The 72089-nt window shown below is 45.1% G+C and overlaps 2 protein-coding genes and 1 non-coding gene across 4 annotated transcripts; 2 read left to right on the top strand and 1 right to left on the bottom strand.

Annotated features, from left to right (window-relative positions):
- Nucleotides 1-37859: 37859 nt before the first annotated feature.
- On the top strand, nt 37860-37962 carry LOC125526080. Its single transcript, XR_007291546.1, has one exon. It is a non-coding gene; the product is annotated as a U6 spliceosomal RNA (small nuclear RNA).
- Nucleotides 37963-40048: 2086 nt separating this feature from the next.
- LOC125518793 (phosphate transporter PHO1-3-like) lies at nt 40049-45029 on the top strand. The gene is made up of 14 exons (XM_048683662.1): nt 40049-40605; nt 40706-41039; nt 41528-41966; nt 42048-42096; nt 42189-42260; nt 42362-42491; nt 42581-42701; nt 42806-43055; nt 43140-43244; nt 43343-43387; nt 43776-43928; nt 44029-44307; nt 44394-44530; nt 44635-45029. The coding sequence occupies exons 1-14, from the start codon at nt 40240-40242 to the stop codon at nt 44720-44722; spliced, it is 2568 nt and encodes an 855-aa protein (XP_048539619.1). The 5' UTR covers nt 40049-40239; the 3' UTR covers nt 44723-45029.
- LOC125518794 (pentatricopeptide repeat-containing protein At1g74600, chloroplastic-like) lies at nt 44930-48128 on the bottom strand. Of its 2 annotated transcripts, XM_048683663.1 has the most exons (4): nt 45789-48128; nt 45604-45708; nt 45192-45514; nt 44930-45071 (listed from the first exon to the last, which is right to left on the bottom strand). In XM_048683663.1, exon 1 carries the CDS (start codon nt 48024-48026, stop codon nt 46011-46013), a length of 2016 nt encoding a protein of 671 aa, XP_048539620.1. In that variant the 5' UTR covers nt 48027-48128; the 3' UTR covers nt 44930-45071; nt 45192-45514; nt 45604-45708; nt 45789-46010. The 2 variants fall into 2 exon arrangements, with proteins under 2 accessions (XP_048539620.1, XP_048539621.1); XM_048683664.1 differs by lacking the exon at nt 45192-45514 and having other exon boundaries at nt 44941-45071.
- Nucleotides 48129-72089: the final 23961 nt, after the last annotated feature.

The raw sequence follows: 72089 nt of genomic DNA, 5'->3' as shown, positions 1-72089 counted from the left end.
CTCTGATACCAATTGTAGGATCGAGAAGAGGTGTCTAGAGGGGGGGAATAGACTCTTAGCAAGAAAAGTTGCAGTTTTTAATTTCTTTAAGTTGAAGTGGAGTTTTTTCACAAGTTTGAACATTCACAATACAGCTCAAGCAAGCATGACAAGAGTATATGAGCAGCGGAAAGTAAGTAATGCAAGTTGCAAGAATGTAAAGGGATGGGATTGGAGTGTGCAAACGCAATTGGAGACATGGAGATTTTGGCGTGGTTCCGATAGGTGGTGCTATCGTACATCCACGTTGATGGAGACTTCAACCCACAAAGGGTAACGGTTGCGCGAGTCCACGGAGGGCTCCACCCATGAAGGGTCCACGAAGAAGCAACCTTGTCTATACCACCATGGTCATCGCCCACGAAGGACTTGTTGGGTAACGTTGCAGAAAACAAAAATTTTCCTACTCGTTTCACCAAGATCCATCTAGGAGTTCATCTAGCAACGAGTCATCGGATGCATCTACATACCTTTGTAGATCACGCGCGGAAGCGTTCAAAGAACGGGGATGAGGAAGGCGTACTCGACGTGATCCAAATCATCGATGACCAAGCGCCGAACGGACGGCACCTCCGCGTTCAACACACGTACGGGACGGGAGACGTCTCCTCCTTCTTGATCCAGCAAGGGGGGAGGAGAGGTTGATGAAGATCCAGCAGCACGACGGCGTGGTGGTGGATGCAGGGCGTCACAGTAGCAGGGCTTCGCCTATACTACGAAAGAGAGACGTAACGGGGAGAGAGGGAGGCGCCAGGGGCTGGTGTATCAAGTCCCTCCTCTCCCCCACTATATATAGGAGGGCCAAGGGGGGGTGGTGCGCAGCCTAGGAGATCTGATCTCCTAGGTGCGGCGGCCAGAGGGAAGGATTCCCTCCCCCCCAAGGCACCCAGAGGTGCCTTCCACCACTTGGACTCCTCCCCCATGGAAACCCTAGGCGCATGGGCCTAGTGGGGCTGGTGCCCTTGGCCCATGTAGGCCAAGGCGCACCCCCTACAGCCCATGTGGCCCCCCGGGACAGGTGGCCCCACCCGGTGGGCCCCCGGGACCCCTTCGGTGGTCCCGGTACAATAGCGATAACCCCGAAACTTGTCCCAATGGCCGAAACAGCATTTCCTATATATAATTCTTTACCTCCGAACCATTCCGGAACTCCTCGTGACGTCCGGGATCTCATCCGGGACTCCGAACAACATTCGGGTTTCTGCATATACATATCTTCACAACCCTAGCGTCACCGAACCTTAAGTGTGTAGACCCTACGGGTTCGGGAGACAAGCAGACATGACCGAGACGACTCTCCGGTCAATAACCAACAGCGGGATCTGGATACCCATGTTGGCTCCCACATGCTCCACGATGATTTCATCGGATGAACCACGATGTCGAGGATTCAATCAACCCCGTATGCAATTCCCTTTGTCAATCGATATGTTACTTGCCCGAGATTCGATCGTCGGTATCCCAATACCTCGTTCAATCTCGTTACCGGCAAGTCACTTTACTCGTACCGTAATGCATGATCCCGTGACCAGACATTTGGTCACTCTGAGCTCATTATGATGATGCATTACCGAGTGGGCCCAGTGATACCTCTCCGTCATACGGAGTGACAAATCCCAGTCTTGATCCGTGTCAACCCAACAGACACTTTCGGAGATACCCGTAGTATACCTTTATAGTCACCCAGTTACGTTGTGACGTTTCGTATACCCAAAGCACTCCTACGATATCCGGGAGTTACACGATCTCATGGTCTAAGGAAAAGATACTTTGACATTGGAAAACTCTAGCAAACGAACTATACGATCTTGTGCTATGTTTAGGATTGGGTCTTGTCCATCACATCATTCTCCTAATGATGTGATCTCGTTATCAATGACATCCAATGTCCATAGTCAGGAAACCATTACTATCTGTTGATCAACGAGCTAGTCAACTAGAGGCTTACTAGGGACATGTTGGTGTCTGTTATTCACACATGTATTACGATTTCCGGATAACACAATTATAGCATGAATAAAGACAATTATCATGAACAAGGAAATATAATAATAATGCTTTTATTATTGCCTCTAGGGCATATTTCCAACAGTCTCCCACTTGCACTAGAGTCAATAATCTAGTTACATTGTGATGAATCGAACACCCATGGAATTCTGGTGTTGATCATGTTTTGCTCTAGGGAGAGGTTTAGTCAACGGATCTGCTACATTCAGGTCCGTATGTACTTTACAAATATCTATGTCTCCATCTTGAACATTTTCACGAATGGAGTTGAAGCGACGCTTGATGTTCCTTGTCTTCTTGTGAAACCTGGGCTCCTTGGCAAGTGCAATAGCTCCAGTGTTGTCACAGAAGAGTTTGATCTGGCCCCGACGCATTGGGTATGACTCCTAGGTCGGTGATGAACTCCTTCACCCAAATTGCTTCATGTGCTGCCTCCGAGGCTGCCATGTACTCCGCTTCACATGTAGATCCCGCCACGACGCTCTGCTTGCAACTGCACCAGCTTACTGCCCCACCATTCAAAATATACACGTATCCGGTTTGTGACTTAGAGTCATCCAGATCTGTGTCGAAGCTAGCGTCGAACGTAACCCTTTACGACGAGCTCTTCGTCACCTCCATAAACGAGAAACATTTCCTTAGTCCTTTTCAGGTACTTCAGGATATTCTTGACCGCTGTCCAGTGTTCCTTGCCGGGATTACTTTGGTACCTTCCTACCAAACTTACGGCAAGGTTTACATCAGGTCTGGTACACAGCATGGCATACATAATAGAACCTATGGCTGAGGCATAGGGGATGACGCTCATCTCTTCTATATCTTCTGCCGTGGTCGGACATTGAGCTGAGCTCAATTTCATACCTTGTAACACAGGCAAGAACCCCTTCTTAGACTGATCCATATTGAACTTCTTCAATATCTTATCAAGGTATGTGCTTTGTGAAAGACCTATGAGGCGTCTTGATCTATCTCTGTAGATCTTGATGCCTAATATATAAGCAGCTTCTCCAAGGTCCTTCATTGAAAAACTCTTATTCAAGTAGGCCTTAGTGCTGTCCAAGAGTTCTATAATCATTTCCCATCAAAAGTATGTCATCTACATATAATATGAGAAATGCTACAGAGCTCCCACTCACTTTCTTGTAAACGCAGGCTTCTCCATAAGTCTGCGTAAACCCAAACGCTTTGATCATCTCATCAAAGCGAATGTTCCAACTCCGAGATGCTTGCACCAGCCCATAAATCGAGCGTTGGAGCTTGCACACCTTGTCAGCATTCTTAGGATCGACAAAACCTTCCGGCTGCATCATATACAATTCTTCCTTAAGGAAACCATTAAGGAATGCCGTTTTGACGTACATTTGCCAAATTTCATAATCATAAAATGCGGCAATTGCTAACATGATTCGGACGGACTTTAGCTTCGCTACCGGTGAGAAAGTCTCATCGTAGTCAACTCCTTGAACTTGTCGATAACCCTTAGCAACAAGTCGAGCTTTATAGATGGTCACATTACCATCCGCGTCTGTCTTCTTCTTAAAGATCCATTTATTTTCTATGGCTCGCCGTTCAACGGGCAAGTCAGTCAAAGTCCATACTTCGTTTTCATACATGGATCCTATCTCGGATTTCATGGCTTCTAGCCATTTGTCGGAATCCGGGCCCGCCATCGCTTCTTCATAGTTCGAAGGTTCACCGTTGTCTAACAACATGATTTCCAAGACAGGGTTGCCGTACCACTCTGGTGCGGAACGTGTCCTTGTGGACTTTCGAATTTCAGTAGGAACTTGATCAGAAGTATCTTGATCATTATTATTAACTTCCTCTCTAGTCGGTGCAGGCACCTCAGGAACATTTTCTTGAGTTGCGCCATTTTCTGGTTCAAGAGGTAATACTTCATCAAGCTCTACTTTCCTCCCACTTACTTCTTTCGAGAGAAACTCTTTCTCTAGAAAGGACCCATTCTTGGCAACAAAGATCTTTCCTTCGGATCTGAGGTAGAAGGTGTACCCAATAGTTTCTTTTGGGTATCCTATGAAGACGCATTTTTCCGACTTGGGTTCGAGCTTCTCAGGTTGAAGTTTCTTGACATAAGCATCGCATCCCCAAACTTTTAGAAACGACAGCTTAGGTTTCTTCCCAAACCATAATTCATACGGTGTCGTCTCAACGGATTTCGACGGTGCCCTATTTAAAGTGAATGCGGCAGTCTCCAAAGCATAGCCCCAAAAAGATAGCGGTAAATCGGTAAGAGACATCATAGACCACACCATATCCAATAGAGTGCGATTACGACGTTCGGACACACCGTTACGCTGAGGTGTTCCAGGCGGCGTGAGTTGTGAAACTATTCCACATTTTCTTAAGTGTGCACCAAATTCGTGACTCAAGTATTCTCCTCCACGATCTGATCGTAGAAACTTGATTTTCCTGTCACGTTGATTTTCAACCTCACTCTGAATTTCCTTGAACTTTTCAAAGGTTTCAGACTTGTGTTTCATCAAGTAGACATACCCATATCTACTCAAGTCATCAGTGAGGGTGAGAACATAACGATAGCCACCGCGAGCCTCAACACTCATTGGACCGCACACATCAGTATGTATGATTTCCAATAAGTCGGTTGCTCGCTCCATTGTTCCTGAGAACGGAGTCTTGGTCATTTTACCCATAAGGCATGGTTCGCACGTGTCAAATGGTTCATAATGAAGAGACTCCAAAAGTCCATCTGTATGGAGCTTCTTCATGCGTTTGACACCTATGTGACCAAGGCGGCAGTGCCACAAGTATGTGGCACTATCATTATCAACTTTACATCTTTTGGTACTCACACTATGAATATGTGTAGCAATATGCTCGAGATTCATTAAGAATAAACCATTCACCATAGGAGCATGACCATAAAACATATCTCTCATATAAATGGAACAACCATTATTCTCAGATTTAAATGAGTAGCCATCTCGAATTAAACGAGATCCCGATACAATGTTCATGCTCAAAGCTGGCACTAAATAACAGTTATTGAGGTTTAAAACTAATCCCGTAGGTAAATGTAGAGGCAGCGTGCCGACGGCGATCACATCAACCTTGGAACCATTCCTGACGCGCATCGTCACCTCGTCCTTCGCCAGTCTCCGTTTATTCCGCAGCTCCTGCTGTGAGTTACAAATATGAGCAACGGCACCGGTATCAAATACCCAGGAGTCACTACGAGTACTGGTAAGGTACACATCAATTACATGTATATCAAATATACCTTTGGTGTTGCCGGCCTTCTTGTCCGCTAAGTACTTGGGGCAGTTCCGTTTCCAGTGACCCTTCCCTTTGCAATAAAAGCACTCTGTCTCAGGCTTGGGTCCATTCTTTGGCTTCTTCCCGGCAGCTTGCTTGCTGGGCGCGGCAACTTCCTTGCCGTCCTTCTTGGAGTTCTTTTTACCCTTGCCTTTCTTGAACTTAGTGGTTTTATTGACCATCAACACTTGATGTTCCTTCTTGACTTCTACCTCCGCTGATTTCAGCATTGAGAACAACTCAGGAATGGTCTTTTGCATCCCCTGCATGTTGAAGTTCATCACAAAGCTCTTGTAGCTAGGTGGAAGCGACTGGAGGATTCTGTCAATGACCGCATCATCCGGGAGATTAACTCCCAGCTGAGACAAGCGGTTATGTAACCCAGACATAGTGAGTATGTGCTCACTGACAGAACTATTTTCCTCCATCTTACAGCTGAAGAACTTATCGGAGACTTCATATCTCTCGATCCGGGCATGAGCTTGAAAAACCATTTTCAGCTCTTCGAACATCTCATATGCTCCATGTCTCTCAAAACGCTTTTGGAGCCCCGGCTCTAAGCTGTAAAGCATGCCGCACTGAACGAGGGAGTAGTCGTCAACACGTGTCTGCCAAGCGTTCATAACATCTTGGTTCTGTGGGACGGGTGGATAACCTAGCGGTGCTTGTAGGACATAATCTTTCTTGGCAGCTATGAGGATGATCCTCAGGTTCCGGACCCAGTCTGTATAGTTGCTGCCATCGTCTTTCAACTTGGTTTTCTCTAGGAACGCGTTGAAGTTGAGGACTACGTTGGCCATTTGATCTACAAGACATAGTGTAAAATATATTTAGACTAAGTTCATGATAATTAAGTTCATCTAATCAAAGTATTAATGAACTCCCACTTAGATTAGACATCCCTCTAGTCATCTAAGTATTACATGATCCGGGTTAACTAGACCGTGTCCGATCATCACGTGAGACGGACTAGTCAACGTCGGTGAACATCTTCATGTTGATCGTATCTTCTATACGACTCATGCTCGACCTTTCGGTCTTCTGTGTTCCGAGGCCATGTCTGTACATGCTAGGCTCGTCAAGTTAACCCTAAGTGTTTTGCATGTGTTCCGAGGCCATGTCTGTACATGCTAGGCTCGTCAACACCCGTTGTATGTGAACGTAAGAATCCATCACACCCGATCATCACGGCGTGCTTAGAAACGACGAACTTTAGCAACGGTGCACAGTTAGGGGAGAACACTTCTTGAAATTGTTATGAGAGATCATCTTATTTACTACCGTCGTTCTAAGTAAACAAGATGCAAAAACATGATAAACATCACATGCAAACAAATAATAGACGTGACATGATATGGCCAATATCACATAGCTCCTTTGATCTCCATCTTGGGGCTCCATGATCATCTTGTCACCGGCTTGACACCATGATCTCCATCATCATGATCTCCATCATCGTGTCTCCATGAAGTTGCTCGCCAACTATTACTTCGACTACTATGGCTAACGCGTTTAGCAATAAAGTAAAGTAATTTACATGGCGTTTCTCAATGACACGCAGGTCATATAAAAGAATAAAGACAACTCCTATGGCTCCTGCCGGTTGTCATACTCATCGACATGCAAGTCGTGAATCCTATTACAATAGCATGAACATCTCATACATCACATATAGATCATTCATCATTCATCACAACTTTGGCCATATCATATCACAAACCACTTGCTGCAAAAACAAGTTAGACGTCCTCTAATTGTTGTTGCAAGTTTTATGTGGCTGAATTAGGGTTCTAGCAAGAACGTCTTCTTACCTACGTTAAAGCCACAACGTGATTTGTCAACTTCTATTTACCCTTCATAAGGACCCTGTTCATCGAATCTGCTCCAACTAAAGTGGGAGAGACAGACACCCGCCAGCCACCTTATGCAACTAGTGCATGTTAGTCGGTGGAACCGGTCTCACGTAAGCGTACGTGTAAGGTTGGTCCGGGCCGCTTCATCCCACAATACCGCTGAAGCAAGAAAAGACTAGCAACGGCAAGAAAGTTGACAAATCTACGCCCACAACAAATTGTGTTCTACTCGCGCAAGAAGAACTACGCATAGACCTAGCTCATGATGCCACTGTTGGGTAACGTTGCAGAAAACAAAAAATTTCCTACTCGTTTCACCAAGATCCATCTAGGAGTTCATCTAGCAACGAGTCATCGGATGCATCTACATACCTTTGTAGATCACGCGCGGAAGCGTTCAAAGAACGGGGATGAGGAAGGCGTACTCGACGTGATCCAAATCACCGATGACCAAGCGCCGAACGGACGGCACCTCCGCGTTCAACACACGTACGGGACGGGAGACGTCTCCTCCTTCTTGATCCAGCAAGGGGGGAGGAGAGGTTGATGAAGATCCAGCAGCACGACGGCGTGGTGGTGGATGCAGGGCGTCACAGTAGCAGGGCTTCGCCTATACTACGAAAGAGAGACGTGGGAGAGAGGGAGGCGCCAGGGGCTGGTGTATGAAGTCCTCCTCTCCCCCACTATATATAGGGAGGGCCAAGGGGGGGGGGTGCGCAAGCCGGAGATCTGATCTCCTAGTGCGGCGGCCAGGGAGGATTCCCTCCCCCCCAAGGCACCCAGAGGTGCCTTCCACCACTTGGACTCCTCCCATGGAAACCCTAGGCGCATGGGCCTAGTGGGGCTGGTGCCCTGCCCATGTAGGCCAAGGCGCACCCCCTACAGCCCATGTGGCCCCCCGGGACAGGTGGCCCCACCCGGTGGGCCCCCGGGACCCCTCCGGTGGTCCCGGTACAATACCGATAACCCCGAAACTTGTCCCGATGGCCGAAACAGCACTTCCTATATATAATTCTTTACCTCCGGACCATTCCGGAACTCCTCGTGACGTCCGGGATCTCATCCGGGACTCCGAACAACATTCGGGTTTCTGCATATACATATCTTCACAACCCTAGCGTCACCGAACCTTAAGTGTGTAGACCCTACGGGTTCGGGAGACAAGCAGACATGACCGAGACGACTCTCCGGTCAATAACCAACAGCGGGATCTGGATACCCATGTTGGCTCCCACATGCTCCACGATGATCTCATCGGATGAACCACGATGTCGAGGATTCAATCAACCCCGTATGCAATTCCCTTTGTCAATCGATATGTTACTTGCCCGAGATTCGATCGTCGGTATCCCAATACCTCGTTCAATCTCGTTACCGGCAAGTCACTTTACTCGTACCGTAATGCATGATCCCGTGACCAGACACTTGGTCACTTTGAGCTCATTATGATGATGCATTACCGAGTGGGCCCAGTGATACCCTATCCGTCATACGGAGTGACAAATCCCAGTCTTGATCCATGTCAACCCAACAGACACTTTCGGAGATACCCGTAGTATACCTTTATGGTCACCTAGTTACGTTGTGACGTTTGGTATACCCAAAGCACTCCTACGGTATCCGGGAGTTATACGATCTCATGGTCTAAGGAAAAGATACTTTGACATTGGAAAAACTCTAGCAAACGAACTATACGATCTTGTGCTATGTTTAGGATTGGGTCTTGTCCATCACATCATTCTCCTAATGATGTGATCTCGTTATCAATGACATCCAATGTCCATAGTCAGGAAACCATTACTATCTGTTGATCAACGAGCTAGTCAACTAGAGGCTTACTAGGGACATGTTGGTGTCTGTTATTCACACATGTATTACGATTTCCGGATAACACAATTATAGCATGAATAAAGACAATTATCATGAACAAGGAAATATAATAATAATGCTTTTATTATTGCCTCTAGGGCATATTTCCAACAGGACTTGCCTCACTAGGGTAGATCTTCATGAAGTAGGCGATCTCCTTGCCCATACAAACTCCTTGGTTCAACTCCACAATCTTGACGGAGGCTCCCAAGTGACACCTAACCAATCTAGGAGACACAACTCTCCAAGAGGTAACAAATGGTGTGTTGATGATGAACTCCTTGCTCTTGTGCTTCAAATGATAGTCTCCCCAACACTCAACTCTCTCTGATAGGATAGGATTTGGTGGAAAGATGATTTGAGTGGAAAGCAACTTGGGGAAGGCTAGAGATCAAGATTTATATGGTTGGAATGAAGTATCTTGACCTCAACACAAGTGTAGGTGGTTCTCTCTCAGAAAGTGTATGTTGGAAGTGTAGGCATGTTCTGATGGCTCTCTCCATGAATGAAGAGTGGGTGGAGGGGTATATATAGCCTCCACACAAAATCTAACCGTTACACACAAATCACCAAACTCAGTGGGACCGAATCATACCACTCGGTCAGACCGATTTAGTTCATAATGTGACCGTTAGGATTTTCGGTGGAACCGACATGTCAACTCGGTGGGATTGATAACATTAGGGTTAGGGCATAACATAATCTCGGTGAGATCGATTACACAAACTCGGTGAGACCGATTTTGGTAATAGACTAACCAGAGAGTTGGTCAGGCAATCTCGATGGGACCGATTCGCTCTCTCGGTAGGACCGAAACATTACGAAAGGGAAACAGAGAGTTTGCATTGCAATCTCGGTGGGACCGATCGCTCATCTCGGTTGGACCAAAACGTTATGAAGAGAAATAGAGAGATTACAATCCCATCTCGGTGAGACTGAGTTGATTAGGGTTTCTGGCAGTGGCTGTGTCAAGAGAACTCGGTGGCGCCAGATAGATCAAATCGGTGGGGCCGAGTTTGACTTTTGGTTGGGATATATTTGGATATGAGAAAGTGGTTGAGGGTTGTGGAGCATATCACTAAGCACTTTGAGCAAGAACCTCATTAAGCAACACCTCATCCCCTCTTAATAGTATTGGCTTTCCTATGGACTCAATGTGATCTTGGATCACTAAAATGAAAAATGTAGAGTCCTGAGCTTTGAGCTTGAACCAATCATTTGTCTTCATCATCTTGAAGGGATCCCACATCCTCTAGTCCATGCCACTCCACTGTTGGACTTATCTAAAATATGCTAGATGAAAGTATTAGTCCAACAAGAGATATGTTGACATTAATTACCAAAATCACCCGGGGAGCACTTGTGCTTTCACCTTCTTTCAGATGCCTGACAATATCTGCACGGAAGATCTTGCTCCACAGATTTCTCCAACGGCACTAGTCACGATCTTTGGTGGCTCTATCACTTCCAGTATTGTGGAGGCCGAGGTTGCCAAGATTGTGCAATATCAGCATCAGTGGACCTGGGAGGCTATTCCACATGGACATAATGTTTTCTCATGTCGTTCCCCAGTGATGAGGTGCTCCTGAGAGTAACCAGGTTTACGGTTTTCATCAAATCACACAATGTCACTTTGGAGTTCAAGGCTTGGTAGTCAGAGGAGATACCGCATCGTTTTGAGTTGATTCCTATTTGGGTGCATGTTCATGGGGTACCTCATGCGCTTCGACACTTCTTGGGTCTTTGGGCAGTTGGTTTAGTCATTGGCGCCAGAATGGATGTGGACCTACTTTGTTTGCGCCGCAGAGGTATTGTTCAAATACAAGTGGGAGTGCTTAACCTCGATACTTTTAAGAGGAGCACTATTAATTCCCTCTCGTCGGACGTGGTTGTTTAGAAGAAGGGTTATGAGTTTCGCTATAGTTTGGAAGAATCAGATTTCCGTGTTGATGCTGACTTCGTGCCTCGCGTCTGGGAGCACGATGATGATCCTGAGAGCGACAAGGGACATGACAGACAGGACACTACGAGGGCTAATGATACAAGCAAGAGACCAAAAGCATCGTCCTCGTCTAATACCACATCGGTTACGACGAACACGGGTGGACTGGTACCTATGCAGATTGCCACATCCACTTTTGCTCCTTCTGGGCCTTCGGCGACGGGGAAATTTATTGCTGTTACACCGCCGAACCCGCATCGGCGTACTTCACCCACGCCTGGGTTGCAGACTACTCAGGGATCTCCGCCATTGGGGGAACCGACTATACCTTCGGCGCACTTAGCGCCAAGGAACACTTCCACGTCGGCATATGATTCTGAGTCGGCTCTTCTGTCAGCACCTTCTACGGCTTTGCCGGCGGTTCGGCTTCCTGGTGATGATTCTCTTCCACCACAGGAGAGGAGCGCATTGCCAGAGGGCGCTGCGGGGGATGTACCGCCACTTACTTCGACTGGAAAATTGTCTCCTTATCGACTGGGAGTGATCTTCTCCCGGGTCGTGTGGGCTGATCATGATCTGGCGATGGCGGAGCTCCGGGCACCATCGTATGCACCATCTTCGCCTGGAGGGGCATCGGCTATTGGGGCGATCGAGGCGGAGGAGGGTGAGGTGCAGCCCACACGGTCTTCGACATCTTCGTTGGACCCATCTACACCGCCTTTCAGGGTCTTTGGGACACTAGCTGCTGCGGAGTCCACACCCACACCGCTCAGACGCAGTGGCCGCCACCCCGTTAGTGCTGACGGCGCATCAGCTACTAACGAGGACTCCATGTGGAAGGCCATGCGCAGAACGGCCTCTCGTAACCTCAACTTTGAAGGTACATCTACTCCCAAATTTTTTCTGTCTTTTGATAAGCCAAAGTTTCTTCAAATATTGCTTGTCTTGGTATTTCATTAGGATGAAATGAAAAGGCGGTAGACTTTTCTGTTAAGGCTCTTAAGCAAGTGGAGTTCGACCGACTTACGGTTGCTCCTAAATCGTCGATATTTATGGACTCCTTAGTGTCAGATGAGGAGGATGAGGAGTCTGGTGCCAACCATGAAGGCAAGCTCATTTCCCATCTGATTAAAGACACAACTGAAGTAGACTTGGAAGATATTGCACGTGACACTATGCTATGTGAACTCGTCGCGTCGGTACGTAAGAATAAGTCTAACTCGGGAAACAAAAAGGGACGTCCATCTAAGAAGGCAAAGGTCTCCAAACACAAAAAAGGTTCATCATGAGAGGAATGTTTTGGAATAGCAGAGGTCTTGGTGACTTGGCTAAACCTAAACATATTTTTGATTGTGTTAGGGATCATACTTTGGACTTTGTGACCATTACTGAGTGTGGTAAGTGTGACTTCCCAACACGTGATCTTGACCATTTTTCATGTGGTAATGATTATGAATGGCATATTCTTCCGCCTTCTGGGAGGTCTGGGGGTATTTTGATAGGTATACACTCCACATACTTGGAACTTCTCTCTACATCGAAGGGGGAATATCATATCAAATTCCACCTTCGAAATAAATCTGATAACTTCATTTGGAGCTTGGTTGCTGTTTATGGCGCCGCTCAAGAGGAGTTTAAGTCGGCCTTTCTCAAAGAACTCGTCAATACCTACCGAGAGAATCCCCACCCTATGTTAATCGGGGGTTTTTCAATATTCTTCGATATCAGCATGAAAAAAACAATGACCGGTTTGACACTAGATGGCCGTTTCTTTTTAATGCTGTTATTGACAGTCTCGATTTGCGGGAACTCAGTATGTCTGGTCGCCAATATACTTGGGCCAATAACAAAGCAATCCCAACCTTTGAAAAACTTGACCGGGTACTAGTTACCACCGACTGGGAATTTAAGTACCCCCTAGCTTCGGTACGGGCACTACAGAGAATCGAAGCCTTATCGGATCACGCTCCATTGCTTACCGATTTTGGTCAGGCTGCTCCAGGTGCGAACTGTCATCAGTTCAAATTTGAACTGGGCTGGCTCACTAGGGAGGGTTTTCATGAGTTGGTTAAAAAAGTGTGGCAGCGCCAACCTTGTGGTGACACACCGATTCAACGATGGCATAATCGTATCCGTGCGCTGCACTGATTCCTTCGTGGTTGGGCCAAACACACCGTTGGCATCTATAAGAAAGAGAAGTTGCGACTTTCTTCCTTAATTGATACTCTCAATAAAATCGCGGAGGCAAGGCCCCTTTTTGCCATGGAGATTGAGCAAAAAAGTCATCTCAATGAGCAGTTAGCCCGTCTCTTATGCGAGGAGGAAATTAAATGGTACCAAAGGTGTAAGACGGACTCACTTGTCCTAGGTGATGATAATACTAAATACTTTCAAATGTTGGCCAACGGCAGACGTAGAAAGAAACGTATCTTTGCTCTAGATCAGGAGGAGGGTCGGATCGAGGGGGACGCCTCACTAAAGAACTTCATTACTAAGTATTACAAAGAACTTTTTGGTACATCAGCAGATACAACGGTCGAGATGGATGAGTCTATTTGTCATGACATTCATCAAGTTTCAGCTGCAGAAAATGATTTCCTAACCTCTCCATTCTCCGAGGAGGAAATTCGGACTGCGGTGTTTCAGATGGAACATAACAAGTCTCTGGGTCCGGATGGTTTTCCGGTGGAGTTCTATCAAAGTTTTTGGGAAATGATAAAATCAGATTTGGTTCAGATGTTTAATGAGCTGCATGCTCACAAACTTGACATCTCCCGTTTAAATTTTGGGGAAATTATTCTTCTACCTAAGACGAAAGATGCTAGTCGGATTCAGCAATATAGACCGATTTGCTTACTAAACGTAAGGTTTAAAATCTTCACCAACATTGCGACTAACCGGCTGAACGGGGTGGCAAACCATGTAGTCAAACCCACCCAAACAGCTTTCATGCAAGGACGAAACATATTGGATGGTGTTGTTGTTCTACATGAAACAGTCCATGAGCTTCATCATAAAAAGTTGAATGGATTCATATTTAAAATTGACTTTGAAAAGGCTTATGATAAAGTGAAATGGCCCTTTCTGTTGCAAACTTTACGCATGAAGGGGTTTTCTGATACATGGTGTCGATGGGTAGAGAGTTTCATGTCTGGAGGTAGTGTGGCCATCAAGGTAAATGATGATGTGGGCAACTACTTTCAGACTAGGAAGGGGCTTCGTCAAGGGGACCCCGCATCCCTGATTTTGTTCAACATTGTGGCTGGTATGCTAGCTACTCTTGTTGAGAGGGCCAAGATAGCTGGTCAAGTCACCGGTGTCATTCCTCATTTGGTAGAAGAAGGCCTATCTATTTTACAATATGCGGATGATACCATTCTGTTCTTGGATCATTATTTAGAAAAAAGCCAGAAACCTTAAATTGTTGCTATGTGCTTTTGAGGAACTCTCTGGACTCAAAATTAATTTTCATAAGAGTGAACTCTTCTACTTCAGCGAGGCCGCAGAAGTAGCACAAGATTATGCTGAAATCTTTGGCTGTCAGCTCGGACAATTTCCGATTCGTTACCTGGGTATCCCCATCCATTATCGGCACTTGACTATAGCTGAATGGAAACATCTAGAAGAGAGACTGGAGAAACGCCTGTCTAGTTGGAATGCCAAACTCTTGTCCTATGGGGGTCGATTAATTTTGATCAACTCAGTCCTCACCAATATGGTTATTTACATGCTATCATTCTTCCATCTACCAAAAGGAGTGCTTCAGTGTCTAGATTACTTTAGATCAAGATTTTTTGGCAAAGTGATAATGAAACCAAGAAATATCGTCTGGCTAGGTGGAACGTATTATTGTTGGGGAACGTTGCAGAAAACAAAAAATTTCCTACGGTTTCACCAAGATACATCTATGAGTTCATCTAGCAACGAGTGATCGGATTGCATCTACATACCTTTGTAGATCACGCGCGGAAGCGTTCAAAGAACGGGGATGAGGAAGTCGTACTCGACGTGATCCAAATCACCGGAGATCCTAGCGCCGAACGGACGGCACCTCCGTGTTCAACACACGTACGGTCAGCGTGACGTCTCCTCCTTCTTGATCCAGCAAGGGGGGGAGGAGAGGTTGATGAAGATCCAGCAGCACGACGGCGTGGTGGTGGATGCAGGGGTCACCGCAGCAGGGCTTCGCCGTTCTACTACGAGAGGGAGAGGTGTAGCAGGGGAGAGGGAGGCGCCAAGACTCAAGGGTGCGGCTGCCCCTCCCTCCCCCCCTTTATATAGGCCCCCCTAGGGGGTGCGTCGGCCCTAGGAGATGGGATCTCCTAGGGGGGGCGGCGGCCATGGGGTGGAGTGCCCCCCAAGCCAGGTGGGGCGCCCCCCCACCCTAGGGTTCCCAACCCTAGGCGCATGGGGTGGGCCAAGGGGGGCGCACCAGCCCACTATGGGCTGGTTCCCCTCCCCACTTTGGCCCATGGGGCCCTCCGGGATGGGTGGCCCCACCCGGTGGACCCCCGGGACCCTTCCGGTGGTCCCGGTACAATACCGGTGACCCCCGAAACTCTCCCGATGGCCGAAACTGCACTTCCTATATATAATTTTTCACCTCCGGACTATTCCGGAACTCCTCGTGACGTCCGGGATCTCATCCGGGATTCCGAACAACTTTCGGGTTACTGCATATTATATCTCTACAACCCTAGCGTCACCGAACCTTAAGTGTGTAGACCCTACGGGTTCGGGAGACATGTAGACATGACCGAGATGGCTCTCCGGTCAATAACCAACAGCGGGATCTGGATACCCATGTTGGCTCCCACATGCTCCTCGATGATCTCATCGGATGAACCACGATGTCGAGGATTCAAGCAACCCCGTATACAATTCCCTTTGTCAATCGGTACGTTACTTGCCCGAGATTCGATCGTCGGTATCCCAATACCTCGTTCAATCTCGTTACCGGCAAGTCACTTTACTCGTACCGTAATGCATGATCCCGTGACCAGACACTTGGTCACTTTGAGCTCATTATGATGATGCATTACCGAGTGGGCCCAGAGATACCTCTCCGTCATACGGAGTGACAAATCCCAGTCTTGATCCGTGTCAACCCAACAGACACTTTCGGAGATACCCGTAGTATACCTTTATAGTCACCCAGTTACGTTGTGACGTTTGGTACACCCAAAGCACTCCTACGGTATCCGGGAGTTACACGATCTCATGGTCTAAGGAAAAGATACTTGACATTGGAAAACTCTAGCAAACGAACTATACGATCTTGTGCTATGTTTAGGATTGGGTCTTGTCCATCACATCATTCTCCTAATGATGTGATCTCGTTATCAATGACATCCAATGTCCATAGTCAGGAAACCATGACTATCTGTTGATCAACGAGCTAGTCAACTAGAGGCTTACTAGGGAATGTTGGTGTCTATTTATTCACACATGTATTATGATTTCCGGATAACACAATTATAGCATGAATAAAAGACAATTATCATGAACAAGGAAATATAATAATAATCCTTTTATTATTGCCTCTAGGGCATATTTCCAACAGTCTCCCACTTGCACTAGAGTCAATAATCTAGTTACATTGTGATGAATCGAACACCCATGGAATTCTGGTGTTGATCATGTTTTGCTCTAGGGAGAGGTTTAGTCAACGGATCTGCTACATTCAGGTCCGTATGTACTTTACAAATATCTATGTCTCCATCTTGAACATTTTCACGAATGGAGTTGAAGCGACGCTTGATGTGCCTTGTCTTCTTGTGAAACCTGGGCTCCTTGGCAAGTGCAATAGCTCTAGTGTTGTCACAAAAGAGTTTGATTGGCCCCGACGCATTGGGTATGACTCCTTGGTTGGTGATGAACTCCTTCACCCAAATTGCTTCATGCGCTGCCTCCGAGGCTGCCATGTACTCTGCTTCACATGTAGATCCCACCACAACGCTCTGCTTGCAACTGCACCAGCTTACTGCCCCACCATTCAAAATATACACGTATCCGGTTTATGACTTAGAGTCATCCAGATCTGTGTCGAAGCTAGTGTCGACGTAACCCTTTACGACGAGCTCTTCGTCACCTCCATAAACGAGAAACATTTCCTTAGTCCTTTTAAGGTACTTCAGGATATTATTGACCGCTGTCCAGTGTTCCTTGTCGGGATTACTTTGGTACCTACCTACCAAACTTACGGCAAGGTTTACATCAGGTCTGGTACACAGCATGGCATACATAATAGAACCTGTGGCTGAGGCATAGGGGATGACACTCATCTCTTCTATATCTTTTGCCGTGGTCGGACATTGAGCTGAGCTCAATTTCACACCTTGCAACACAGGCAAGAACCCCTTCTTAGACTGATCCATATTGAACTTCTTCAATATCTTATCAAGGTATGTGCTTTGTGAAAGACCTATGAGGCGTCTTGATCTATCTCTATAGATCTTGATGCCTAATATATAAGCAGCTTCTCCAAGGTCCTTCATTGAAAAACTCTTATTCAAGTAGGCCTTAATGCTGTCCAAAAGCTCTATATCATTTCCCATCAAAAGTATGTCATCTACATATAATATGAGAAATGCTACAGAGCTCTCACTCACTTTCTTGTAAACGCAGGCTTCTCCATAAGTCTGCATAAACCCAAACGCTTTGATCATCTCATCAAAGCGAATGTTCCAACTCCGAGATGCTTGCACCAGCCCATAAATCGAGCGTTGGAGCTTGCACACCTTGTCAGCATTCTTAGGATCGACAAAACCTTCCGGCTGCATCATATACAATTCTTCCTTAAGGAAACCATTAAGGAATGCCGTTTTGACGTCCATTTGCCATATCTCATAATCATAGAATGCGACAATTGCTAACATGATTCGGACGGACTTCAGCTTCGCTACCGGTGAGAAAGTCTCATCGTAGTCAACCCCTTGAACTTGTCGATAACCCTTAGCGACAAGCCGAGCTTTATAGATGGTCACATTACCATCCGCGTCTGTCTTCTTCTTAAAGATCCATTTATTTTCTATGGCTCACCGCTCAACGGGCAAGTTAGTCAAAGTCCATACTTCATTTTATACATGGATCCTATCTCGGATTTCATGGCTTCCAGCCATTTGTCAGAATCCGGGCCCGCCATCGCTTCTTCATAGTTTAAAGGTTCACCGTTGTCTAACAACATGATTTCCAAGACAGGGTTGCCGTACCATTCTGGTGCGGAACGTGTCCTTGTGGACCTTCGAATTTCAGTAGGAGCTTGATCAGAAGTATCTTGATCATCATCATTAACTTCCTCTCTAATTGGTGCAGGCACCACAGGAACATTTTCCTGAGTTGCGCCACTTTCCGTTTCAAGAGGTAATACTTCATTAAGTTCTACTTTCCTCCCACTTACTTCTTTCGAGAGAAACTCCTTCTCTAGAAAGGATCCATTCTTGGTAACAAAGATCTTGCCTTCGGATCTGAGGTAGAAGGTATACCCAATAGTTTCTTTAGGGTATCCTATGAAGACGCATTTTTCCGACTTGGGTTCGAGCTTTTCAGGTTGAAGTTTCTTGACATAAGCATCGCATCCCCAAACTTTTAGAAACGACAGCTTAGGTTTCTTCCCAACCATAATTCATACGGTGTCGTCTCAACGGATTTCGACGGAGCCCTATTTAAAGTGAATGAGGCAGTCTCTAAAGCATAGCCCCAAAATGATAGCGGTAAATCGGTAAGAGACATCATAGATCGCACCATATCTAATAGAGTGCGATTACGACGTTCGGACACACCATTACGCTGAGGTGTTCCACGCGGCGTGAGTTGTGAAACTATTCCACATTTTCTTAAGTGTGTGCCAAATTCGTGACTCAAGTATTCTCCTCCACGATCTGATCGCATGAACTTGATTTTCCTGTCACGTTGATTCTCAACCTCACTCTGAAATTCCTTTGAACCTTTCAAAGGTCTCAGACTTGTGTTTCATTAAGTAGACATACCCATATCTACTCAAGTCATCAGTGAGGGTGAGAACATAATGATAACCACCGCGAGCCTCAACACTCATTGGACCGCACACATCAGTATGTATGATTTCCAATAAGTTGGTTGCTCGCTCCATTGTTCCTGAGAATGGAGTCTTGGTCATTTTACCCATGAGGCATGGTTTGCATGTGTCAAATGATTCGTAATCAAGAGACTCTAAAAGTCCATCTGCATGGAGCTTCTTCATGCGTTTGACACCTATGTGACCAAGGCGGCAATGCCACAAGTATGTGGGACTACCATTATCAACCTTACATCTTTTGGTACTCACACTATGAATATGTGTAGCATTACGCTCGAGATTCATTAAGAATAAACCATTCACCATCGGAGCATGACCATAAAACATATCTCTCATATAAATAGAACAACCATTATTCTCGGATTTAAATGAGTAGCCATCTCGTATTAAACGAGATCCTGATACAATGTTCATGCTCAAATTTGGCACTAAATAACAATTATTGAGGTTCAAAACTATTCCCGTAGGTAAATGTAGAGGTAGCGTGCCGACGGCGATCACATCGACCTTTAAACCATTCCCGACGCGCATCGTCACCTCGTCCTTCGCCAGTCTCCGCTTATTCCGCAGCTCCTGCTTTGAGTTACAAATGTGAGCAACTGCACCGGTATCAAATACCCAGGAGCTACTACGAGTACTGGTAAGGTACACATCAATTACATGTATATCACATATACCTTTCGTTTTGCCGGCCTTCTTGTCCGCTAAGTATTTGGGGCAGTTCCGCTTCCAGTGACCACTTTCCTTGCAATAAAAGCACTCGGTCTCGGGCTTGGGTCCATTCTTTGGCTTCTTCCCGGAAGCTTGCTTGCCGGGCGCGGCAACTCCCTTGTCGTCCTTCTTGAAGTTTTTCTTACCCTTGCCTTTCTTGAACTTAGTGGTTTTATTCACCATCAACACTTGATGTTCCTTTTTGACTTCTACCTCAGCTGATTTCAGCATTGCAAATACTTCAGGAATGGTCTTTTCCATCCCCTGCATATTGAAGTTCATCACAAAGCTCTTGTAGCTCGGTGGAAGCGACTGAAGGATTCTGTCAATGACCGCGTCATCCGGGAGATTAACTCCCAGCTGAGTCAAGCGGTTATGTAACCCAGACATAGTGAGTATGTGCTCACTGACAGAACTGTTTTCCTCCATCTTACAGCTGAAGAACTTGTCGGAGACTTCATATCTCTCGACCCGGGCATGAGCTTGAAAAACCATTTTCAGCTCTTCGAACATCTCATATGCTCCGTGTCTCTCAAAATGCTTTTGGAGCCCCGGTTCTAAGCTGTAAAGCATGCCGCACTGAACGAGGGAGTAATCATCGGTACGTGTCTGCCAAGCGTTCATAACGTCTTGTTCTGCAGGGAGAACAGGTGCGTCACCTAGCGGTGCTTGTAGGACATAATCTTTCTTGGCAGCTATGAGGATGATCCTCAGGTTCCGGACCCAGTCCGTATAGTTGCTGCCATCATCTTTCAGCTTGGTTTTCTCTAGGAACGCATTGAAGTTGAGGACAACGTTGGCCATTTGATCTACAATACATGTTGTAAAGATTTTAGACTAAGTTCATGATAATTAAGTTCATCTAAATCAAATTATTCAATGAACTCCCACTTAGATAGACATCCCTCCAGTCATCTAAGTATAACATGATCCGAGCTAACTAGGCCGTGTCCGATCATCACGTGAGACGGACTAGTCAACATCGGTGAACATCTTCATGTTGATCGTATCTTCTATACGACTCATGCTCGACCTTTCGGTCTTCTGTGTTCCGAGGCCATGTCTGTACATGCTAGGCTCGTCAAGTCAACCTAAGTGTTTGCATGTGTAAATCTGTCTTACACCCGTTGTATGTGAACGTTGGAATCTATCACACCCGATCATCACGTGGTGCTTCGAAACAACGAACTTCCGCAACGGTGCACAGTTAGGGGGAACACTTTCTTGAGATTATTATGAGGGATCATCTTATTTACTACCGTCGTTCTAAGTAAACAAGATGCAAAAACATGATAAACATCACATGCAATCAAATAATAATAGTGACATGATATGGCCAATATCACATAGCTCCTTTGATCTCCATCTTGGGGCTCCATGATCATCTTGTCACCGGCATGACACCATGATCTCCATCATCATGATCTCCATCATCGTGTCTCCATGAAGTTGCTCACCAACTATTACTTCTACTACTATGGCTAACACGTTTAGCAATAAAGTAAATTAATTTACATGGCGTTTCTCAATGACACGCAGGTCATACAAAAAATAAAGACAACTCCTATGGCTCCTGCAGGTTGTCATACTCATCGACATGCAAGTCGTGATTCCTATTACAATAGCATGAACATCTCATACATCACATATATATCATTCATCATTCATCACAACTTTGGCCATATCACATCACAAAACACTTGGTGCAAAAACAAGTTAGACGTCCTCTAATTGTTGTTGCAAGTTTTACGTGGCTGCAATAGGGTTCTAGCAAGAATGTTTTCTTACCTACGTGAAAGCCACAACGTGATTTGTCAACTTCTATTTACCCTTCATAAGGACCCTTTTCATCGAATCCGCTCCAACTAAAGTGGGAGAGACAGACACCCGCCAGCCACCTTATGCAACTAGTGCATGTTAGTCGGTGGAACCGGTCTCACGTAAGCGTACGTGTAAGGTTGGTCCGGGCCACTTCATCCCACGATACTGCTGAAGCAAAATAAGACTAGTAGCGGCAAGAAAGTTGACAACATCTACGCCCACAACAAATTGTGTTCTACTCGTGTAAAGAGAACTACGCATAGACCTAGCTCATGATGCCACTGTTGGGGAACGTTGCAGAAAACAAAAATTTTCCTACGGTTTCACCAAGATCCATCTATGAGTTCATCTAGCAACGAGTGATCGGATTGCATCTACATACCTTTGTAGATCACGCGCGGAAGCGTTCAAAGAACGGGGATGAGGAAGTCGTACTCGACGTGATCCAAATCACCGGAGATCCTAGCGCCGAACGGACGGCACCTCCGTGTTCAACACACGTACGGTCAGCGTGACGTCTCCTCCTTCTTGATCCAGCAAGGGGGGGAGGAGAGGTTGATGAAGATCCAGCAGCACGACGGCGTGGTGGTGGATGCAGGGGTCACCGCAGCAGGGCTTCGCCGATCTACTACGAGAGGGAGAGGTGTAGAGGGGAGAGGAGGCGCCAAGACTCAAGGGTGCGGCTGCCCCTCCCTCCCCCCCTTTATATAGGCCCCCCTAGGGGGGCCCGCCCTAGGAGATGGGATCTCCTAGGGGGGCGGCGGCCAAGGGGTGAGTGCCCCCCAAGCCAGGTGGGGCGCCCCCCCCACCCTAGGGTTCCCAACCCTAGGTGCATGGGGTGGGCCAAGGGGGGGCGCACCAGCCCACTATGGGCTGGTTCCCCTCCCCACTTTGGCCCATGGGGCCCTCCGGGATGGGTGGCCCCACCCGGTGGACCCCCGGGACCCTTCCAATGGTCCCGGTACAATACCGGTGACCCCCGAAACTCTCCCGATGGCCGAAACTGCACTTCCTATATATAATTTTTCACCTCCGGACTATTCCGGAACTCCTCGTGACATCCGGGATCTCATCCGGGATTCCGAACAACTTTCGGGTTACTGCATATTATATCTCTACAACCCTAGCGTCACCGAACCTTAAGTGTGTAGACCCTACGGGTTCGGGAGACATGTAGACATGACCGAGATGGCTCTCCGGTCAATAACCAACAGCGGGATCTGGATACCCATGTTGGCTCCCACATGCTCCTCGATGATCTCATCGGATGAACCACGATGTCGAGGATTCAAGCAACCCCGTATACAATTCCCTTTGTCAATCGGTACGTTACTTGCCCGAGATTCGATCATCGGTATCCCAATACCTCGTTCAATCTCGTTACCGGCAAGTCACTTTACTCGTACCGTAATGCATGATCCCGTGACCAGACACTTGGTCACTTTGAGCTCATTATGATGATGCATTACCGAGTGGGCCCAGAGATACCTCTCCGTTATACGGAGTGACAAATCCCAGTCTTGATCCGTGTCAACCCAACAGACACTTTCAGAGATACCCGTAGTATACCTTTATAGTCACCCAGTTACGTTGTGACGTTTGGTACACCCAAAGCACTCCTACGGTATCCGGGAGTTACACGATCTCATGGTCTAAGGAAAAGATACTTGACATTGGAAAACTCTAGCAAACGAACTATACGATCTTGTGCTAAGTTTAGGATTGGGTCTTGTCCATCACATCATTCTCCTAATGATGTGATCTCGTTATCAATGACATCCAATGTCCATAGTCAGGAAACCATGACTATCTATTGATCAACGAGCTAGTCAACTAGAGGCTTACTAGGGACATGTGGTGTCTATGTATTCACACATGTATTACGATTTCCGGATAACACAATTATAGCATGAATAAAAGACAATTATCATGAACAAGGAAATATAATAATAATCCTTTTATTATTGCCTCTAGGGCATATTTCCAACAATTATGTCATCCTAAAAGCCAAGGGGGACTTGGAACCCAGGACCTTGAGATAAAAAACATTGCACTTCTCAGCAAATGGGTGTATAAACTACTCACTGAGAATGGTGTTTGGCTGGAAATCATTCGTAATAAATACGTGGGTTCCAAAGCAATCTCTCAAGTGTACTGGAAACCTGTAGATTCTCATTTCTAGAGTGCGGGGATAATTTGGCACGACGAAACTGGCAAGGGTGCAAAAAATGTGTTTTCTACCATCATGATGAGTCCATTAAACACTTATTTTTTGAATGCAAGTTTGCTCGGTCTGTCTGGGCCATTGTCCAGATAGCTTCGAATCTTTATCCCCCACGTAGTGCACGGAATATGTTCGGCAACTGGTTGAGGGAAATAGATAAACAATTTTCTGCAAACATTCTTGTGGGGGCGGCCACCTTATGTTGGGCTCTGTGGCTCACCAGGAATGACATTGTTTTTAACCATAAATGTGTTTCATCTCCTATGCAGGTTATTCATATATGTTCGCGATGGCTTCGTATGTGGTCTATCCTGCAGAGGCCGGAGGGCAGAGACCTTTTTATGATGGCATCTACTCGGCTCGAGCGTTCAGCCAGGGAGGTTTTCTACCCCCATGGATGGCGATGTGATCTTCGGATAGGATCGGCCACATCATAGGTTGGCTTTATTATGAGTTTGTCGTAGTGGCTGTTTGAGCCTTCTCTTTTTCCTTTTCGACTTTTTGGACTTGTTGGCTGTGTGCATCTTGTTATGCAGAGGCCGGGCGTTCTATGATGCGATTGTATCAACTTGATATTTCAATTCAATGAAAAGCCCTTTATCGAAAAAGATATTCCTCTCACCTTATCTTTTTCTAAATGCCAATTTTGCTATATTAATACACTCATAAGCTTTTACTACTGGACTGGATTAATAATCCGCTTCTTCATCTTCAATCAAAAGGTTGATGATCAACAAGTGTATAATAAGGATAATTGATCAAAAGGTGCCCCTAAGTTGTATAAATTTGTGGAACTGAGTCATGTTCATTAGCAGGCCTATATTCATAACATGTATGAAGAAAATAAAATCCATTTCCAAGATGACCCTTACAGACACCTAGAGAACTTGTCCAGAGAAGAAATTTAGTATTAACCTCTAAGCATATCATCGGAATATCTCTTCCTTATCAAAGACTGTTTACAACAGCAAACATAAGCATAAGCAGATTGTACTAATGTAACAACAAAAAGAAAGGAAGAGTGGAAAAATGTGAAGCTTGCCTAAGAGTTGTGCATTGGTATTGCATTACGCCAAAGTGATACTATTAAAAGAACCACAATTGGTATACAGACTGATCGCAATAACGAATTTTTTGTAGCACTCAATCAACTAAAAAGCATTGCTATTCATTTTTCTTGAACCGGGCAAAGCATTGCTATTCTCTTTTTTTTGAACCGGGCAAAGGATTGCTATTCTCTTTTTTTTTGAACCGGGCAAAGCATTGCTATTCATGTTAATTTGGCAGTTATGGAATAGAAATAGGGGGTCATATCTCGAATGAAATGTAAGCATATATGTTTCCAAACCTATGTATTGATGGAATTCTACTTTTGGACTAAAGTAATTCACATGAAACACACTCATAAAAATTCAAGAGTGATAATTTCAATTCCCTAGTTGAGCAAGAACTGTGCTTTGCGCATTGCCTATCTTCATAATGACGAGCAAATACATACCTCTAGTCTTAAAGGAATTATTCAAAAATGTGTGGACATAAAAATGATTAGAAATACATCAAGAACCAACACGATTATTATAATCATAGTTTTATTGTCAACTAATTGATTAATCTTCCTTGAAACATTTAATCTTGGTTAATTTGGATGTGAGGACACATCCATGCCAATGAAGACAACTAAAGTAAATAAATTAATTTGAAACCTGTGAAAATATATTACACTTACATACCATCGATAGAATCTAATATGGTGATCCCTATAAATATACAAAAAAAATATCCATTTTTACCTATTACACATGTAAAATCTGAAATTATATATACCTTGAAGATGCAGCAGGGGCACTGCCCAACTATGTCCTGCATGGCATGAATTAATTTGGCAAACACACATACAGATTCATAATTTATTCTCTTATGTTGCAACTATGAACCGCTCCTGCACTCCATTGTTCACATCCACAAGTTATAGGTGCATGCTACTACTCAACACCACCCATCAATATGAAAAATATATTGATGGTTGAAAACTGTATCTTGGCATTCATAGAAAATTGTATCTCGACGTTCATAGAAAAAAAGCCTCATGAGCAAATAAACTCACACACGATTCTTTTGTCCATTATTCAAAACTCGTTCAATCTTTGGTTTACAAATTAATATTGCTTGTATTTATGTGGTAAAAACCATGAACTACTCTTTTCAGTTTTTATATATGCATCTATTGCTCTGTCTTAATCTTTTAGTTAACCTCACAATAATTATGATCACAATCTGGATAATTGGTAAAGTTGTAGTGTCGATAGAATACAATTGAAGTACACGATACCAAGTTATCATTGATTGTGTGGGTGCAAAACTTCCTTCACTTGTTCACAAAAAGCATGCATGACGAACATAAAGTATGCTATTAATCTAAATACCGAGCCTAATCTATCACTTGTTCACACAAACCAGTCCCAATCTTTGTAGTAGCAATGTACTCCAAAATAGAATAATTGCAGCTCACATCCCAATCCAGTAGGTTGTATTTGTACCTGGTCCATTCTACGTAAAGTGGCGTGGATACACTGGGAGATTAAGAAGGTGGAGTGGGGGGGGGGGGGGGGGAGGGTGTATATCAGGACAAGAAAATGCGAGGGAAAGTTCAGAGGGGGAGAGGTACTTCTCTGGGGATTCGCTCACGAGGCAGCGACCAATCTCTTTGGCATCGACGGTGTAGGAGGAAGCAACGGGGAAGGGCGGAGGAAAGGACATTGGTGCTACCGGTGCACCGGACCCCAGTTGCACACTAAAAAATGTTCAAAAAAAATCCAAAAAAAATGTGCATTGACACAACATCATTCGATGTTGCATAAAAATACATATAAAAATTTGAAACATTGCACGAGAAATTCATAAATGATAAAAAATGATTTTTTTAAACATTTTAAATGTGCAACCGGGGTCCGGTGCACTGGTAGCACCAATTGTCTTAGTGCACCAGATACCTTCTGGTCAAGGAACACCAGAACAAAACCCTCTCTAGAGCAACACATATTTTTAAACTCTCTAGAGCAACACGTGAAGAGAAAGAAAAGTCACACTTTACCTAGCACGATCCTACAGGCACGACTAAGTACTGCAGCAGTGACGCGAGTTTTTTTCATGTGGTTTTTCTATCCGGGTTTTTTTCATCTTCGAATACCGACTGGTCGTCCCAATCCAATCTCCCTTCTGCTTATTCCAATTTTTCCTATTCCTAGCGAATCAAATGAGATTTCTGTTCTTCCATCAAGAGGAGATAGTTATCGATAAAGCAAAAACGAACCTATTGACATAGAATGCAATCGAAATAGAGATAACTAGGCGAAAAAAAGACCAAAATAAGTTCATTGTTTTTTTTCTCTTGTTCCTTTTCTTTATTTTTTATTCGGTTTACATCGTTTCTTTTTTCAGATTTCTTTGCGGTCTTTCTTTTCCTTTATTATTTTTTTAAATCAACACATGTCTATATTTTTCATACACATTATGGATTTTTCGTATACATAAAGAATATTTTTATTATACATGATTAACATTTTTCAATTGCATGATTAACATTTTTTTAAATAAATGTTTTGATGTCTATTCTTCATACATTTAAAAAAATGCATATTAAACATTTTATACATGTTTAACATTTTTTCAAATACATGTTTTTTAATATATTTTCGAATATGTGTTAAATATTTTTAAAATACAGATTGATTTTTTAATGATATACTTTAATTCTAAAACTATGTGAACATTTTTTACCATTGTATAAACATTTCTAAAAAATTGTCACACACATATTTTGAAACTCATGAACACTTTTCCAAATGTAACATCAATATTTTTTTAATGGTACAATATTTTTCTAAATTGCAACAATAATTTTTACATTGTATAAACATATTTTTTAAATGCGAAATATTTAAAAAAAATGGGAGAACATTTTTGAAATGTCACACATTTCTTTTGAATGCTATTAACGTTTTTCTAAATTTATGCTAACAAACTTTTTACACTGAGTTAACATTTTTCATATTTACAGTGAACATTTTTAAAAAATTAAGTAAATTATCAATAATATTTTTTGAAATATTATGTAGTTAGAATTTTTCAAAATATAAACAAAAATAAAAAAGAATGAAACCAGTGAACCAACGCTACTAGGCAGACTCACTTATGAAAAATGTTTGTTCATATAGTGGGACAAGAAAATGCGAGGGAAAGTCCAGAGGAGAGAGGTACTTCTAGATTTGGGGATTTGTTCGCGAGGCAACGACCCATCTCCTCGGCATCGGCAGTGTAGGAGGACTCGATGGGGAAGGGCGGGGAAAAGGACGTCGTGGGGGAGGGCGGAGCACAAGCAACTCATCGGAGGAGTAGTACCGCCCTTGCCGAGGAAGTCGGCACGAAGGAACAAAGAACAGGGAACCGTTGAGAACCACCGGAACGAAACCCTTTCCGGAGCAACATGTTTTTATAAAAGGTCTCTAGAGCAACACGTGAAGTTGAAAGTGTTGCTCTAGAGCACTTTCAATTCCCGGGAGCTTAGAGTTTGTAAGGATGACAAGACGCACATAATTAGATATGGTTTTGTCTAAAAAGAATACATAATTAGATATGGCTTGTGCCAGAATCTTGCAAGTTTGTCAAACTCCACAGACTTTGGGCCACATGGTCAGGTGCTAGTATCACAATTTGTCCACGCCGCCTCCACGGTTGAAAAATGGTAATGTCTGCAACAGCATAGCGGAAACCCGAAACAATTTGCAAGATTCTGCAAGCAATAAAAGGGGTTTAAACTCACTGGATCCATGAGAAGAGTGACATATACTGCAAATTGGTGTACATTATTCCAGAATAAGTAATCGTTTAGGTAATTTCAGAATCAGAGCAGATTCCCCTCAAACAAAAAAAAGAATCAGAGCAGATTTATGCCATGCTTGCTTGCTCTTACCTTTCCTTCCTCTTTCGTGGCAGGACCATAATTTCTTGGATGGGCATATCACAGCATTTGCAAAAAAAATGGTTCTTTAGTGTTATCAAGAAGGGGCATAGAATAAAAATGGTTTATTCTTCGGTATATTTCTAGTGACGCGGAGGAGCCTACTGCTGTTAAGAAACAAGAGAATGATGGAAAATATTCGAATATATGTACAAATAATTAAGCATGGTGATGATATATTAACATGCCACTATGTACTCTCTCTGTTCCTAAATATAAGACTTTTTAGAGATTTCAATATGAGTCTTTTTACGATACCCTGGTACTCCCCAAGGCCTATGTGGAATACCAACTAAATCCAGCCATTAATACTGGAGGGCGTTAGAGACATTTTACAGTTCATGTGGCGGTTTGATTACCCTAATCCAATTAACTTGTGTCTACGGCGCCGCCACAGCGACCAAATCAGCCGCCGCCATCTTAGTTTCTGAGATCCGTCGCCGTTGTTATAGACGAATCTGCCGGCGCTGCTGAAATCAAAACGATCTCCTTTGTTATAAACGAATCTTCCGGCGTTACTGAAATCAAATAGGCCGCCCCTGTAATTTGCTGATCATAAATTCCCCCATGTCCATATTCAATCAACAGTATTGATTGACGGCAAACTAACGTGATTCAGAAATCATTGTTGGATCGTTTATGACTGCATGATTTTGTGTTTCTCTTCGCCAAGGGAAGAAGGACCATATGCTGGTGCATGATCGAAGAACTCGCTGGCGCATGATCGAAGGTGCATAAGTTGGAGCATGATCAAAGAACTCGCTGCAACTGACCGCCGGAATAGCATCATACTAGTCATCAAACTTTGGATCTGAGTCTAGCTCTTGTACATGACGAATATACCCTCATAATTAAGGTACTCCCTGGTATTTGGCTGCAGTACTCCTCGATGCTTATAATGGAGTACCATTTAAGCACGCCCGTTGGATCTGAACAAATGGATGACTCATATTAAACTCAAGGTACTGTAAAAGAACTCTTTCAATATAGACTACATACAGAGCAAAATGAGTAAATATACACTTTAAAATACTCCCTCCGTCTCAAAATATAAGACATTTTTTGCTCTAGATTTAGACCAAAAACGTCTTACATTTTAGGACAGAGGGAGTATGTCTATATACATCCGTACGTAGTTCATATTGAAATCTCTAAAAGGGCATATATTTAGAAACGGAGGGAGTAGTATTCAAGCAATCTTCAACTCTTCAAATGATCACCCATAGCCATAGATAGAATATATTTGTCAGATGTAAGTTTTCTCTTAATCATAACACCTTCCATGTCACTGCATATGCTACTTTAGAATATGCCTCAGTCAAAATTTTAAGGTTTCACCATCAATATAGAAAAGTATGCCAGTGTCTACAGCAGCAAATTGATGATCCTGTTTGTCCATTTTAAACAAGCGAATGGCTACACGTCAGTCAACTGAAAACGAATTTGTGCCTAGTCGATTTTTCCTGTTCTATCTGAACTATTGGATCAAGATCCAGTGGATCCTGCATCGCCTTCTAGCTCAAACCAATGTGCACTATTCATCTTCTTCCTTTGATAGCCGCCGATCCAGCCCAGGCCAAACCGCATGTTCTATCTAGACCATTGGATCAAGATCCAACGGATCCTCCACCGCCCGCGACCGCATCGCCACCCCGCCCTCCACTCGACCTCCCCCCACCGCCGTGCTTGCCGTCACACCCGGCCATCCCTCTAAGCCCTGCCGACCTTCAGTTGCGGCGCCGGCAGCCCCTGCCCCCCTAAGACACCGAGGCACTGCTTCCTCAATGAACTTGCACCCCACCCTTAAGATAGAAACAAGGCGCTGCTTCCTCGGCGAACCGGCGGGCTCGTTGCTCTGCGCGCCTCCGCCGCTGTTGCTTCCTTCCTTTGGGAATGGACTTGTAATACTCTGTTTTACTTGGATAAACATACAGAAATTGAGGGCCAATGTGTAACCTTCAAGATCGTGTGTTCAAACTAACATGTATTGTGAGCGCGACAAAGAAAGGTTGTATATCAATGGAACTGTTTCTTAGTTGAAATTCGGGTGCTTATTGATAAAATTGTGTGCAGAAGCCTGCAGGTGTATCTGCACTGCATAACCAAGTTGCAGTTGGCAGCTGACCAAACAAAATAGTTTTGCAGCAGTACAGTCTAGAGACAACGTGAAATGTATCCAGAATGACTTCAATAGAAATAAAAGCTATGAAATGGGATGAGAATATAATTTAGGTTGGCCATGGATGCGGTGAGTATCAAACTGCGGAAAGTACGGAGTTATTTTTAGGTTTATTCCTGGTATATCTCCTTCAGTTGCTGCTTGTTTTTATCAGATTACAGTATTCGGTAATGAGAGCCATGCAAAAAGTGAAAAAAGGAATATATTCTGTTGCATTACAGAACTAGATATCCAAATGCTGATCATTTATGCCTTTCAGAAATGCGGTAAATATGCTGTCTTCTGCCGCGTGATGGAAATGGCTTGGAACCTATATACAATGCAAAGATAAGAGATCTCACAATTATTGATTTGACAGTAAGAACAAATTTGGGCCTATTCGCGGCATATTTCATCTGCTCTTGCAGTAAGAGTGGGCATGCATGGAATGCTAGGGACTTCAAAAGCAAATCTCCTTTATGTCATGTTGTAAGGCTCGAGTCCTCAAAATATTTCAAAGATTCATGTTAAGTATCGCAAGATCTAGCTATTGGTATTTTTTTCAAAGTAAAATTAAATTTAAAAACTTACATTCAAAAATCAAAACTAGAGAATTTAAACTCAACAGTCAACAAAGTGTCAACGTGGATATAAAGTTGGAGGAGGCAAAAAGATGGCGTATTCCTTGGCATATTATAGCCACCGTTCTACTCAAACTGTTACGTTAACTTGTTCGAACAGAGTTCATCACCAATCCTAATTCACGAGAAAAACGGCATCCCAATAGTAGTACGGCATGTCGTCATTTAAAAAAGGATCTGTTCCCATTCACCATCTTCAAAACCGAAACACATAGAGAACCAAAACAATCCGTTTATACCCGGTATATATATTACAACTGACCTTGTTATCTAGCTATTAGCATCTTCAGTAGTGAACCAAAGCGACAAGGAGAACCACCGGTATGGCTAACGTGGAGTGCTGCAAGCCTGCAACACCTACCAGTCGCAAATGTTGTTCGTGGCACGAAGCTCCGGCTCCTACAAGAATAGATGCAGTACTTGATACCACTGCTAGGTTCTTCATCTAACAGCATCTCAGAAATGCAGTTGATGTGTATCCAACTATCGGCAGTGCAGCGGTGAGGTGAGGTGGTATAATCCTGCAAAGTGTAGCCATGATTGATATCTTGCTGAGAGAGAGGCACAAAATCTTGCATGAAATTGGTGCCCACCTAAGAATGTGCCTTCCAGTATTAATTAACTCCATGTCTATGTCTATGAGTACTCATGCAAGCCTATGGGATGGGGATTAGGATGAGATAAGGAGAGGAATAAGAAAGTTACTTTCTTGGCTGCTTCAAGTGGTACTATTGCTGCTTCTTGTCAGTGCCAGCCAGTGTTAGGAATCTGAAACGATATTGGGAATCCTATACTGCTGAAGGCCGGATGACGAATTCATACTGTCCATGTATATATGTGGTGCTGGGACATAATTAAATTAGCTACAGGGTTTGGCGTGTCCATCGGCGAAGGAAGCCGAGGAACATGTTGCGGACTGAGTTTGATACCCACAAGTAGGCATGTCGATTTGCATTAGGTAAAGTGGCATTTCCTGAAGAACAGATTCAGATATGCTGCCTATTGGGACAACACTAGCCAAAGCATGGACTGATATGCTGCCTACTTTTTTCCATGTGAATTTTGTTTATTTTGCTTCGGAGCTTAGCCTTTTCGCCCTCCCAAAATAATTAGGTAAAGGGTCATTAGTCCTATGATTAGTATTTTCACAGGGTGTCCTTCAAAACAGGTCTTTAATCAGTAAGGTAGCTTTTTTTCTCTTGAGAATACTTCTTTACTACTAGTACATTCTCATTTCATTTCCTTGGCATCAGATGCCAAATTCTGTCAGCCCACTCAAACTATATGCGAGTTATGCATGCATGCATGCATGAAGATCGATCTCCCAGTTAACAGAAAAAAAAATCTGATCTGAAGTTGAGAAAGGCGACGATGCGCCGCGTCGTTTACCATCTCTTGAGCTGGACCTTGCCAATCGAATGCTTTGTGGAAAGTAAAAGAGGCTTCAAATCAACAAGTCAGTGATGTCATAGATTGCCTCCAAAATGTCTCAAGAACACGGTAGGTCTAGCGGCTACTTGTCGGAAGGTCAGTGTTTCATGGCGGTTTCGCTCACTTGAAGCACTACAAGGATGTCAAAGGCTATCACATTCAATAAACTAAACAAGAGAGATAGATTGAAACCTGTGAGAAGCCTGGAAATCAGACGGCTCTCATGTAAGTTAAAGATTTCACCATCATCACCATGAATCCATGATGCCATGTTGGAACTAAAAAAGGTACGTAGTAGTTGAGACATATACTTTCTAGCCCTCCGATCTTCATCAGAGGGACAAGAAATTGCTGCACAGAAAGTAGACTTGCACCTGCCGTAGACAAGAGTATCTTCAGGGTATAAAGAGGAGATAGCAACCATATCTATGATGTGTTCTTTTGCACTGATAGTGGGGGAGAGGAAGAAAAGAAAATGCCATAAGACTCGGACCAGCAATAGCACAAATCAGGATTGCATTGCACTAGATGGCTCAAGAGACTGATTGGATCATGTCACTCAAATCTGTCTCAGGGGATGCAGTGTCATCCCATTTTATATTATCTAGACTTCTTTACCCAAGCCTTTTGGTTGTTATGAATCCTTTGATAAAACAGCTCCAGGGTAATAATGCTCTGTTGTTGTCGTTATATACCTTCCATCACAAGCTCACAACCAGGTGACATACGGTGCATGTGATTGTGACTTTCGCTCACTAACACAACATGGTTGAAATCACTATCTGAAATCCCCGAAATTTTCTATCATTAAATTTACTGAGGTGTGGAGAAAAAGGCTTTGTCATCATTCTGCTAGAAAAGAAGTCACTTTTCACGATAAACCACATCCGAGGTGCCGAGCGCTGATAGGTTGGTACGAATAGTGGTTTACCCCCTCTCCCACCTGGCGTCGGAAGCGGGTGTCCGACTCCTTTTGAAGTGATTGCTAAAGCTCTTTGCCTAACCTTGGCCTCAAACATACAATCTTGTTACCAACAATGCTAGATGATACCCTACGCGATGCTATCGGAATTCGTTACAATATATTTCGATGAGATTTAGTTGAAAGAAACATGGATATTTAGATCACTAATATGATAACTGAAACTGAAAATATATGTGATTTATTGTATTTGATTATTGTATAGTTATATTTGTGTTGAATATAGAGTAGCATAAAAGAAAGGAAACGACTTGGGCTTTTCCCTTGCGTGTTTTCATGTTTTAACAGAATGAAAATAAGTTATTGGAGATCACCTATTTAGTTATATAGTATTTGAAACATGGATACTAGGGTTGTGAAATAAAGAAGAGATCATATCTTGGTGAGCACGGACGCACTATGTTAGTCAATATAGTTATGTATAAATGATGTTCTTTATGAGAAAGTATTTCTCTTTTTGAAAACAAATGAGAAAGTATATCTGACCCACCGCGGGTTATCCACAAGTATTCACAGCAGCAAACACCTTCTAAACATATGCATGTTATCTACATGTATACACACTGCTTACGCTCCACAAATGATAGAATACTAATTTGGGCTGTTTGGGCCATAATTGAGAGTTTGTTTTCTATGGTGGAACATATTCCACTATCTTAGAAACCTTCTTAGAAAACTTTTTCCAAGAAAATTATCCTCTTTTTTTTTGAAACAGAGGCAAAAGACTTGCCTCATTCATTAATAAAGGAGGAGAGTTTTAGAGTACAAATTAGTGGCTCCACAACATAGCCCGTCCGTCAATAAAAGGGAAAATAACAACTACTCTCGCGGCATGATAATGCTCAGATGCCTAGCTCCTGCCGTGACCCAAAGTTTGGCTTCATCTTGGATTAGTTTTAGAATGTAGAAGGGGGGCGTTGATTTCTTCCTAAAAACTCTAGCGTTCCTCTCATTCCAGATGACCCAACCGACAAGCATAGTAAGGGAAGCCATGGCCTTCCGGTTCGCCGTATTGGGCTTCGACATGTTTGTCCACCAATGTTTGATGCTGCGCTCCGCCTGCCATTGATGGATCTCGAGAGCCCCTAGGCCAAGCCACTCCTTTACCAATCTCCATACGCGCAAGGTGAATCTGCACCGAAAGAAGAGGTGCGCGGACGTCTCGTTTGCCCTTCTGCAGAGGGTGCATAGACCGCAATTCTCCCAACCTCGCTTCTCCAATCTATCCGCCGTCCATATCCTGTTTTGAATTGCTAGCCAAGAGAAGAACTTGACCTTGGGAGGTGCCCAAACCTTCCAAATAGTCTTGTTCATGGTTGTCGTCGTGGAGCCCAAGAACTGGATCCTATAAGCAAAGGCCGCCGAATACTCACCGTTGGCCTCAAATTTCCAGGATATGTCGTCATCAATGTCCGGTGAAAGCTGGAATTGCTCCAAGCGGACCCAAAGGTCCACAAACTCCACAATGTGGTTAATCGTTAGGTTGATGGAAGGATCGATTTTGTGCACCCAAGCATTGTCTCGCAGAGCATCCCTCACCACCCACTTCCTTCGCTTGGAGGCTGTGAAGATGAGGGGGGCGATATCCTTAGGTTTTTTCCCTCTCAACCATGGTGCCTCCCAGAAGGGCGTCTTCCCTCCATTTCCCACGGTAATGACGGTGGAGGCGTAGAAGAGGTCCATATCCACCTCAGAGCACGGGTTTCCTAATCCCACCCATAGTCTAGTCGGGTCCTTCCACTCCACCCACGGCCATCTCAACCTTAGAGCTCTTGCAAATTTCCCCAATTGCAGCACTCCAAGCCCGCCGAGATGCGTAGGGCGGCAAACAGTCTCCCAGTTGACCTTGCATTTTGCACCTGAAGTTTGACTCTGAGCTGACCACAGGAAAGCACGCTCAATTCTATTGACATTGTGTAGCACGCCGGCGGGAATGTTCAGGGATGTGATGTGGTAGACGACTTGTGAAGTGAGGACCGATTTGACCAAGGCCGCCCGGCCTATTGTGGTGATGTTTCTCCCTTGCCATGGAGGAAGCCTCGCAGCCACCTTGTCCTCAAGGTGTTGGAAGTCCACCCTTTTCAGCTGCCAGATGGATAATGGGAGTCCCAGGTACTTCAATGGGAAAGAAGTTCGCGAGGCGAGCAGCCTGTGGAGTATGTCGTCAAGGTTTAGGTTGCCACAGCGAATTGCGACAACAGAGCTCTTCTGAAAGTTGGTGGACAGACCAGTGACCCCTCCAAAGGCACTAAGGATGGCCGCAAGGTTGGCCACGTCTTCCCGTGAGGGGGAGATGAAGATCGCTGCATCGTCGGCATACAGGGAGGTACGAACAGTAGATCCACACCCTCGGATTTTCTGCAGCAGGTTGTGACTTGTGGCAATGTCGAGAAGCTGCTGCAAGGGGTCGATCGCGAGGACAAAGAGTAGGGGTGAAAGGGGGTCCCCTTGTCTGAGCCCTCGACCATGGCAGATGGCGGCCCCGGCAATACCATTGAGGAGGACGCGCGAAGAGGACGTGCATAAGAGGGCTGCCACCCAATCCCGAAAGCGGTCCGGAAATCCCAACCGACGGAGTAGGTCAAGGATGTACTCCCATCGTACCGAGTCAAAGGCCTTCCGGATATCCAACTTGAAGAGCAAGGATGGAGTTTTGTTCCTGATGTTCTAAGGTGGAACTGTACCGCTAGAAATGCAATTCCCTTATTATACCCAACAACCGCTTTCAAGTTAGTGTTATTTTTCCTTGAAATAAATCGAGCAGAAAAACTTGGTAAGTAGCAAACTCACACCAAGCTAGACCTCTTTAGAGATTGCAATTCGGATATATTTGTCAATGCAGGATGGCTTTCATGATGACCACCTTGCTAACCATTGAGGAAACCCTCTATTGGTTGTGAGGGCAGCCCTTCCTGGTGCATGAGAATATCCAATCACATATTCCCCCAGGTGAAAAGTCACCCTGCCGAAAAGTTGAAAGGGCTCTCCCTCTCTCCGTGTGGTCTATGGACCCTAAGATTTGCACTGTGTTCCTTTTAAATGACATCTTGATGCTGACAGGATTAAGCCATCCTAGTCCTAAGGCCTATAGGGCACTCAAAATTGCTCTCAGTTAAGATGACTAGTCCAAAAGCTTTTTTCAAACATCCTTTATTAAGCGCTTTCTCGAAACATCCTTTATCTATACATTTTACCTACCAAAAGTTACATTGCCAACCACTTACTCTTAGCATTATTGTTCCAAACTGCAATCCAAGTAAGTAAACAAGCTGAATCTGTAAAACATGAACCACGCGGATCTTATATACTCATATGTTCTTCACACGTTCATTTGCGGTGAAACATATCCTGATCGGAAAAAATTATGGTCTGCCTAATATTTGGCTGCTTACCAAATTTGTCATTTGCTTCAGTATCTAGGTAGAAAAAGGCAGCTGATCATGGACAAGATATATAAAGATATTAAAGGTATATCAGAGAAATTCCAGGAGAGATAGACACAATCTTCTGTTCGAGAAATTAGAAGCAGTTGTTTCTTAATTAACACCAAGGATTTTGCTTTTGCTGTCCACTCTCTGACGACCATCCTACTAAACGGCTTTGTCTAAATAGCAGGATATCATTTTAAAGTTGCAAAGCAGAGTTATCATCTTCTTTCTGGGATACACTTTAAAATTCCATTGTTCATAATTTATTAAAAAGGATTCCGACCCTTCATTTTCAACTAAAAGCAAAGCTCTGTGTGTTTAATTTTATAATCCGCTTAGGGTGCATCTTAGGAGAGGACATCCTGACAGCTGAGCTGTGCATTTGAGTCCCTTCTCGGAAATCTGATAAAACTGGAATGAGACAAACAAGATTAGCATGGCCCATGCCCAGGAATAACCTGCATATATCAAGAAAAAAACGTATGCATTTGACTGATGTGATAAGATCAATAGAATCTTCCATTATGGAGAAAAAATGGCAGACTTAACAGTCAACAAATACAGACGAATATCACAGACTAAATTAAGCGTATTAAGTATGAATTGTTTAGTTGGGTTACCGATTAATCAGATTTTATTTTGGATAAAACTTTGCAATGTCAGTCACTTCACAAACATTTTGTGCTCACATATGATGTGGAAAAGATTTCATTTATAAAATAATTTGGTGTGGACTTGAACAATGTTCCAAATAATTATATTGAAATAGCCGTCTTCTAACTTCTTTCCAAACAGGGCACTGTGGGGTGTTTGATGAAGTTCTAACTTATCAGGAAATGTAGAAGCCGGATACCTAATTGTACGATGGCATGTTATAAGCAATAGTCACATGAGGTGTGTACTAGTCCATTAAAATCATAATAGCACTTCTAATAGTTATAAATGTTCAACAAAGATAGATAAGATTCGCACAACATGTATAAAACGTGGCATAAATTTGACACCCAAATTTGCTGCACACACAGAAAAACAACAAAGGAAAGAAAAATTATGTTACGTATATAGTACTCCCAAATCTATTACTGTTTACAACAAATTTAGTACCTTAATACCAGGGGGAGTTTCTCACCTTCAAACTTCAATGCACCGACCACAATTTGCTTCTGTTCGAGCCAGACAAACAGAGCATCGCCACAATCAAGATTATCCTCTTCTGTTTCAAAGTCGTGCCTAGTTTAAAAATCAACTTCGCCAAAAGCGGGGTGGTGGCTATGGCCTTAGACGGCAACGAATGGCTGCTATCACCAACCTTCTCAACTGCAAACTTACTGATTTCCCAATCACGTATCTCGGTCAGTTTCACTTCTTGAAAGCAAGTTCGAATCTACTACATAGAAGCTACTGCAATGAAAGAGTTACCCAATGACAAACGGGTCCCAGACGCAGGAAAATATGGTGACACTTTTATAGCGATAATGATTTTGCGCGTGAGCTATGGAGAGCTTACATAATTTTTAGCGATAGCCTCCACAACGATTTTGATGATCCATATTCTGCCATTCTGTTAGAGTTGCCCTAAGAGAGTCCAACACGATGGAGTCCATGCAAATTCGGCTATAGGAGTGATTAAGAAGGGTAGGATCCAGCTTCCAGCAAGAGTCCAAGAACATACAAGAATATCTAACGAGTCATGGTAGAAGTAGAAGAGTGTAAATGTGTAATAGTCCCAGTTGTCACTAGCTGAAATTACTCTGCAGTGAATAATAGCCAACCTATAAGGTCTACCTCGACGGCCTAAAAGTAGAAGAGGCAACAGATTTGTGCAAGGGCCTTGGCTCTCAGGATATAGGAGATGACAGCTGGTGGGTAAATTTTTACCACATTGACGGCAAAGTCAATAGAGGGGCTTAATTCCGCAGTTGTGCATAATCTATGCCTCTTTTCAGCTTATGGCATTCTGGGTCCGTAAGTCATCCCATGAGCTGAAAATAAGGGGACCCCTGCACGTTTGAAGGTAAGAAATTTTTGCACTGTAGTTGAACTATTTCCTGTAAAAAAAAGATCACAACCACATGCAATTTGATTCAAAGGATTTTTGAAGAAATTTTGGATGGTTATAATCCTTAGAAATTTTTCCTACAATGGTTGTTTGATTCATAGGATTGAATCGTATAGGAATTTTGCAGAAGGATTCCTTTATACTATACGACATTCCATAAAAAATAGCATCCACTCAAATCTCTTGAAAATAATACTTTTTTCGAGAAAAGGAATACTTTGTTTTTCCTGTGATGCAATCAAACAAACCAAAATAATGTATCAGGATTCCTATGTTTTCAGAATTCTGCGAATCAAAAGAGGCACTGAAATGGCCAGTGAACCGAGTGGCATGTGCAAGCTCTTTTTCCCGTGGGCCCATTTCTTCATCCTCTGCGGGACACATTTCTTTGCACTAGAGCCATGCACGACCCTAAGAGCCTCCACCATCGTCGTCGCTGGTCCAATGGAGTGAGTGACCCCCCATCCATCCATCCTATAAAACAGGTCCCTCCCACCATCCCTCCCCTCTCTCAACTGGGGAGCTAACAGAGACGGCGAGAATCCATCCAACCCAACCCAACCCAAGGCACCAACACACACTACGCCCAACTGGTGATCACCAATTGACAGGAGCTAGCTAGCATAAACCCCCACATGAGCAACAGCTAATTCCCCAGTCTCCTTCAGCCCTCCCTCTCATAGATTCTAGTTCCAAATTCCCCTCCAATGGACGCTGCTAACCCACAGTCGCATGCGGCTCATATAAGTACGCCTTACCCCATGGCTTCCTTTGAGACACCCGCACACCGGTGCCACCACCACAGCTGCGGCGAGCTGCACTGCTCCGCCCTGAGGCCGCCAATGGTGAAGTTCTCCAAGCAGTTCGAGGGCCAGCTCGTGCCAGAGTGGAAGGAGGCCTTCGTCGACTACTGGCTGCTCAAGAAAGACATCAAGAAGCTGCAGGCCGCCGCAGGAGCCGAGGCGGCGCCACGGCCGGCACAGTGCCAAGCGCCCGTGGCTGCCAGCCACTGGGTGATGAGGCTCCCGTTCCTCAACCCCCATGGCCACCACAAGGAGCACGGCGCCATACAGGTATGCAGCGCACATGTGCAGCCTCGTGCAAACTATTTTCCAGGTGAGATGGTCGACTGAGATGAGGTTCGTATGTTCCGTTTGTACGTGAGCAATGCAGGTGCACAGAAAGCTGGCGAGCAGCGGCAACCACGGCGCGGTGGGCGGAGAGGTGTACGAGACGGAGGTTCTGGACGCGGCAGGGTTTGCCGGCGCCGAGGCGGAGGCGGCGAGGGCCTTCTTCCAGAGGCTGGACGAGCAGCTGAACAAGGTGAACCGGTTCTACGAGAGGAAGGAGGGGGAGTTCCTGGAGCGCGGGGAGTGCCTCAGGCGGCAGCTGCAGATCCTCGTCGAGCTCAAGGCCGCCGTCACTGAGGCGCGGCGTCGCGGGGGCTCATCGGCGGCGGGGAGCGCCGACCCGGAGGACCCGTCCGTGTCTTGTTCTATCCTGCATGGTGAGTGTACATACTACATACATACATAAATGCATGCCACTATATGTCCTAGATATGCTTGTTAATTAAGCCAGTTGAGGGTAAAAGCTGATTATTAGGCCAGCTGCTGCTGTCTAGCTGATCTTGAAACATGCATAAATAAGGCTACTAGTCCAGTAGTCTTATTCAATTGGAAGGGAGAATTGGACGAGGCAATCCTGGTTGGAGTATCCAAATTAGTCCAGTAGTTGTTGGGTTTGGCGTGCAATTGAAAGGCATATTTAGTTTCATGCTGAGATGCTTCTTCATCAGCCAGGTGCTAGTTATTCATTGTTAGTCTTCTATTAGCAATTTAGCATACGAGGAATTGAATGGTGTCATACCAACTCGTTCCACAAAAGGATGAGTGGATGACACCCATTCCCCATCACATATACACCCCATGAGTGAGTTCTTCGAGCTTTGAAGTCGCGTAGAAATTGATTTGTGGCTTGCCACCAAAATTGCAGGAGATCAATCCCTCAGGGGCATTACAGAGCAAGAACACGAAAGTCAAGAAAAGCTCGCCGACGATGCTACGGCAAAGAACACTGATGAAGGGGAGGACCATCTTTCCATCTCCGAAGGTCTGGGTGACTCGGGAAGGATTGAGAAGCCGAGAGAAGAAGCTGCCAACAAGCTGAGGACATTCTCGGGGAGGGCGGTCACTTGCCAGGGCAGGAGCGTGAGGATCAACATTCCAGTCACCACGCCATCGAGGACCGTGTTTGCCATCCGTGAACTTCTGTTCGATGACATGCTAAGCCAGTCAAGGAAGACTGGGGGGAATGGTGGTGATGGCGGTGAGAAGTTGAGCATCAACAAGAAAAAAGTGCACCAGGCAGAGAAGATGATCAGAGGAGCCCTGGTTGAGCTATACAAGGGCTTGGGGTACCTCAAGACGTATCGGTAGGTGTAGCTGATGACATGGTATGTTGTTCTGCTTTGTGCACCGAGTGGGTACTGACGGGGAAAGCACTCTTGTTGCAGGAGCTTGAACATGCTGGCTTTTGTGAAGATTTTGAAGAAATTTGACAAGGTTCCTGCCAATGCCTCTCTCCTTATTGCATTGCCTGAAAGTTATCACATATAAGCAACGCTGAAAGAACAAAACATTTTTTCGTGTTGCAGGTTACAGCAAAGGAAGTGCAGACAATTTACCTGAAAGTCGTGGAGAGCTCCTACTTTAATAGCTCTGACAAGGTATTTTTCAACAATACAGTGGCCTTGAGAAGATCTGAAGTATGTAATTCTAATAGAACTCCAAAGGTTCCGAGTTCTGACTGAAAACTTCCTCTTAATAGGCAATCAGGCTAATGGACGATGTCGAGGAGCTGTTTGTGAGACATTTCGCAAGTGGTGACAAAAGGAAAGCAATGAAGTATCTGAAGCCAAATCAGAAAGAAGAATCACATGCTACCACATTTTTCATAGGTAATAGTTGTTTATAAGCTTTGCATTCTGTTCCAATTCCATCATCAAGATCATTTCAGATTCCTTATGCACTACTGTCAAATTTTCAGGACTATTCACTGGTGCCTTTGTAGCATTATTTATCGGCTACTGTATCATGGCGCACATAGCTGGGATGTACACTCAGCAGTCAAACAAGGTCTACATGTCAACATCCTACCCTGTCCTTAGGTAAGCACCCAACATGTCAGTTCAATTGCTACTATACTCCTAAGAAACAAAAGGTGCTAAAACTCAATGATCCAGTACTGATATTAAACGATCCCGATCTGCAGCATGTTCAGCCTCTTCTTCCTGCATCTCTTCCTCTATGGATGCAACATTTTCATGTGGAGAAAGACACGCATAAACTACGCATTCATATTCGAATTTGCACCTACGAAAGAGCTCAAGTATCGTGATGTGTTCTTGATATGCACTACCTCTATGACGATTGTTGTTGGTGTCATGTTTGCACACCTGATACTCATTGTCAAAGGGTATTCTTCAAGTACAGTCCAAGCAATCCCAGGGTGCCTTCTTCTGGTATGCTATATTTAACGTTACATATGTAATGTTTATTGTCAATGTTGCTATAACCATAAGAGGCTGATGCTTCTACTTATTCAGGTGTTCTTATTAGTATTGGTCTGCCCTTTCAAAATCCTTTACCGATCAAGTCGTTATCACTTCCTAATAGCGATCAGAAACATCATTCTAACCCCCTTTTACAAGGTACTTTGCTATAGCTTAAGAGCATTTTTTTTTAAATGAGTGGACAGAATCCTATCAAACTCCATACAAGAAAAAGCTAAATTCATGTTTATATGCAGGTTGTCATGGTTGATTTCTTCATGGCTGATCAGCTTTGTAGCCAGGTAATCGAATAATAGAAGCTAAATGTTTGTCAAGTTCAGCTATGCTAGCTTAAACCAAAATGCTCAGTGGGGTCCATTTTCAACATGAACTGATCAGCATCAATAATTTCTTTTGTCAACATGAATGTTTATTTGAGTTAATATTTACTACTCCCTCCGTTCACTATTATAAGATGTTTTTGGATATTTCAATATGGACTACATACGGACTGAAATGACTGAACAAACACACTAAAATGCGTCTATATACATCCAATTCAGAAGAAAGTTAGAACATCTTATAATAGTGAATGCAGGGAGTACATATTACTACAGTGTAGCGCGTAAAGAAGCAATGATGGTGTTTAATTTGGAATGACTAATAAAGTAATGATTTGCTGGAAAATAGGTACCGCTGCTTAGGACCCTGGAATACCTGGCATGTTATTACATAACCAGCAGCTATAAGACACAAGACTATGGATACTGCACAAGAGTGAAACATTTTAGAGATTTGGCTTATGCAGTATCCTTCCTGCCCTACTACTGGAGAGCCATGCAGGTATACAAGATTGAGCATCACTTACCACATCATAATGTCTGTTCTTCAGACTTCTTATAGGTACTAATGCTCTTTCTTATCATTACGGTTGTCCTGACAGTGTGCAAGGAGGTGGTTTGACGAAGGGGACATAAACCACATTGTCAACCTTGGGAAGTACGTGTCAGCAATGCTTGCTGCAGGAACAAAAGTGGCATATGAGAATGATAACAGTGCTGGATGGCTGTCACTTGTCGTCATCGTGTCAAGTGTCGCCACTATCTACCAACTGTACTGGGACTTTGTCAAGGACTGGGGTCTTCTACAGTTTAACTCCAAAAACCCTTGGCTTCGTAACGATCTGATACTTAAACAAAAATACGTTTATTTCATATCCATGGTATGTTCTCTAAAATAATTAAGGTTTGCATCGAAAAATTGTGAGCGAAGATTGCATGTACTTACAGAGAGCCTGACATTTTACAGGGTTTGAACCTTCTTTTGAGGCTTGCTTGGCTTCAAACTGTCATCCACCCTAACATTGGAAGCCTGGATTCTAGAGTAACTCTGTTCTTTTTGGCAGCTCTTGAGGTGATTCGACGGGGCCTTTGGAACTTCTACAGGTAAAGTTTTTGCCAGTGAATCCTAAGTCTTAAATTTTTCATTGTGAGGGATATACAAGCCTGAATTTACACTAAAAGAACATTATGAAAAACTTCTATGTCAGGCTGGAGAACGAACACCTAAACAATGCAGGGAAGTTCAGAGCTGTGAAGGTTGTTCCACTTCCTTTTCATGAAGTCGAAGAGGACTAACAGCATGGGGCGTCATTGCAGCACGCTCTAGGATTGCAAAACTCCCAAACAGTTCAGATGTAACACCAACTAATGTTAGAAAGCATGCACTACACTACTATAATTCAATTCATTTTTTGGTGTGACAAATAAAGCGCATTCAAATGTACCGTTTGGAGAGGAGAAGTGATATGCAAATAATAACACTATATACATAGAGCACATAAGTTCCAACTAGTTTTCCATGTAAGAATTGGTACTGGTATAATGTAAACTGAAGTCAGATAACTTCATGAGATCCAAGTACTCGAAAAATAGTTGCTCTACAGTTCTTCTGTTGACTGTTCCACCCATCTTGTATTTTGGCTACCTGGGAAATATGATTATATCTAGTTAGTGGTAGCCCAGTCATGGATAAATTACCTCAAAAGAGATCAATCAAGGATCAATATGACTAGCAGAATTCGCAGTTGACTAATAAGTTACTTACATTACAAGCTCAACTAGGGATGCAAAGTGGCATCGTGCTAAGGCCCACTAAACTAAGCTGCCAGTATAAAATGTACTGATTACAGCAAATAGGGGCCAGCCTTATTCTTTTTTTATCAACTTAAGGAAGCGGGCTGACGTGGGACGCCACTTTGCATCCCTAAGCTCAACAAGATCGCACGCATCATCACATACTGACATATATTCAGTAGTGAAGCTCCAGTGTTTTGAATTGTGAATACTGAATAGTAAGCACATACGAGATCCTGGTATACAGATTGTTGATGTTGCAGTTAACCTGACATTAGCATTGTGTCTTCTTTGCTGCATATATGTTCAAAAATAGCATATTACAACTTAATTTACAAATCAGAGAGCATATGTAAGAAGAGCTGGGCAATGTTCATACTGACCTTCCATTAGAGGTTGAATGCAAAAAAGGGTATTGATGCCTGGCATTGCATTTGCTTCCAATAATGGGTTTACACCTCTAAATTTCCAATAACATCAAAACTCACCTGACAATATACAAGAATTGTACATAGTGGTAAGAACTCTGTTTGCAGTTTACAACATTGTTAGTAACAGAGTATCTCACCTTAAGATACCAAGTCCTAGGCATATAAAGGATAATAATCTTGTCCTTCGTACCAAGTCATCTTTCTAGTGGAGATATGACATTGGGCTCAATTCCCAGACATGACAACCGCGGCAAGCAGTCAGTCAATCTCACACGGTTGAGTCCATTATGCCTCAATACAACTATCAAGTGTAACTCCACCTGATGTGTAGAAAACGACACATCAACGCATCACCAATCTTACGTTATTCCAACTTGTAATACATCGCATGTATTATCTGAAAATTCTTCTCCAGCAACCCAACTACTTCCCACATCTTTTCTTACTCGCTGGACATCAAACACAGTACGATTCCAAGCCTTCTCTTCCCACATGTCAATTGAAGCATGAATGCTGGATAATGTAATGTATGGTGAAGGATCATCTGGTCTTATTTCAAGAATCTTCTTTGCTGCCAGCCTTCCCAACTCCACATTACCATGAGTCCTACATGAAGCTAGCAAAGCTTCCCACACGAGTTGGTCCGGATGACAAGGCATAGCATCAATAAACTCGAGTGCATCAGAAAATCTTCCAGCGCGGGCAAAAAGATCAACCATGCATGTGTAGTGCTCCATCTTAGGCTTCACACTGTACTTGGTGTTCATCAGTTTGAAATACTCACAACCCTCAGCAACTAGGCCCATTCGGCTGCAAGATGATAACAACCCGACAAAAGTGTAATCATCTGGACAAACTGCTTCTTCTTGCATCAGATCAAATAGCTGAATGGCTGCCACCTCATTTCCATGCTGTGAAAAACTTGTGATTAGTGCATTCCACGAGATAATGCCTCTACTTCTCATTGAATTGAAAATCTTCAGTGCAATATGAACACTTCCGCACTTGGCGTACATAGTCAAAAGGGCATTCTCAACTGAATTGGCATCATCAATTCCTAACTTCACCGCCCTCGAGTGAATTTGCCACCCAACAGCATAATTTGTGGTGCTAGAACAGGCCCTTAGCACACTGGTAATGCAAAAGACGGGAGATCCTAAGCCTTTCCGAAGCATTTCCCTGAAGAGCAAGAGTGTCTCCAGAGCAAGATCATTTTGTGTGTAGCAAGTTAATAATGCCGTCCATGATATAATGTCTTTGTTTTCCAAACGATCAAATATAATCTCTGCACTCATGACATCCCCACATCTTCCATAAACAGTGATGGTTGCATTGAGCAGTAATGTATCCAGCTTAAAGAAAGTCTTCAGAGCATAGCAGTGGACCTCCTTGGCCATTCTCAGCTGTCCCAATGATGAACAAACCTGCAGTAGGCTAGTTACAGCTGACTGATCAATCACCATATTTTCCATGACCATCTCACGAAAGTTCCAAACTGCCTCCATGTTGCATCCATTCCGTGCAAAAGCTACAAGAAGTGAAGTCCTGGAGAAGGCATCATGCCTTATCCGGCAAGACAACCTAGCCATCTCATTCACTCCACCACATCTACCATACATCGCTATAAGGGCGGTTCCTAAAGCAGGATCAACATCAGTTCCCATCTTCAATAAGCAGCCGTGGATTTGCTTCCCACCAGGGAGCAACTCGGGTGCATCAAATACCTTGAGGATGCAAGAAAACGTTGCGTTTGTTGGCCAAACCTTCAAGAGCAGCATCCTCTTTAGCAAGGCAATTGCTGCATCACGGTGCTCTGAACATCCCTGGTTGACAAGGCAGCTGATTATGCTCGTCCAGCTGGCGACGCACCTCTGCGGCGAGAGCGCAAACGCCCGCCACGACGAGTCCACGCGCCCGCACTTGGAGTACATATCCACCAGCGCCCCCGCAACGCTCTCGTCCTCGGCCACACCAAACTTGAGAGCGGAGGCATGCGCTTGCGAGCCCGCGACGGTGTCTTTGGCACGGGCGCACCCGGCGACCAGAGCGCCCAGCACGAACGAGTTGGGGCGGTCGCAGCTTCCGCGCTCCCCGCTACGAAGCATGTCGGAGAAGAGAAGAAAGGCCTCCCGGAGGTCGCCGAGGCGAGAGGCGCCGGAGACGAGGACTGACCAGGAGACGACGTTGCGCTGGGGCATTTCGTCGAACAGGCGGCGTGCTTCCGCGTGGAGGCTGCCGCTGATGTAGGAGAGGAGGAGGTTGTTGCAGAGGTAGATGGAGGCGAGGCAGCCGAGCTTCGCGGCGGCGCCGTGGACTGCGCGCGGGTGACGGCCGCCGCCGCCGCCGCGGAGGAGGGCGGCCAGGTGGTCGTGCATTTGTGCCTGGCATTCGGCCGCCGCCGCTCACCTCAGCCTGTGTCGCGCTCCATCTACACTCGGCGGGGTTTAGAGAAAAGAGGTGGTCTTCGGTACAACACCCCCCAAGACGTATAAAGGATAGGGGCGGTCATTTTCACACGCCGTATAATAATACCCACCCGCCGTAGGCGCGCCTGCGTCGCCGTACGGCACTGTCGCGTACGCCCGCCCGTACGCGCCCACGTCCACATGCACACCCGAGTGATAAAAAAAAACGATCGGCGAACCCTATCTTCAAGACGCCTCATCCGCCTCCGCTCGCGCCGCCGCCGCCACCATCTCCGGCAGTACCTGGCCGACGAAAAAAACGTACGCGTTGTGCGCTACACCGACAACCGCTTCAGTCGGGCAGACGCCTCCACCGCCGGCAGCTCGTATCCGACGACAACCGCCTCATGTCTGACGAAGGCAACAAGGTACGCGAGGCGCTGGCATAGTAATTTAAGAACGGATTTTAATTGAGAAAATGTTACGTGATGTTTGAATGTATATTTGATTATATATGAACATGTATAGATTGAGGCTGAAATAGGATATGACGGTAATGATGGCGGTAGCGACGACGGATCATTGTCATTGGATGAAGACAAACATGACGGCGAAAATTATATGAGTTTGGATGAGTCTTACAGTGGCAATGTAAGTGGTCTGCATGTTTTCAACCATATTAAATACAAGCATCCGCGATGATAATAACATGTTTGACTGTGCACAGATAGGAGGGCATGATGACAATGAGGATATGGATGTAGATGATTCATATGCTGAAAGCGGAAGCCATGTAGGTTTAGATTTATGTAGGTTATTTTAAAGTGAAATTAAATACGCATCAAGTCTTACATATCATATTTACAATTTGCGCAGATGGAAGTGGAAGGGTACTATTAGTGGAATTTTTTCGATGATGCCAATGATGAAAACGATATCGATGCATCTTATAATGACAGCTCGAGCAAAGTAAGTAGTGGAAAGTGAATACATATGATAGTCCTTATACAACTATTTACTGACATATACGGTTGTTTGTATTTTTTTCAGGAAGAGGATGGTGACGTGTGCGAAAACGATGATGATGCCGATGGTGATGAGTGCAATTTTGATACTGGGTACGATGAATACCAGCAAGAATCACTGAACATGCATTGGACGGTGATGTCCACGACGTTCAGGACAGACGAGGAGGCATATGATTTCTATAACGACTATGCCAAAAAGCGTGGCTTTAGCATTAGGAAGGACAACTTGAAATATAGTAAGGGTATCGACGCATGTAGGCGGTTGAGGAGGTTTCTCTGTTCAAGGTCTAGGAAACGACAGGCCAAGTTTTGTACCATGGAAGGGAAGAAGCGCAGGCTGAGAGCGGAGACTCGGTGCTATTGCGAGGCCCATCTAACTGTGAAGGTTGACAGAGAGCGCTCCATTTGGTATGTCAGCAGTTTCAGCGATGATCATAGTCACACTCTTGCTAGACCGGATGAAGTTATATATCTTCGATCTCATAATCAGATAAAGGAATACCAGAAGCTCGAGATCTTAGCAATGGCAGATGCTGGGCTCAAAAAACATTGGATTTATGACAGCTTCGTTAGTAGGTATGGATCATATGCACTGGCTGGTTTCGGGAGGAGGAAGCTTTATAACATGTGTTACAGGGAGAAAATGAAGTTGCTAGCAAAGGGTGATGCGGACACTGCGATTGGTATCATGATGACGAGAAAGACAAGGGATCCAGACTTTTTCTTTGAGCACACTGTTGACGCAGAAGGAAAGCTGAAGAACATGTTCTGGTGTGATTCTCAGTCACATCGGGATTACCTTGACTTTGGTGATGTAATCGTCTTCGACAGCACTTACAAGATGAATAGGTACGGAATGCCATTCATACCTTTTGTTGGTCTAAACAATCATCGTTGCACCACTGTGTTCGGTTATGCAGTTGTGTCAGATGAGACGGAGGATACATACGTTTGGGTGTTGCATACCTTCTTAAGAGCTCATTGTCAGAAGAAGCCGAGGTCTGTAATTACTGACGGAGACGCAGCCATGATAAGGGCCGTCAGGAAGGTCCTTACTAACGTGTGGCATCGACTTTGTTCGTGGCATATTGAGAAAAACATGCAGAAACACCTCCACCACAAGTCCCTTAAGGAGTTCAGGTCTCTTATTTATTATGCCACTACACATGATGAGTTTGAGGCGAGATGGGTAGCTTTTAGAGCTAAATGGGAGTCGGAGAAAACTGAAACATGGTTGCGTAGGATGTACCGGAAGAAAAGGCTTTGGGCTGCGTCATATCTCACCGGTGGGTTCTTCCTTGGTATGTGAAGTAACCAGAGAATCGAGAGTCTGAACTCTTGCCTTCATATGCCTCTTGACTCTGGCATGACAATTGTTGATATGGTTGTGCATTATGAGAACTGCATTGTTCGGCTCCGTGAGAACGAGTCACACGATGACTGCATGTCCACACAGACACTCCCTGTACCAGTACTCGACGAGTTCAAATGCATTGAAAAAGCCGCTGCCCGTGACTTCACTGCGGTGAACTTTTACCTCTTGCAAAAAGAAATGAAGAAGGCAGCGGATCTTGAGATCATAGATAGACTGAGTGGAGCTGTCAGTAGGAGATTCATAATGGCATGGAAAAAATAACAGGCAACTGAGATTCAAAGTGGACTATACACCTAGTAATTCAGAAGAAACAGTGAAGTGCAGTTGTGATAGTATGAAACGTAAAGGTCTTCCATGCAAGCATGTTCTTTATGTTTTAGCCAGGTTGAACGTGCAGGACTTACCTAGGTGCTTAGTGCTGCGAAGATTCAGCAAGAATGCTAGAGGTGGACTGCTCGTGAAACGCACTAGCGATCTCTTCGCATGGGGATGGGCAGGTACTGAGGAGAGAACTAAGTACAGTGCGTTGACTATTTTGTCTGCGGAAGCAAATCATGTGGCATGTCATAAACCATTTCTATTTGATAAACTGAAGGCTGCTCTGGAGGATGTGATAGCAAATAAGGATGTTGAGGAGGAAGATTATGTGAGACAGCATAGAGTTGCACATGATGATGTTTTTGTGCCGAATCAAAATCATGTTTTTGTTGGTGATCCGGAAAAAATCAATACGAAAGGAGCACCGGAAGGGCAGAATAACAAAGGCCGTGGTAAGGAACCTGACGTGACTACACACGGTAGACCCAAAGGTTTTGATGAGAAACCTCCGGTACGTCTATGCGGTTTATGCAGAGGAAAAAGTCATTTCAAAAACAATTGTCCTCAGAATCCAAAGTATGTGCACACCATTTCATTAACATTCTTTTCTTGTTTAGTTAATACTTTACAAAATTTTGACATATATTACAATTTTTCTATGCAGGAACATGGCATGATGATCATAGCAAAGAAGTGTTTGAATAAAAAGAACAACTTCTGATTACAATTGACGATTTATTTGGTTGTCTTAAAGAATAGTACTTACATATTTGTTTCGTTACATCGATATGGGAGACTTGTAATCGGTGTTTACTTATGTCATATTTGTTGGCACTATACTCGTTGTTCTTAATATGATATGCGACATATAAATTTTACGTTATAATATGATATGCGTTATACAAATTTAACATGAATGTAATATATACATTTTTCGTACAAATATATGATTTTGTGTATAAATAATGCATGTTGGGCGATCAGAGGCGGCTGCACAGCCGCCGGTTGCTTTAATTTGAAAAATAACATTAACAGGCGCGGCTGGCCCGCGAGTTGCGCCAGCGGGCGCAAAGAGGCGGTACATACGAGGAGGATTCAGGAGCCGATGCAGAGGGCGATCCCGAGGCTGACGCCGCCCTCGGCCGCAGAGGGGCGCACGTACGAGGAGGATCCAGTAGGCGCCGCGGAGGGCGATCCCGAGGCTGACGTCGCCCTCGGGCGCTGAGGGGCGCACGCGGGCCGATGTAGAATCAACCTTGGGGCCGGCAACGGCAACCCTGGGGCGACGCGCGGCGCAGGCCCGTTGGCCAGATGACGCGGCCCACGTGCGCCATATAGCGGCGAACGTGCGGCGCGGGCGGCGCTCGCCTCTGAGATCGTCATAGTATATCATCGGAGTATTTTAAAACCCCAAATTGTATATTCGCGAAAACACTCATTGAACATACATTAAAAATTAAATAATAAAATAAAAAATGATTAAAATGTATTTTTAATAAATTTGTCAGGGTACATAAACTTGACATGCTAAAAATATTTGAAACTCACATAAAAAAATAAAGCATCCACACACAATCCTCAGTCATGAACAAATAATATTTCGACAATCACGTAGAATTGTTGTATAATATTTTTATTTTTGTTTCCTCTTCGCAAGTCGAATTACTTTGTTCTTCAATTCTGTAAGCTTATTTTCGAGGGACATAATAATTCCAGTTATCATTCTTTCTCTCAAACTATCAATAGATTCCTAAAAAGTAATAAAAATAATATTATTTTCATCACTTATATATGATATAATGTACTAACTTTTCATACTTAAAATGTACCCACCTGAGAAATAGCAGTAATAAATTTTTCTCCGTCCCAGTATTGAAAACAGCGAAGAACGAACAGTCCACATGAGTTCCTGTGTTAAAAAGACATAAGTGCAATTTTGAAAGCACGTTAAGTAAGATAGCACTTAATCAATTAATGTATTTCAAAAACACATGCTACATGTAACTCACCTATCTTCTTGTTGAGGCATGTCGTAGGGGACTATAGGCCATGCGGACACATCCGGGAACGACATAATAGCACTATCATTTGCATCTTGAATATCTCTTGCAAGTTGCTCTCTCTGACAAAATAAATGAACACGTTGACTACATACGGTAAACAAATTATATGGTTAATTGTACACACATGAATACGAAACTTACAAAATTTTCAATGAATTTCCTGGTAGCTTCAGAGATATTTTCTCCCCCCTCAAAGAATCAAGAATTTGGAACTCTTTCTTTTTAGTGTGCAAAACACATGTGATCCAATGATTTTTATCCTTATTTAAAGCAAAATAAGCCTATTTCATAACTTAAATATTGTTAGTAAGCTCGGCTTTCACATAAGATAGTAATGAAAATACAATTCTGCAATACTAACGGTACCTTCGGTTTTGCAAAATATTCTGTCATGCATCTGTTGAGATGTTCATTTGCATGTGCTAAACGTTCTGGATCGCCTACCAACTTCCCTCGTCTTACTGAGTTTGACCGAGTGTTCAATAACCAGTAAGATCTATGTGTGGGTACAAGATACCTGTCTTTGACGATACTTGAATCCGATATGTACGTCGCATAAGCGTCAATTACCTGAAATAAATGACTAAATTTAACATGGTTGCAACATACTTAACGCATGACATAAGCATGACAATAAAAATACATACATCACCGGATATCCATGCATGGTTAAGTATCTGGCAAACTCTTGCCGCAGAAAGTTCATCATCTTTACTGTTGTTGAATATTTCATGGTTCTTATGTTTTGGTGAGTGCTCGTACGCTTTCACGTACTGCACAGCGGCACGCACCATATCATCCACAGAATGATCAAATTGAGGGGTTGTTTCATTAAACAGTTCTACAACACAAGTCAATAAAGTTAAAGTACAAATTTGTACTACATAATTTCCAAAAATATATTCATAGCATGTTTAACTTACTCGTTTTCGCGGAACGTTTCGCACGTTTTCTCGGAGTCTTTTTAACATAAGGAGATTTCGTGTACTTTGACGCACACCGCTTTCGCTTCTCTGGAATCACCTCCTTCTTCTCTTGTACCTCGCTATTACCATCTGACAAGGCTTGTGACACTTCTTGCTCATTTTGAGGGACTTGCCATCTTGTAGCTTCTATTTCATCAGTTTTTAGAGATGATGCTTCTTTTTTTTCTGACTGCTCCGGGACATCTATAGGATCCTCTTTCTCATATTTAAAGCCACTCAAGTGACCAGTACTGAATTTGAACGAATCCCCTTCTTCAGAATCCAAATCATAATGCCCACTGCCATTTCGGCCATTAGGTGTGTGTTTGTCATCATACTGAAATTCTTTTTTAGATACTTGTTTTCATACTTGGACTCACTATTCTGTCCATACAAATTTTCTTCCTCCTCTGCCATTGTGCCCGGTTTGTACCGTACACCTGTTTTATTCATTTTCTCTAACAATCTCTGCAAAAGTAAGCTCAGTCACATGTTATATATTTTTATTAATTTATCGAGTTTAATAAAGTGCATACCAGAGTTGTTACATTTTTACCTGTGCGCATAACTCCAGCATACGAAACAATTCCTTAGAATTTCCTTCATATCATTCATAACCCGGTCCATAAAAGGCTTTAGATTAGCAGGGACCTCGGACACATTGTCCACTTTTTTCTTTCCCGTAACGGATGACTTTCGGCCACTATGTTTCTTACTGCTTTCAGCTTGTTCATCTGCAAGTTTTTTCATTCTATACTCCTTCGTAATGCAGTCATCAATCTGCAAAGTGAGTATGCAATGACAACATGAGTACATAACATTCTCAATGCATAATCAATGTACTAGTAAATAAGCATTATAATATTACCAATCCATGGCCACGACCATTTTTCAGGTCGTACTTGTCTTGTTTCTCTGCTTTAGATTCAGTCCAATTTTTTATTAGGGGAACTTGCAACGACAACGGGTCATTTTTCGGGCCGGTGGTTGGCTGCACCTTCTCCCAATATAAGTACTACAAAACAAATGACAAAATAAGTTATGAACGCATAAATTAAAGGAATATGAAATAGCATTAATTAATAGCATACCTGGAGTAGGGCTAGGTTGCCACATGGCCATTGCCTCACACGGCCGTCCTGCTTGAGTTTACCAATCTCCGTCAAACAAGTTCGCAAAGTGAACACGTTAAAATTCAACGTGCTTATCCGCTTCATGTCATGCACCAACGCGTAGTACTCCTTTGGTATGGAGACAACCGACATGGGTGCAATAATGGTCCCCAGCAAAACAAGAACAGCCATCCAAAGAAATTCATCATCGGCGGATTTATTCCTCACAATTTTTTGAATCAAGTCATCTATCATTATGTGACCATTCTTTTTGTGAACGTACTGAATAGGAATTTTCTTTATTAACTCTTTTCCTTCCGTCACAAGAATGCCAAAAACATCCTCACCTTCATTCTTAAACCCAAATATTGAAAACACATCGTCCGGTCTAAGTGAAATAAGGCCTTTACTGCCACTATGTTCTTGTATCATGAATTTTTTTTTGTTTGGGTTATAACCTAACATCATAAAATGCAGCAAAAAATCTCTCATTTGTACTGACGGAATGATCAACATCTCTTCCAAGCCTGTTTCGTAGAACCTAAATCGCTGAGCGGTGGTAAATTTTTCAACGAGACTTATCCACTTCTCTATGGAACATGGAATCACACCATCGATGTCCATACTGCATGTTAATTTTTTCCTATTAATACATATGATTACGCAATATCACCGACAAAAATTGTTCGAGGCGGGAAACGTGACCTTAATCCGGGCGACATCCACCGAACAACGGCTGTGGCGGAGCCGAAAGCAGGCAGCCCAGCGTCGGCGATCTGCGCCTGCGGGCGTGGGGCAGTCTGTGCCAACGAGCGTCATTGACTGTGGACGGCGATGGACGGTGCTGCACATGCGGCGAGGTCGTTGCGCGCCTGAGGGCGATCGTGGTAGGGCGACTGGGGGCACGGGGCAACGTACGGGGGCGAGTGGTGTGGATAGGGTTCCGCCGTGCGTGGCGGTATACGGCGATGGAAAAGGAAAAAATAATTCGTTCGCCGACTGGGCCCAGGCCCGATACCGCCGAACCTATCACGCCCAACCTATAGCGACGGCGGCCACCGCCGAACATGCTAATGTTTAGTCCCACATTGCTTCTTGTCATGCTAATTCACCTGTTTAAATACCGTAGTCTGCTTTCAATGTCAAGTCCTCTAGTGTGGCGGTATCACTTAAGGAGGTTAACGTAAATTATGCTCTGGCACTCCATAATCATGGAGTGTCACAGCAATGATTCACATTAATCTTCGTAAGTGAGTCCGTCCGCAATATGGGACTTTTTATATTTTTGTTTATTTTTTTTATTTTTCCATGAAACGCCGCCATGTTTTTTTGACACGCAACATTATGGCACGGAAGCACGCCTGCAAAATTGGGGTGCGTTTCGACAGTCGATGCATTTTCTACGTTTTTCTCCGAGGAAATACCCAGAAAAGGTCTCCCGACGTGACGCAACTTCCGTTCGTACTCCGATTCCATCGTAATCTGACGTGCGAGACCGTGGGGGTCACTGACATGCGCATGCAAAAGTTGGGTACGTTTCGTCCATGTCGGCACATACTCACAGTACAAACCTGAGGTGTCGGTTTGTGGTGTGACATGCATTCAGTAGGTGTTCCCTTTCACAAAGCCATGAAAGGTCGGGATTCTTTTTCACACGCTACAGTATGGCACACAAGCATGCCTGCAAAATTTGGGTGCGTTCTGACACTCGATGCATTTACTACAATTTTCTCCGTGAAAATACCCAGAAAACGTCTCCTGACGTGACGCAACTTCCGTTCGTACTCCTATTCCGTCGTAATCTGACGTGCGAGACCGTGGGGGTCACTGACACGCGCATGCAAAAGTTGGATGCGTTTCGTCCATGTTGGCACATACTCACAGTACAAACCTGAGGTGTCGGTTTGGGGTGTGACATGCATTCAGTAGGTGTTCCCTTTCGCAAAGCCATGAAATGTCGGGATTTTTTTTCACACGCTACAGTATGGCACACAAGCACGCCTGCAAAATTTGGGTGCGTTTCGACACTCGATGCATTTACTACGATTTTCTCCATGAAAATACCCAGAAAACGTCTCCCGACGTGACGCAACTTCTGTTCGTACTCCGATTCCGTCGTAATCTGACGTGCGAGACCGTGGGGGTCACTGACACGCCCATGCAAAAGTTGGATGCGTTTCGTTCATGTTGGCACATACTCACAGTACAAATCTGAGATGTCGGTTTGGGGTGTGACATGCATTCAGTAGGTGTTCCCTTTCGCAAAGCCATGAAACGTCGGGATTTTTTCTTCACACGCTACAGTATGGCACACAAGCACACCTGCAAAATTTGGGTGCATTTCGACACTCGATGCATTTACTATGATTTTCTCCGTAAAAATACCCAGAAAACGTCTCTCGACATGACGCAACTTCCGTTCGTACTCCGATTCCGTCGTAATCTGATGTGCGAGACCGTGGGGGTCACTGACACGCGCATGCAAAAGTTGGGTGCGTTTCGTCCATGTTGGCACATACTCAAGTACAAACCTGAGGTGTCGGTTTGGGTGTGACATGCATTCAGCAGGTGTTCCCTTTCGCAAAGCCATGAAACGTCGGGATTTTTTTCACACGCTATAGTATGGCACACGAGCACGCCTGCAAAATTTGGGTGTGTTTCGACACTCGGTACATCTACTATGATTTTCTCCGTGAAAATACTCAGAAAACGTCTCCCGACATGAAGCAACTTCCGTTCGTACTCCGATTCCATCGTAATCTGACGTGCGAGACTGTGGGGGTCACTCACACGCGCATGCAAAAGTTGGGTGCGTTTCGTCCATGTTGGCACATACTCACAGTACAAACCTGAGTTGTCGGTTTGGGGTGTGACATGCATTCAGTAGGTGTTCCCTTTCGCAAAGCCATGAAACGTCGGGATTTTTTTTCACATGCTATAGTATGGCACACAAGCACGCCTGCAAAATTTGGGTGTGTTTCGACACTCGATGCATATACTACGATTTTCTCCGTAAAAATACCCAGAAAACGTCTCCCGACGTGACGCAACTTCTGTTCGTACTCCGATTCCATCGTAATCTGACGTGCGAGACCGTGGGGGTCACTCACACGCGCATGCAAAAGTTGGGTACGTTTCGTCCATGTTGAATACAAAATATAAATTAGTGCATGAAAAATACAAAATATGCAATGATTTTTTTAACAGCCGGCGCGCGTGGCGCAAACTGCCGGGCTAGGCAGGCGACCCACGTCGCGCATGGGCGGCCCACGACGCGCATGGGCGAAGAGGTGGCGGCCGACCGTGTGTGCGCCTCTAGTGGCGCCAACCGCCCGCAGTGTTGTGTTTTTAGTCCCACATTGCTAGTTTTCACGGCTAATAACGTGTTTAAATATGTTCATCCGTCTACAACATCAAATCTTTAATCATGGTGGCCATACCTCATTATGCTTATGTACGTTCTGCTATGTCATTTCACAATTATTGTGGACTGATATAGCATGACCTGTATAAGTGTTGTAAGGTATGAGTATCCGCGCTTAAAGATTTTTTTGTACGTCCGGACGGAGAATTTTGTTACATCCTTCAAATTGCGTATGGTTATTCTGTGTGGGTGTGCTATTCTATGTGGGAGTGGGCATACTAACTCACATGCAAAATTTCAGGCCATTCTGAAGATGTCAAAAAATTGACCTCCTTCTCCGTAGACCGTTCGGGTCGGAGAAAAGGCCCTGTCCGAAAACGAGGTCAATTTTTCGACATCCTCCAAATGAACCCAATTTTTTTCCATAGTCTTGTACCATCATGAATAGGATGCATGACAAGTTTTGTGGCTTTTTGCAATTTTATGAATTTTCTATAATTTTTTCGGTCGAAACACTTTAAATGCTGACCGGACGTGACGCAATGTGCTCTTCGTATCGAAATACCTTAAATTTTTGGATTCTGTGTGGGAGTGGGCATACTAACTCACATGCAAAATTTCAGGCCATTCTGAAGATGTCAAAAAATTGACCTCCTTCTCCGTAGACCGTTCGGGTAGGAGAAAAGGCCCTGTCCGAAAACGAGGTTAATTTTTCGACATCTTCCAAATGAACCCAATTTTTTTCCATAGTCTTGTACCATCATGAATAGGATGCATGACAAGTTTCGTGGCTTTTTGCAATTTTTTGAATTTTCTATAATTTTTTCGGTCGAAACACTTTAAATGCTGACTGGACGTGACGCAACATGCTCTTCGTATCGAAATACCTTAAATTTTTGGATTCTGTGTGGGAGTGGGCATACGAACTCACATGCAAAATTTCAGGCCATTCTGAAGATGTCACCAAATTGACCTACTTCTCCGTAGACCGTTCTGGTAGGAGAAAAGGCCCTGTCCGAAAACGAGGTATTTTTCGACATTCTTTAAATGAATATGATGCATGACAAGTTTCGTGGCTTTTTGCCATTATGAATTTGAAACAAGTAAAACGCTGAGCGGACAAAAATATTACAAAACTTTATGTATTAATAAAACAAACTTTGCGTAAAGTGCTAAACTATCAAAAATAAGATACATAATAATGATGTGATCTGAGTTTACAATGCACTAGCAGCACTACCGCAGCTGCCCGGACAGTGTAACACTGTCCGGACAGCTGCGGCAGAGCTGCCCAGGCAATGCAAAGTCAAATCACATTATTACTATCTTTCTTATCTGCTAGGGTGCATGAATCCGCCAATATAATCCGGTCTGGGCGTCCTTCGGCGGGTGAGGTGGGACTAAACGAAACCATCCATCGTACCAACCCCCACCCCTGCGCCCTCGACCGCCCGCAGGCGCGCCTTCCAGCGGCCCACTAGGCCTACTAAAATTGGCCCACCTTGCCAGTCAACGCGCAGCGCCACGAGAGGCCGCTCGCACGCGCACCATACGGCGGCCCACAGAAATCGGCCCACCTAGGCGGTCCACGCGCAGCGCCGTGACAGGCGACCTCTACCTTTAGTCTCACCTCACCTGCCGGAGCTCGCCCGCACCCGCTTAAATAGCGCGCCCCGCCCTACACCGACGTGATCCGAAGAAATAGACCGCCTAGTTTCTCTCTACGCCGCCTGGTTGGGCCGGTGGGCCTTGCGGGGCTGAAAAGCGTTCCCTTTCGCCGATTGGCTTGATCGGGAGTGACTTACTAAGCCTCGCTCGGCTCCGGGGCGGCGTTCTTTTTTTTTAAATCTTCTAACTTGTTTTTTACTTTTTACAATACAATTTTTCTTTTTAAAAAAACTCTTCTAACTTGTTTTGCGAATATTATGTCAATTTTTTATTGTTTGGTTTTATATTTACTTTTCTAGTTTTCATAGGTTTTTTTCAATTCAAGTTTAATTCTTTTCTGATTTTTTACTTTTTACAATAGAATTTTTCTTTAAAAAAATCTTCCAACTTGTTTTGCGAATATTATGTCAATTTTTTATTGTTTGGTTTTATATTTACTTTTCTAGTTTTCATAGGTTTTTTTCAATTCAAGTTTAATTCTTTTCTGATTTTTTACTTTTTACAATAGAATTTTTCTTTAAAAAAATCTTCCAACTTGTTTTGCGAATATTATGTCAATTTTTTATTGTTTGGTTTTATATTTACTTTTCTAGTTTTCATAGGTTTTTTTCAATTCAAGTTTAATTCTTTTCTAATTTTTTATTTTTACAATACAACTCTTTTCAAAACTAAAAATAACAGTATCGGTTCAAACACTTGATTCTTCAATAACATTTAAAAACCATCCATTCAAACACTCGATATTTCATTATAGTTTTCATAGATATTTTACATAGTACTAGAAATAAAACTTAACTAAAGAACATTACGAAAATAATTAAACATTACTAAACAACATTTTGAAAGTAACCCTAAACTACTCGTCCTCCACGCTGCCGAAGTCTGCCTCGTCATAGAGCCCATCGCCGTTGTCGCTGTTGCTGCTGTCGTCGAGGGGCACCACGGGCACGGCCGGCGCAGCCATCGAGTCCTCGAGCGCGGCGTGATACCCGGGAAAGTCCTCCGGGTCCTCCGGGTGGACGGCGCCTGGGGCGACCTGAATGTACTCCTGAACGAGCGGCGGCGGCATGTTCTCCGACTCCCTGAGCACCGTCAGGTAGCCCGGCATGTCGTCCGGGTCGCCGGCCTCCGCCGCCAGCCGTCTGTACTCGATCACCAATGCCGGCTCTGGCTGCTGCTGCGGCTCGGGCGGAGGGGCGCGGCTGGACCCGGCGCCGTCCCTGCCCGCGGTACGGCTGGACCCAGCGCCGTTCCTACCCGTCGTACGACGATCGCCGGGGCCGAGGCAGACAGCGCCGCGGTCACCGCCTGGGCCTCCGCGGGGCGCGGGCGGGTGCATGGCGCCGAAGTCGACGCAGGCGCGGGTCGAGCGCGCCTCGCCGCAGCGGTACAGCTCAAAGCCGTACCCCGGCGGAGCTGGCACGACGCCGGCGACCGCCTGCGTGCGGTACGGCGCGACCACCTCCTCGAAGGTGCGCCCATCCCAGAGCGGATGCCGTCGTGCGCGGTTGTGCTTCGTGGGCAGGCGCGGGCCGGCGTAGGCGTGGAGGCGGCGCAGGTGATCGTTGGCGAGGCGGTCCGCCCAGCCGGGGTTATTGGGGGCGTACTGGGGGTCGGCGAGCTCCTCCGGCGACAGGCGAGCCCTGTACAGGCCGACGGCGCGGGCAAAGAGGTGGGTGCCGACCTCAGGCACCGGCGCCACAGGAACGCCGTCGACGCTCAGGCGCCACCTCGCCGGCAGGCGCACGTCGGGCGCCGCGGGGATGACGAAGTGGGCGAGCTCCTCCGCCTCCTCTAGGGTCAAGTTGGGGCTTGCCATCGCCGGCGAGAGGAAAAGGTATGGCGCGCGAGGGGGGAAGGGCGCAAGAGGGCGACACTAGCGACATGGGGAGAAGGCGAGGTAAGGCGAGGGTGGTGTGCGAGCCGACGGAGGGTGCGAGGCGCTCTTTATAGGGCGTAGTGGTGGGTGGGTGGGGTGCCGGCGATCAATGTCGGGGGGCAGCCGAGCGGGCGGTCAAGGGCGTAGAATGGCAGGCGGCGGCGTGTGAATCGGCGCCGACGATTAATGCCTGGTACGCGAGGGGGCGGCGTGCGCGGGCGATCAAGCGGTGGCGTGCGCAGGCGCGCGACAGGCAGTGGCGTGTGAATCTGTGCCGCCCGTGGACCGACGCCGGCGACGGGACGTCTCACTGCGCCGACGTTAATGGATTCGCCTAATCCATGCCGAATTAATGGATTAGGGTTTAGTACGTGTGGGCCCGCCCTCCTCCTCACGCGACGTACACCGCCCACGTACGGGCGTACAACGGGCCGTACGGACACGCGCCTTGCTACGCCGCGGTACGCCTCCCCCACCTAAATTTCCCATCCTACCCCTACTCACTTATTCTCACAAAAGGGTATCTTTTAATCTGGACCATTGATGTGTCCAGGGGGGTTGTACCGAAGAAGTGTAGAGAAAAATAAACAGTCGGCGCATATACGTTTGGAAACACGAGCAATTTTATACAGTAAGAGCAACTCCAAACCCATTTGGTGCCCGTTGCTTGATTGCGTCGGCGTGGACAAAAAAGCGTTCGCGCCGACGCATTTGCAGCTCAAATTTGCGCCCCAAATGCATCAACGCCGACGCGGAATGGACGCCTCGCGTGCCTTCTTGCTGTCCACCGCGTCCTCACCTGACGGGTGTCCAACTTCGATGGTCAACATTATTTATGACGATCGCCCACCTTGGGCCCACGCGTCAGCGACGACGGTCGTCTTTTTTAAGCCGGGCGTGCGGCGGGGCCGTCCTCATCCATTGCCACTCGCCCCCGTCCTAATTTGGCCAACCCTGCCCCCATGTCGGCGACAACCCTAGCTACCGCCATCATGGGCTTCTTCTCCGGCATCGGCAGCAGCGGCAAGGGCAAGGCCCCCGCCCGCCATTCCCCCTCCCTCCCCGCCCTCCCCGCGCCGCCGCGCGCTCCTCGGCAGAGGCAGCGCATCAATGTGTTGGTGCACCAGGCCGAGTGGCACTGGCAGCACCGCGTGCCTCTGCCGTACCCCGACATGATGCTGCCGCATGACTGGCATTTGGATCCGGAGAATATCCCAGTGTCGGTGGCGCCGCGGATGGCGAGGGCCCATATAGAGGAGGTGCGGTGCCGGCGGGCGTTGCTGACGCCGGAGCAGCGCGCCTTACCGCACTACGCCGTCGAATCGCCCTACTGGGCTCGATGGTTCACCTTCGAGCACAAGGAGGCGAGGCGACGCGGCATCCGCGGCGTTGACTGCAGCCCGCCGCCGCCCCCGCTCGTCGTCCACGACGAGGACTAGGAGGTTGAGGCTGCCTACCAGGTAAACATTAAGGAGGGTGAGGAGGAGGAGTGGTGGAGGGAGGCGGATCAGGTGGCTTTCCAGGCTGCCATGGCAGAGGCCATGGCCCTCTCTGCGGCGGGCGACTGTGTCATGCCGTCGGTGACCCCGCCGTACCCGCCCAAAGCCGAGCCGTAGGAGCCAGCCCCCCTCGAGCGCTACTCTTGGACCGGAGTAGTGCGCGAGTGGGTCAGCGCTCCGCCGATCTGGCTCGGGGCGATGGAGAAGCAGGAGGCGGCCTACCTCGACCACTGACACCGCGTTCGGCTGGCCGAGGAGCGCCGGGAGGGCGAGCGCCTGCAGATGCTCGAGCGCGAGGCCGAAGAGGAGGCGCGCCAGGCCTAGGCAGCGGCGGTGCAGCTCGACATCGCCACCCTCTGGAACACGGTGTTCCCCTGGGTCGAACCTGCGCCGACGCTAATCGACCTCACCGGCCCCGACGCAGACGTCGACAAGGACGCCTAGGGCTACGCACCGTCTAGTTTTTAGTTTTTTATGTTAATCAATGTAATGTGGACTTTTGCCGGCCTTCGTGGCCGGCTTTTATGTTTAATTAAATGCATGTTAAAATTTTTGTTGGCATACCGACAAAATGGGTCGGGCCAGCATTGGGCGCTCGTGCCGACACAAACACAGCGCCAGACGTTTGTGTCCGCCGGGCCGACCCAAATGGACAAAAAGCGGACAAAAGCGTCGTCCGTTTGGGTCACCCCTTTGGAGTTGCTCTAAGTACTTTTAACAAGTGCTGGAGACAGATTTGTACATCTATACCTACTCGCGAGCGCAGATTTTTTTAAATTTTTTTAGGGTTGGAAGCACTTTATTCAAACAAAATGTTTTGTGGCATACAAATAAAACCTGGCTTAACAGATAACTAGATGTGCCTCCCCCTCCCCCCCTCTAACCTCCTTTCTACTGGTCGCTCGAGAGTTGTGATCAATGGTGAGCTAGGGCCTCCCATCCTCTCCAATCGAGGCTTTCGTCAGGGAGACTTCCTGTCCCGATACCTCTTCATCCTCGTCGCGGACGTGCTACAGAGGCTTTGTTGTATGCACTTTCACGAGGGGTCTCTGCAGCACCCTCTCGGTTCAGACAATTTCTTCCCAGTTCTACAGTATGCGGAGGATACTTTGATAATCTTCAGGGGGACATCGAACATGCCACTGTGATCATGAACATTCTCACCTCCTTCTCGGCTTTCTCAGGTCTGACCATCAACTTTCACAAGAGTACGCTGGTACCAGTTTCTGTGGATAGAACTGTGGCTTCTAAGGTCGCTCAACTGTTTGTCTGCCCTATATCCTCCTTTCCATGCACATACCTCGGGTTGCCCCTATCTCTGAATAAGATCACACACGGGATGTTGATGCCAGTCATACACAAAGTGGACCGCAGACTCTCAGGCTGGTTGGCTACTTTCTTGTCCTTGGGGGGAAGGCTTACTCTCGTCAACTCTGTACTTGCCGACATACCTAGTTACTTGATGTCCTGCTTTCCATGGCCTAAAGAGTCCATCAGTTTGCTTGACAGCCTTCTGCGTGCTTTTCTCTGGCAAAGCAAGTGCAAGGTTAAAGGTGGCCAGTGCCTTGTGGCCTGGGACAAGGTTACTCATCATCGGGAGAGCGATGCCTTGGGTGTGAGGAATCTACAAGCTCATAACCAGGCCATGTTATGTATGTTTGTCTCCAAAATTCCGCAATCGTCTGATATTCCTTGCTACCAGTGGTTTGCATCACAATATTGCAAGAAGTCTATACCCTTTGGTGCCAACAGTAGAGATACAACCTTGTGGAAAGGTTTGAAGGATCACATCCCTCTGGTAGTCAACTCCTCATGGTCTACCCTGGGTCCCAGAAATCTTATATCCTTCTGGCATGATCAATGGCTTTAAGCTGGCAGACTTTGGCTACCACTGGTGCACGGCGGTGCTATACAAACGGGTTTTAACCCCTTTCCGCGATGACATTTGGAACTGTTGCCAAGTGAGTGTGGGCGATAGGGGGTCCTTCCCACACGACCCAGAAGCCGTCGGGGATAGGGAGCCAAGATGCATGTACAGTACTCCTACTCGTTTGTGCTCGCATTGCCATCGTAGTCGGTATTCTGTGGTGCTACGTTTATGATGCGCAGCCCATCACAAACGGTTCACTATTATAGAACGTGTATGATAAGCATACAATCACACACATTCGCTTTCCCAAACCGTATGCGATAACTAATTAAGAAGATTAGCTAATCGTCGTACGAGTGTCGGACGGGATTACAAAATGTCGGACCGTCGTAACACCGTCGTACACGACACTATCGCACACGTTATCCTGTGGTGCAACGTTTACGATGCATACTTCATCAGAAATAGTTCATGGTTGCGAATCGTGTATGATAAGACAACTATCACAAACATTTAGTTTGCCCGCACCGTTTGTGATATTGTCTGACATCGCACACGATTTGCAAACGGCAACTATGTGCATGCTTGCACATGTTTCCTCTCTGTGAACCATGTCGGATTATGGTGTATATCGCAAATGTTTGTATTTTACCAAGCGTGTGTGCCGTAACGACCTGGAGGGCGTAATTTCACCGTAATTTAATTGCTGCGATTTCAAATTGTATAGGATTTGAATTTGAATTTGAATGTATGTTATAGGTTTATTCATATCCATCAGGTTCAAACAACCAATGCATTATTCATAGGTACATATGTTCAAGAATTACATAAGAACCAAATAAAGAATGATGAACCACAGTTGTATAGTTGTACTATTAAAGACGGTAAAGAAAGAGGCGAAATACATTCTGGTTGCTAAACAAGGTGAAGCGGAATGCCTATATTGTGCCCTCCTCCATGTGGAAGGCACGCATGACTCTAGTCCAACCCCTTGTGATGGACGACCGCCCATCCTTCACGGTCTTCATGAAAACATCTAGATAATCATCATGTTCTGGTAGAAATACTTTAACCTTTGCATGCCCACCAATCATGTAGTTTGAGAGGTAATCTTGAGTAAACTGCTTTGGCAACCACTACAAAGGAAAAAGATTCAGACATTGTCATCTAATGCAACTCATTATGGGCAGTAAAAAAGAAGGTTGCAGAGTTCTTACTTACCATCCTGTAGTTCGCTGTTGTCTTGGATAAAGTGTAAACAAATAGTTTAATTGCCATCTTTTGACCCATTTTACTAACAATCTTTATCGGCTTCCTCACTTGATGCTGGTTCATCGATATCTCATTGTCCCATACGCAGAAAGGGTCGAAGCGCGGATCTTTACCAATGACATATGTACCTAAAAGCACCAAGTTAATGTTAGAAGCTAAAAAACAATTGCACAATGATGTACTACAACACTCTTTTATAATATCTTATAACATCCAATATACTCACATATTAGACGAATTAACATCTTATATTATGGGTCGGAACGAGTTTATTGCATTCTTACAAATTATCGGCTGATTAACTGTTGTTGTATCCATGGGTTAGAGTTAGTTTGAGCTAGTCCGGGCTCGAATAGCCCTAAAGTATATCCAAACATGAGGGCTAGTTTGAGCTAGTTGCATCTAACCCACCCAAAAAAACTATCCAACCCAAGAGGTGCTAATTGGAGCTAGTTCTCATAGTGCATTTATTGTCAATCTAACCCTATAATCCAAACACCTCTTTGGATGGAGTTAGTTCAGGGTTAGTCATGAGCTAGAAACTAACTCTAACCTCTAGCTAAGTTGAGTATCCAAACAGGGTTGTGTTGTTGTTGTTGCTGCTCATGCTCTTCTACGTATATCTAGACATCATCAGAACATTAAGGTAACACTCTTCCTTGTTGCTATGTAGCCTAGGATTGCATATTTAGACATTAAGTACAGTGCATGTTGCTATGTAGCCTCAGATATATTACATATGGCCCTAGTTAACCTAACGATAAATGGGTTACAGATATATTCAGTTAAAAGTCTGATTCACCGATTAGTCCCTTATCAGCCCCCGGCCTATATGGTACCAGCTACTGATATCCTAAACAATGAGTATATATATATAAGCCATGGGATGAAACTAACCTCGATGGAAAACAACAGTCATTCCCAAAATTCTCCTGTGTAGGTACATCGAGAGGCATGTTAAGCACAACAGGCTAAACATCAACTAAAATTATCCATGGAAGACAAAATAATCTCCAAAAGATAGCTTCAGCATGCAGGTTGAGCAAAACAAGTGGAAAGGTGTGTTAACTGCAACAGACCTAACATTTAACAACAAGAAACATAGTCATTCAAACTGGTATTGTGCCGGTCAATAACAATGGAAAGGCATGTTAACTACAGATGCAGCAACCAAATGTAGTCATTCATAGTGGTATTGTTGAAACCTGTATTGATGAAATTGAACTGCACAGTCCATACTTGCACATATAGAACATCACATTGTGAATAACTGGAATAAACAAGGCATACTACGAACAACCAAAGATAGCATTTGAAACTAGACATATGCTAACTACAAACAACCGAACAATCAAAAAACTTTAAAAGAGGCATATGCTAGCTATAACAGGCTTAACAGCAAGCAAATATATGCATTCCTATCAGTATGTTTAAAACTGGATTGATGAAATGTACTGCATGGTAAATAATTACACATATGGAGCATCACATTGTGAACAACTGAAATAAACAAGGCATACTGCAAACAACCAGATATAGCAATTAAAACTGGACATATTCTCACTACACTACAAAAGGGACTCGACAAAACAAATCATGGGTTTCCCCTATGAAGAGGCACGACAAAACAAATCATGAGTTTCCTCACTTGTCACAGATGGGCTCGTTCCCGTGGGAAGAGCACGGACCCTCGATGCGCTCCATGGGCTCCTTCCCCTTGGAAGAGCACGGCTGTAGGGTGCCCTCCCTGATGTCGCAGACGGGCTCTTTCCCCTTGGAAGAGTAGATGGGCTCTTTCCCCTTGGAAGAGCCGGAGAGGGTGGCCTCCTCGTGGTCGCCGTCGATGAGGTCTGACTTGGAAGCTATGGATCCCAAGCCAACGTCGTAGAATGTGTCCTTCAAAAATGACAAAAGGGGCTCGATGGCGATGTAGGATGGCAAATTGTTGACAGCGAGCCAGAGGAGATCAGTGGCGGGGCCATGGACGAGATCGATGGTGGTTGAGCCCGAGGGGTTGGGGGTGGGCCACTTAACCTGTCACATAGCCCACCTCAGGTCATCACTGTCGATGACCTCGATGTCGTAGCCGGCGTCCGAGACATACCCGCATACTCTAGCCTGCTGCTTGAGTGCTTGCGGCCAGTAATGGTCGTTAGCTTCCTCGGTGACGTCGGGCGAAGAGACCGTGATACACCTTTTTTGGGCCAATCGCTCCTCGAACTCCACGGGAAGCGTAGCTGGGCTTAGGCTGCGATGCTCTGGAGTGGGGGATGGGGATGGGGACGGGGATCTATGGGAAAGGGGGCGTTTGGCAGGCGTCATCTATGAAACACAGGGCGCCCTGGGTATGGAGAACGGTGGGTAAGCTGCACGGGCAAACCTGCAGATGTTGACAATGGAGGCCTTGCGGCGATGGTGGGGACCTTGCTAGGGTTTCGAGCGAGGGAGGGTGTGTCTGTGTGTGTGTGTGTGCGCATGTGCGCACGCACCCGAGGAGGTTTTAGTTTGTGTGTGTGTGTGTGTGTGGAGGGGGGCGGGGTGTGTTTGAGGAAATGACGCGGGTACTAAAAATTTTACTATGCAGGAGTCAAACGCGAGAGTGAAATACTGGGGCTATTGAAAATTTTCATGATGGTGCATCGCACACGGTCCGGAGATAACAATCGTGTGTTATGAAACAAAAAAACCCTCGAGGCGGGCAGATATTTTCGAGGGATGCAGATGGGATTGGGAACAAGAAACATCACACACGGTCGAAACACAATAACTGTGTGTTATCAAATAGAAAAAAGCTGCAGGCGGGTAGATATTTTTGAGAGGGGAAACCTGGTGCCCTCGTGGAGCCCAATGTGCTGTGCGGATGTGTGCGTGATAGGGGCACCGGCGTGGCACACAGTTAGTTTGAGTGAACCGTGTCTGTTGCATCATCCGACTTGTCTAATCACTACAAAAAAAATACACTTCTGTGATGATACGTGTTTGTCACAGTAGGTCACGTTTTCTGTCATGCATATACATCCATGACAAATTTATGACAGAATCAAGATAGTCATTCCTGTGCTGTCATAGAAGTGTTCCATGACATTACCAAAATTATCATCACGGAAGTGTCCACTTCCATGACGATAAATTGCGCGTCACAAAAGTGCTTTCGTCAAGGGTGACCGACACGTGGCATCCACCGTAACAGAACGGCGTTAAGCTATTGGGTCTGGTTTTGGATCCGATAACCCGTTAACAGCCCTGACCAATGGGGATTTTCCACGTGTAAAATCATCATTGGCTAGAGGAAACACGTGTCGGCTCACCGTTGGGACAGATGTCATCCACTCATTGGACCCAAAGCGCCTATGATACGTCGACACGTGGCATGGCCCAACAGAGGCCCATTCCTGTGAAAAGGCCGGCCCGTTTGACTTGGTCAAAAGGTGGCGGGCCGGCCCACGGCAAGCCTGTTAACAGCCTGTTCGCATATAGGCCATTTACAGCCTGCTAACCCAGGGCCCGTTTACGGCCTATCCGAATTAGGCCCAGTAGCGTCATCTGGGCCATCCAATATAATTCCAGCCCATTTTAACTTTCGGCCCATGTATGGCCCATGATGTCTTTCGGCCTATATGAGGCCCTTAGTAACCCTCGGCCCATTAACGACACGTGGTGAAACTGGCCCGTAATGAACAGTGTATCACTTTATACCCATTAACGGCCCATTATTCCGTTGGGACATTTCCAGCCCATGTTATCTTTCGGCCTTCTCAGGGCCCATTTATTCTTGGGATCATTTCCAGTATTCGTTTACTTACGGCCCGTTATTGTCATTTTCTACTTGTGGGCCAAATTCAGCATGTGGTTACAGTCGGCCCATTCGTGGCCCGTTAATACGTTGGGCCATTTTCATAGTGTCATCAAATACGACCGATTAACAACGACCCGTTATGGTCGGCCCATGAACGGACGATTTCAACTCTAGCCCATTTACGGCCATAATGTGGTCTGGTATTGGTCCATGTTTGGCCAACCGATCATACGGCCCGAAGAAGGCCCATTGATGATACGGCCCGTAGAAGGCCCATTGTGTCTACGACCTGTATAAGGCCCATTGTTTCTACGCCCCGTAGAAGGCCCATTGCTTCTACGGCCCGTAGGAGGCCCATGTTAACTACAGTAAATATGTAGCCCATGGTTATTGTGGCCTAGTTTTAAAAAATAGGTTATTGCGGTCACTAGCAAACCGCGGAAAAAGAACTGCACTGACTACAAGAAAACAAATAAATAAGACAATAAGGAAATACATTAGCAAGCAACTTACGCTAGGATATCACGGCTATTACACATATTACATCCACTGGGCATCAAGGTTCGTCATCAGTGCAAATATAGGAAACAAAGCAGCATATAAACGCCACAGCAAAACAAGTCCAGAACTGAAACCACTTCAGAAGAGCTCAAGAAACAATATCCTGGGTACCCATAATGCTGGCAAGATGCTTAGCAAGCTTATTAACTTTCTCTTGTTTGGCGCTTAAATCCTCCAGCACTTGTAGTTGGACCAGAAAGTATGCATCTGAATTCTGCAGGGACTTCCTCAGTCCTTCGACTTCCTGTCGCATAACATCTGATCGATGTCTTTCAACTTGAAGTTGAGACTCAAGAAGCCGAACTAATTCAGGCAGCAAGTTCGAAGAGCTGGTGCCAGCAGTAGTAGCCAGTAACTCCACCACTACATCAAGACAGGACTTTGGGGTTGTCTCAGTGTCTTCAATATCGTTTTTATCAGCTTTCTTGGAGACCAACAGGGATGTCTCACTATCATGAACCTTATCTGCATTACTTCCTTTACCATTGCATAACGGGGTACTCTTCTCCAATATTTTATCCGCGCTCTAAAAGAGAAACAAACAAACACATCACAGGTTTCAATGTAGTATATGAAACTCATTTTGGTAAACCAGTTCAGTAGTAAGGTGGATAGGATAACATCATGAAACAAACATATATCTATATAGTATGGTCACTGTATGGTCTATATCATTCTAGTTTATGTTGCCAAATCAAGATAGATACAGTTCGAATCATATCTATTTAAGACAAAGCAGCATAGCCAGAATATAAGTGTGGGAAACTACACAGCAATAACAACACTTGTAATGTGCATGGCATGAGAACATAACTGTTTATTCAATTGAAACTCAAATCAACATAGAGCAAGTTACAACAGCAAACACGTTAACGAAATAGGTTTAAAACATAACTGTTGCGCCATTGGAGTTTCAATTGCATCCTTCAAATTTGAAATTAGTTGGTATGAGTAAATACAGTGATGCAAGAGCAAAGTAGTATGAACCATAGCTACGGAACCTGACCTGAGAACAATTCTTCTTCTGCTTTAAGCATTGACTTGGGGTTCGGAGTGGTGGTCCTCGTGCTTTGGGCACTGCAGTTGCCTTACTAACTGCTCGTGTTTGGGTGCTCTGTGGTGGAGACGGTGCTGTGTCAACGGGAACTGGGTTATTATCTGCTGGGGTTGAGGTTAGAAGGGGTGTAGCTGGTTCTCTGTCCAACTGGGTAGGGGTACAATCTGCATGAGTCTGGGTTATGTGTGGTGGGGCTGGTTCTTGGG

This window comes from Triticum urartu, chromosome 7 (genome assembly GCF_003073215.2).
Source record: "Triticum urartu cultivar G1812 chromosome 7, Tu2.1, whole genome shotgun sequence".
In the NCBI taxonomy this organism is placed as follows: domain Eukaryota; kingdom Viridiplantae; phylum Streptophyta; class Magnoliopsida; order Poales; family Poaceae; genus Triticum; species Triticum urartu.
Note: the sequence above shows the minus strand (reverse complement) of the source record. Positions and strands in the feature narration are given on the sequence as shown.

What these genes read in the sequence shown, in the direction of transcription:
- LOC125518794 (XM_048683663.1), bottom strand. Translation starts at nt 48,026, where the DNA reads ATGCACGACCACCTGGCCGCCCTCCTCCGCGGCGGCGGCGGCGGCCGT.
- LOC125518793 (XM_048683662.1), top strand. Translation starts at nt 40,240, where the DNA reads ATGGACGCTGCTAACCCACAGTCGCATGCGGCTCATATAAGTACGCCT. An exon ending in AGGAGCACGGCGCCATACAG is followed by an intron (nt 40,606 to 40,705) that starts GTATGCAGCGCA and finishes TGAGCAATGCAG; the next exon opens with GTGCACAGAAAGCTGGCGAG. An exon ending in ACTACTGGAGAGCCATGCAG is followed by an intron (nt 43,929 to 44,028) that starts GTATACAAGATT and finishes TTGTCCTGACAG; the next exon opens with TGTGCAAGGAGGTGGTTTGA.